The sequence below is a fragment of the Zingiber officinale genome, chromosome 3A, assembly GCF_018446385.1.
Source record: "Zingiber officinale cultivar Zhangliang chromosome 3A, Zo_v1.1, whole genome shotgun sequence".
NCBI lineage: Eukaryota > Viridiplantae > Streptophyta > Magnoliopsida > Zingiberales > Zingiberaceae > Zingiber > Zingiber officinale.
Window position 1 is genome coordinate 52,710,505 of NC_055990.1, and position 72,089 is coordinate 52,782,593.

The window sequence follows — 72,089 nt, forward strand, 5'->3', positions numbered from 1 at the left end:
AAATCGCCTAAAATTTGATCCAATAGTACTGATCTTCATCTACGGTCTAGATCTGCTCCTCATTAGGTCGGATGGACCAGATGCTTGACGGATGACTCAGATCTCTCCAATCTTCAATGGACGGTTCAAATCGATCCAAAACTTGATCGCCTTGTTTAGCCCTAGATTTGAGCCCAAATGTGGCCTGATCTGATCAGGTCCATAACCCTTTTGATACTTACAAAATAATAAACAAATATTAGCATCAAATACCATGAAAATATGCTAATTTGCAATTAAATCCAAAATCAAATGTAATTTATGAAATGTAGAGTGATCATGAGTTTAAGCTATGAATAGACCAATAAAAACATGCATTATGAATCAAAATAATATAGCAAAATCATGGTTATCATACACGGATGGAGTAAAGTGCAGAGTCTTTCTTACGACTCTCTCTGGATTGGCGCAGCGATGGTTCAGAAGGATGCCGGATGGCTCGATATAAAGTTGCAGAGACTTCTGGGCTGCCTTCCAACATCACTTAGCCAGCAACCAGCGCTACCGGAAGACGAGCGTCAACCTCTTCGCCCTGAAGCAAGGGCCCAAGAAAGCACTCCGAGCATACATCCAGCGCTTCAACCAGGTGGCCATGAATATCTCCTCGGTCTCGTCCGAGACCATGATGAATGCTTTCATCCAGGGGCTCCCCGAAGGAGACTTCTTCCAATCACTCATTAGGAAGCCGCTTCGGGACTTTGACCACATGCTAAAAAAGGCCAATAAGTACATCAATGTAGAAGAAGTCTAGGCGGCCAGAAGAAAGGAGGCGTCGATCGAGCATTCGGTACCGACCGAGCGTTGATCGGTTAGTAGCCATCTGCCGTCTAAGGGGACAAGAGCTGAGGGAGCACGACTACACCAAGAGACCAGGGCACATGTCGTACAACATGTGGCATCCGACCGGTCCAAGGCGTCGAAAGACAAAGCATGAACGCCTATGTTCTGTTCATTTCACCAGTCAGCAATGCACAACACACGGGATTGCCGGGGATTGATGCCTATCATTAGCCGACCGACCCCCAGGGGATATCACCATCACTCCCCGTCTCTCGATCGGTGTGATCATCGTCGTTCGACCGAGTGATGAGAGGATAGAAGGGAGCCTGAGTGACACCACCAGCAGAGGGAAGAAACCGAGCCCTCCAGAATCCCGGCCGAGCGAAATAGGTCTTCCGCCCGAGAAGAGGATACCATAAACAATGCTTCTCGGGGAGAGATAGGCATGATTGCCGGATGACCGAGCAGTGGAGAGTCCAACCGGGTCAGAAAATCGTACGTTCGGCGGCTAGAGATCCACGCTGTCGGGTGTAGCAAGGAGAAGGTTGAAGGGCCTCCGATCAGTTTCAGCCCCAGCGACCTAGAAGGGGTCGAAATTCCCCATGATGATGTCTTGATCATCCGAGCGGTGATTGCCAACTACACCATCCATTGAACCTTCGTCGACATGAGGAGTTTGGTAAATATCATTTTCAAGAAGGTGTTTGATCAGCTACAGATTAACCGCAGCGAACTGCTTCCCATGGAAACCCCGCTCTACGGGTTCACGAACAATGAATTCTTGTCGATCGACCAGGCAAGATTAGCCATCTCGCTGGGAGAAAAGCCACTAAGGAGGACCCGGACCACCAACTTCATAGTTGTAGATGCGTCGTCGACCTACAACGTCATTTGGGCCGACCGGCCCTCAACGAATTCCGGGTGGTGATGTCCACGTACTGCTAGAAGATAAAATTCCTAGTAGATGACCAGGTGGCTGAGGTCAAGGATGATCAACTAGCTGCTTGACGATGCTACGTAGAGATGGTCAAGTCCAAGGCTAAAGCAGCGCAGAAGGCTCCACGGCTAGTGGTAAATGCTATTACCGAAAAACCCCCTACCTTGGTATATGAAGAAAAGGAGGAGGTGCAGATCCACCCGAGCCGATCAGAAGCCACGACTTTTGTGGATGCTGACTTGGAGGACGAGCAGAAGATGGAGCTAATCGCCTACCTCAAGAAAAACCACGATGTATTTGCATGGTCGACGCAGGAGCTACCTAGCATCTCCCCAAGCATGGCTCAACACGAGCTACATGTCCGACCGGATGCTCGTCCAGTAAAGCAACGTAAGAGGGATTTCAGCGCCGAGTAGAATTTGATCATCCGAGCGAAGGTAGAAAAGCTGTTACAGGCTGGACACGTGCGGGAAGTTTAGTTCCTGAGCTGGCTTGCCAATGTCATCCTTGTCTCCAAGCCGGGCAACAAATGGCGAGTCTACATCGATTTCCGTGATTTGAATAAGGCGTGCCCGAAGGACTTCTACCCGCTACCACGGATCAACCAGATGGTGGACTCCACTGCAGGATGCGAGTTGATATGCATGCTGGATGCCTACCAGGGTTATCATAAAGTACCGCTCGCCCGTGAAGATCAAGAAAAGGTCAGCTTCATCACGACTAACGAAACGTACTGCTATAACATCATGCTATTTGGACTCAAGAACGCCGGAGCCACTTATCAAAGACTGATGAACAAAGTATTCCGACGGTAGATCGGTCGTAACATGGAGGTATACATGGATGACATATTGATAAAATTCTTCCGAGCTGCTGACCTATGTGCAGATATTAAGGAGACTTGTCAGACACTAAGGACCTATGGGATAAAACTAAATCTGAGCAAGTGTCTATTTGGCATGAAGAGTGGGTGCGTCTTAGGCTACATCATCACGTAGCGGAGCATTGAGGCAAACCCCAGCAAAATAAAAGCACTACAAGACATGCCACTGCCTCGGAATTTGAAGGAAGTTCAGCGTCTCACCGGTCGGATCACGACGTTGTCTAAATTCATCTCTAAGTCGTTCAATGGGATGTGGAGTGCGATCGGGCGTTCGAGGATCTCAAAGAATATCTCAACTCTCTGCTGTTGGTGCAAGGTGCACCAGAATCAAACCTGAGTTTTGATGTTGTCAAAGGTTCAAGTTAGGTCTTGTTATGATCTGATGATTTGGCTAAGTGTGCAGGCTATTTACTCAATCAAGAAAGAACTAATCACGGCCAGACAGTAAAGTCTAAACAGGTCTGGAGGACCCAACGTTTTGGCAGGTAGGTTGAGGCAAATAACTGGAGGAGCGATAGTGAGGTCGGGTTTCTGAAGGGAACAACCTAAGGTCGCTGATCCAACTGAAGAAACCGGGATGGTTTCCAAGTTGAGATCAAGAAAATCCTAACTGTTATACTTATGCATATTACTACTCATGTATTATAACTGTGCTAATTTTGTTTTGCAGGAATACTATTGTTATATTGAACTAACTTTGTGTTGCAGAATCATATGACCCCTTGAGTTTCAAAGAGTCATAACTTTTGACTCAGAACTCAGAATCAGGCTCTGTCAGCGGCCACGTGTCCAGCACTCAGAAAACTTCAATTTACCAAGGGTTTAGTCGACTGAACAGGAGGTTCAGTCGACCGATCAAGGCATTTTATTAGTCGACCGAAAAAAGGTTCGGTCGACCGAACAGGTAAATTTAGCAAAACAGTTCAAGCTCACAAACATGGTATCATAGCATGATCGATCAACCGAAAATGAGGTTTGGTCAACCGAATAATAAAATCATTAATGGAGCATTAAGTACGGATCTCGACAAACACGAAAGGTCACTATTCGGTAGACCAAACAATGGGATAGGTCGACCAAACCATTAAAGATCAGTTAATGCAAAAGATTGAGCCAGCGTCAGACTCCAGCCAGGAAGGAAGGGAGCGGGTTCTGTCAACCGAACAGAGGGATCGGTCGATCGAACAACAATGACACTTATAAAAGGAGCTCGAGGTCTGAGGCTCAATAACTCTTTCTGATCGACTCAAGTTCTGTTCTGCAAGCAAACCGGGCTACAAGCCTTCATCATCTCAGCAAGCCACACTATCCGGAAGTGCCGACCAAAGCTTCAACTGCATTTACTTATCGGTTTATTTTTATATAAGCTTGCATTGTAATTCACTTAAGCAAGATAATAGGGTTGTTACTATCTTGCTCATTTGTACGATCTGCTTCTTTCCAAGGATCTCAGAAAGAGGAGCTATAGTGATTTGTCCATCGGTGCGATCAAGGATCGCGGGCCTTCAAGTAGGAGTCGAGCTAGGCTCCAAACGAAGTAAATGAACTTGTCCCTTTATATTTTCTGCTGCTTACTCGAATTGTTTTGAAATACGAAAAGAAATTTTTTTAAAAGAGCGCGATATTCACCCCCCCCCCTCTATCGCACTTAATCAATCTATCATCTACCTGTCCTGGCTAAGTCATGTGTCGACGAATCGCTCCAGATCTACTTGTCGTCTACAGAGCATGCGGTCGGTTCGGCATTAGTTAGGCAGAATGGCGAGAAACAACTAGTGTACTTCTTATGCCACATATTAAAGATGCTGAGTCCCGCTATACTGGTCTTGAGAAGTTAGCTTATGCTTTAGTGCTCACCGCGCGGAGGTTTCGCTCGTACTTTCTCGCTCATTCGATAATCATGATGACCAACAGTCCCTTGGGAAGAGTCCTTCTCAACCCCGAGGTGTCCGGTCGGCTGATCAAATGGAAGACGGAGCTTAGCGAATTCGACATCCAGTATCAACCCAGTACGGCTATCAAGGCACAATCCTTGGCAAATTTTGTTACTGAAGTCCAAAGCCCTGAGAAAGAGGCCGCTTGGAGAGTATACGTGGATGGTTCATCCACTAGGCAGGGAAACGGGATTGGCTTAGTCCTCATCTCACCTCAAGAAGATCGGATGCAGTTATCCGTCCGGCTAGATTACCAAGCTACCAACAATAAAGCAGAATAGGAGGCACTGATAGCTAGCCTACAAGCAGCTCGGCACGTAGGAGCGGATAGAGTCCTCATCCACTCAGACTCCCAGCTCGCCATTCAACAACTATCCGGGACCTTTGAAATCAGTAGCTCGCGGTTAAGACTCTACGCATAAGCTTTCGAAAAGCTGAAGGCCAACTTCCAAGAGGTGATTATCCAGAAGATCCCCCGACCAGAGAATCAAGCGACAGATGAGCTAGCAAAGCTGGCCAGCTCGTTAACGCCGATCGACATAGGTCAGCCGATTGAGCACGTGTCACTGGTGTCCCACATTGACTGTATGGAGGGAATCTCCTTTCCAAATGACTGGAGGACGGGCCTAACAGAATTCTTGCGTTCAGGGATTATGTCTATTGATCCAGAGGATGCTCGCCTAATAAAGAAGAGAGCCGGTCGGTTCACCCTGATCGGTGACCAGCTCTATAAGAAGGCCTTCGCTCGACCCCTACTCAAATGCGTCGGGCCAGAAGACATCGAATACATCCTGAAGGAGGTACACCAAGGCGCTTGCAGGGGTCACCCGGGCGACCGTGCGTTGGCCCGACAGATACTTCTGGCCGGATATTTTTGGTCGACCCTCCAAGAGGATGCCGCTCGGACGGTGGTCACGTGCTTATTCTGCCAGAAGTACCACAACCTCTCTCACCGGCCTACAGAGGAGATGAAGGTTTCCATTGTTTCCTGGCTGTTCGACCAATGGGGCATGGAGATCGTAGGACCATCCCCATGGCGACCGGTCAGCGGAAGTTCTTGCTCATGGCGGTGGACTACTTCTCCAAATGGGTTGAAGCCGAGCCCCTAGCCAATATAACGAAGCAGATGGTTATGAAGTTCGTATGGTAGAACATCGTCTGCCGGTTCGACATCCCTTGCCGGATCGTCTCAGACAATTCGTCAGTCAGAGGCTTAGGAAGTGGTGTGAAGGATATGGTATCCAACAGGCCTTCACGTCCGTGGCGTATCCGCAGAGCAACGGGCAAGCTGAAGTCACTAATCGGGAGATCCTTCGAATCTTGCGCGCTTGACTTAACCACATGGGGGGCAGCTGGGTGGATGAGCTCTCCAGTGTACTGTGGGTGCTTCGTACGACTCCAAGAGAAGCGACCAGCGTAACCTCATTCCAATTGGTATACGGTGGCAAAGCTATCGTCCCGGTGGAAGTCAGAGTAGAGTCTGATCGGGTGCAGCACTACGACGAAGGGAACGCCGAGCGGAGGAAGATGGAGCTTGACTTGGTAGATAGACAAGGGCAAAAGCCGCTGTTCGGCTAACAAGCTACCAGCAACACATGAGGCAGAATTATAATCGGCGGGTGATCCCAAGATCTTTCTAAGTCGGCGACCTCGTCTGGAAGAAAGTGAAGCCAGTCGGTGATGTCGCTAAGCTTGAGGCGTCATGGGCAGGACCATTCAAGGTCGTGCAGAAGCTCCGTTCAAGTGCCTACTATTTGGAGGACAGAGAGGGGAGGTAGCTCGAGAGGCCTTGGAGCGCGAACCATCTGCAACCCTACAGGGCTGGATGAGAGGTGCGCAAGTGAATCTTGTACTTTGTGGCTACTGTGTGCTTGCCGAGTACAGGGAAAAGTTAGAATAAAGAAGCAAAGCCTTCTTCTAAATGTGTCTCCACCAACGGTCGAGCGACAAACTTAAAATCTCATTTTCGTCAACGGTCGAGTGGCGACCTTAAACCCGAGTGCAAATATATATAGAGTGCAAATATATATAAATCGTCGAGCAGTGACGTTAACCGTGAGTCTCTAACAATGGTCGAGCGACAACCTTAAACCCTTGTCTTCACCAATGGTCGAGCGGCGACCTTAAACCCTTGTCTCTACTAACAGTTGAGTGACGACCTTAAACCCTTATCCCCACCAACGGTTGAGTGACGACCTTAAACCCTAGTCTCCACCAAATCGTTGAGCGGCGACGTTAAACGCGGGTCTTCGCCAAATCGTCAAGTGATGATGTTAAACACAAGTTTTCGCTAAATCGTTGAGCGGCGACGTTAAACACAAGTCAGCTAGATAAGTGGCGATGATGGACCCAACACTACACAGGCGGTTGAACAGATGACTACAGATAAGGGTTGCCCAAACGCCCCCAAGAGGGCAAATGAAGGGCTCGCTCGAGAGAGCGCCCTAGAATACTTCGGGCCCAGTGACTTGAACAGGAAGACGAGTTGAGGGGACATGCATGCAAATCACGGCCGAATGAAAGAATTATGAGGTTATAATGCGGTTAGAGGAAAAACAGAATGCGAAAACAGTAAGAAAATGTCACGCCGAACGGCGGAGGATGCATTGATACTAGGAAAAGGCTTACAAAAGAAGAATTACAAAGATCAAGCTCTCGGCCTCACTCTAAGTAGTCCAGCACGTTGTCGGGTAGAGCAGCTGTGAGCTTATCCCGACTAATGACTTTGCCAGTCGCAGAGATCGGTAGGTGGCCCCCCTCGTGAAGCTGGCCGATCGTCCCTTCGATGGCCAAGTCAAAATGGCGAAGAGCCCGATTGGAGAATCTGTCGCAAAACGCATCCGAAAGAAGGTAGGCTTGCTTCATGGTTTCAAACCTGCTCCCCTCAGTGTCCTGGTAGATGCGTAGGGCCGCTCGGGAGCCCTCTAGCTCGTCCATGGCGGTGGCTATTTGGTCCCGGAGGGATTTCTCTTCGATCGAGTGGTTGCTCCGCTCGATCACCAGGAAGTCTTCGACCTCCTTGAGCTTCAGGGCGAGATTACTGGCCTCCTGGTTCTTCATCTCAAGGTCGTTGATGGCCCGTTGCTTCCGGGCGGTAGCTAACTCTATCTTCTTATTGAAGGCGGTGACTTGTTTTTTGTATTGGGCCAGCATCCCCTCCTGGTCAGTATACTTCTTCCGCTCGACGTCTAGGAGCTTGTTACTTTTCTTTAAATCGGCCTTCAGCTACTCGACCTCGGAGAGGGATGGCCCTTGGGAGGAAGAGGCGCCGCCCGAGACTTTGAGCTTCCTGAACTCATCCTCCAAATAAGCCAGTCTATGGCACATGGCCAGGCTCTCCACCCAGTACTGTAGATAAACAAAAGAAAAAAAAGGAGTTAAGGTCAAGCGGAGGCGGACCATGAATTTATAGTAAAGAGCTTACCCCGGTAGCTATTTGGGTATGACTGTTGGCCAAGGCGCCCGGAGGAAGTATCATTGCCCGTGCTCGGGCATCCTACCAAACTTCAATGAGCTGCCCCCGAATACGGATCTAGTGCTCAGGGGTCTGGGACTGGGCACTCGGCTTGCTGTAATCCTCCGTTGGCAGGTGGAGGACTGTCGTGATAGAGCGTCGGCCACCCAGAGCCGAGTGTGAGGAGACTACTGTGCCAGAAGTTGGTAGGATCCCGGACCGTTGGACTGCTACGGGCTTCGGTGGTGGCGGTACAAAGGCCACGGGTGAGGCGGCCACGACACCTAGTGGCAGCTCGTCCAAGGAAGGCGTCCGGTCGGACAAGGAAGCCTCCACAGTTTCAACGAGTGTGGCCGGAGTCGAGGTTTTGACCCTCTCGACTGGTTGCACCCCGAGGCAGTCGAACGCGGAGATGGCTCCGCTCGACGCCTCTTGCGCCTGGTCAAAGGCACATCAGAGGAGGCCGACCCCGAAGGTTCTCCAACAAGGATTGCAGGTCGTCGTTCCATCTGGAGCTGTGAGCTCGGAGCATCTCCTCCACTAGGCGCATGGCTGGCCGTACCTTCGCCTACTTCTACGAGCATCTCCCCATTTAGCCCGAGCAGGTCTTCATGGGAGCCGACTGGCGGCTGACCTCGGCTTGCCAGCTCTTTGGTGGCCACCACCTCGATCAAGGTGTTCGAGAGCTTCGGTTTGCCGGACACCCGAGCTCACATCATGACTTCGGCTGCAGAAGAAAAAGAAAAATCAATTATCATCAAAGGGAAAGGATAAAGTGGTGGCATACCTAGGTTGGTCGGCAGCTGGGTGCGGATCGGACTGAGTCCGAAGAATAGAGAACACCCTCAAGCAGCAGCTTGTAGATGTGGTACTTCTGATTAACCAACATAGAATCCGCATGGAGATAATCTGATCGGCTCTTATATCGCTTCAGGTCGGGCTGAGGCACCACTTCAAGTTGTCAACAGGTCGCGAACTCTGGTCACTCGAGGAGACGCAGAAAAAAGAAGTATTCTTTCCAATTTTTATTAGAAGTCGACATTTTGTCAAAGAAAACTAGTTCGACCCGAGACTGGAAAAGGACGGTCCCCGACTCAGATTGCTTGGGGTAATAGAAGTAATGGAAGACCCGAGCAGTGAGGGGGATGTCGTGCAATCGGAACAAGACAGTGACGCCACACAGCAGACGAAAAGAGTTCGGTACGAGTTGGGGGAGAGAGATGCGGAAGTATTTACAAACAGAGATAATAAAAGGATGGATGGGGAATTGTAGATCGGCAACAAAGTGGTCTCTGAACAGGAAAATGGTGTCGGTCGGAGGATTATTGGGCTGATCGGACGGAGAGGGTAAAACAATCTCGTACTTAGGAGGGAGTTTAATGGTATTTCTCAGAGCCTCTGCATCACCCACATTGAACTGGGACTCCGTAGTGGTGTACCAGAGTCCCGGAATGGTGGCCAACGGTTGCAAAGAACTCACCATTGCGATGGAAAGAAAAAACAACAAAAGAAATATGATCGAGAGATCGAAAAGATCACTGGAAAGCCACCAGGAACAAGGAGACGTCGGAAAGCGAAAGCGAATAAGAGAAGGAAGCTTATGGGACGAGGATCGTCGGAGTAGGAAAGGAGAAGTGGTCGACAACGCGTAGAAGGTCGCTGAAGAACACGCACAGAATCGTCGGAGAGCACAAGTGCAAGAGCACGAAGGTGAAGAAGGCGGTGAGGTGGCGAGCTCATGTACCCCGAGCTCAGCCAACCGGAGTCGTCCATCTAGGTCGTGAAAACCTATGCGAAGATCCGACCGTTGAATTTAAATCGCCAAACGTCGCCATCAATGCCTGTCACGTCAAGCGTGCGACGACTGTGGGCATGACACGTGGTGTGCTACCACGAATCAGCAATTAAGGTTGGTATGGGAACCTACTATGCCTTAATAAAAGGGGATTTGCATGAATTCCAAGATATTCTGGTGACGTCAACCGAGCCCCCGCTCACCTAAGACAGCCAGAGGAAAAAATTCTACGAGGATAAACTTTGTTTTTCCGATCGAATCGAGGAAGCATGTCTAGGGCCGAGCAACAAGCTTCAGAAGGCCGATCAGCGAGGATCGGGTACATCCTGAGCGAAGACCCCACAGTGACGAGGGTCGATCGAGAAGGAATTTGCTTACACTGGTCTAGTCAGTCAGACTACATCCTCCTTCGACTAGACTTGAAGTGGAGGCTTGTGATGCGGTGATAAGGAGGGACCCCACCATGCTGCCACGGTGGAGGTCAACAAAGGTCAGAGTCAAGGCAGTCAACGCCCCACTAGCTCGCCCATCGACTGAGCTGAGACGCTCAAGACAGAAAGAAACCCAAAGTGTTTATGGAAGCATGCCGCTCGGGTGCAAAGTGTTTATGGAAGCATGCCGAGCGGCCACCCCGCTCGGCTCTACACCCAAAGTGTTTACGGAAGCATGTCGAGCGGCCACCCAGCTCGGCTCTACATCAATGACCAGATCAGCAGAGTCATGGCCAAGCGAACCACACGTGGACAACGCTACTACAGCCGAACGGCTCTCCCGCTCGTTCCAAACACATGCAGCAATCAGATAGTGGAAGTATCGGCCGAGCGGCTAACCCACTCGGCCAAGTAGTAAGATTCATCAACTAAACAATAAAGACTTTAGCCGAGCGACCATCTCGTTCGGCTGAGCAACAGATACCAAGGGATATCCTTCGACATCCTTTTGGGAGTTAGTATCGTCGACTGACAACATGGTAATGCAGAAGATCGTACAGCAGAAGCTTCCACTGTCATTTCAGATATATGCTCGGCTCGTTAAGGTATTATGTCAGGGATACTTTATGACATGACTATTCACGGAAAGCTTGGGAGGATGTGTCCGCTTTAAGAAGCGTACACACACGCTACAGGAGCCCTATATAAAGGGGGTCCAAGTATCGATAGAGAGATACTTTTCTCGTGATCTCTATAGTTGCGCTATAGTTTTTATTGTTTCTTCGAGGACTGACTTAAGCGTCGGACGCCCATCGCCGGGTATCCCTTTCCTGGCTCAGCACTGACGCTGCTTGTATTATAAACAGACCCAGAGTCCATTGAAGGTCAGCAGAAGCATCACGTCTCCAACATTCACTTCTCTGACTTTCGGATAGGATCAACATGGATAATCATTGATTCTCACTTGCCCAATCCTTGAAGCCTATATTACACTATTTTGTTCTTGACATTTCGGCCATACCGAACCTAGCATAGCTCTAGGTCAATCATGTCGGGCACAAGCTAAGTTGGTGACAATCCAAACCTGATATGAATCTGACATAGCTACCCTAGGCCATGCCCAAAATAATATATCAAGTCCAAATTCAATAATAGAATAATTAAAAAATTGTTAAATATTTTTTAAATGACTAAAGTTAATTTAGTATATTTTGAAACTATTTTAGGGATAGGGATTTAATTGTATAATCAAAAATTATAAAAATGGATTGTGTTCAGTCGGTTGGGCATGCCAGTGATATTGTGCCGTGCTTAGCGCTAGTCTGTTTTATTTAATGGCAAGCTCAACCCATGAGCCAAGAGACTTCGTACAGGAGTGCATGCTCATTGTCAAAATCGAAGAATATTTATATATCTGTATAATGATATGATATTCTCCATTTTATTCTAGGTCTTCATAATTTTTCTCTTAGATTCTATTTTAAAAAATCTTATACTAATAGAAATATCTTATATTCTTTTAAATTTATGATCTTTCCAACGTGAAACTTTGTTTGTATCTCAACAATCCTCTTCTCAAATGAAAGACCACAATTATTCTCATGGTCCGGACCTTTCCGCGAGTATTTGATCACTCTTGACTTATTTCGGGCTATCCCCGTAAACATTTAGTCATCCTGACTTGTTTCAGGTCTCCCATAAACATTCGATCACCCTGTCCTGCTCCGACCCTCCGCGCGAGCATCCGATCACATTGACTTACTCTGAACCTCTTCGCAAGTATTTGGATCCCGTCACTCTTGACCTGCTTCGAGTCATCCCGCGAGCATCCTGTCACCCTGACCATCGCTCTGATACCATTTGTTATGTCCAAAGGATGCTTACATATCCCCACAATGGCATGATATTATCCACTTTAGGTCTAGACCCTCATGACTTTACTCTTGGATTATACCCAAAAGCCCTTATGCAAATAGCGATATCTTACATCCTTTTCAATCATGATCTTTCTCAAATTTTTCTAATGTAAGACTTTCATTGAATCCAACACAAGCACAATCAAAGATGTGTTGGGTCACGAGGTCAAAGGCGAATTGACTTGGTTGAGAACTAAGGTGACCACAATCAACTAGGATGTGGAAGCCATAGAGGTGAATAAGCATGATTCGATTGCACCAATTGTGGATAAAAGAGAATCACCTAGAATTGATAAGATAAATCATCAAATCAAATCAAATTAATATTAGGATTATTAAAATAATTCTGTTATAATTATTAGAATAATTTTGAGAATATTTCTTTTATTTATTAATTGATCAATTGACCAAGTACTTCTTAACCTTATATATTGTACTGCCCTTAGAACAAATATTAATAAATAATAAGATTTATTATTGCTCTCGTATTCTTTCTTGCCCTCTTCTTATTTTTTTTAATTAATTTTTCCTTTCTCGCTCCTTACTTTTCTGTTCTCTCGTTTTTTCATCGTCGAACTTTCTTCTATCGCTAATTTTTCCCTTCTCTCAATTTCCACCGCCGAACTTTCTTCCAGCGCTGCCATCCAACAAGAGAACCTCCTTGTCTTCGTGCAACATTGGCGATCTATAGCTGCTAGCCTACCTCCAGATCAAGTGTTGCTGCCGACCAAAGAAAGAACTTGCTGCTCCTTTGCTCTTAATCTCTTGCCTCTTTTCACCATCCATCACAAATAAGTTATCATTACACAATTCATTATTTTTATATATAATGTCAGAACTTTCTTCTCCATCATCCACCATAGAAACAAATTTTACAACATAACTGTCTTCCTTAATCATGAATGTCATATCTTATTTACCTATCAAACTTAACAATGATAATTATATGCTTTGGAAGATGCAATTTCTTTCACTACTTCGTGTTAATTATCTACTCAGACTTGTTGATGGTACTTCTCTTAAACCACAAGAAGACAATTCAAACTATGTTATATGGAACAGGAAGGATCAACTAATTATGACATGGTTGATTTCAACAATTAGTGAGTCTATACTTCCTACGATTGCAGGGCTTGTTAGCTCTCGTCAAATATGGAAAGCTCTTGCTCAAACCTTTGTTTTACACTCTCAAGCACGCGCTCTTCAACTTCGTATGCAATTACAATCGGTGCAACGAGGAGACAAGTCTATCAATGAATATATGCAATCAATCAAGACTATTGTCAATAATTTTACTTCGATTAGCCATCAGATCCAAATTTACTAACACATGTTCTTGTAGGATTGGGGCCTTAATATGACAACTTTATTCCTAACGTAACTACTCGCATAGATCAATTGTCACTCAATACCCTTCATGGCTTGCTCTCTTCGTATGAGATACTTCAACAATTACAATCTCAAAGGGTCTCAAATTCTCTTGCGCTTTCGGCACATACAACTTACAAGATTGATAGTATTACACATCATCAACAAAATCAAGGAAATCAAGATGGACAAGGATAAGGACAAGGATAAGGACAAGGTCGAGGATGAAAACGTTGTCAGATTTGTCTCAAGAATTGTCACTTTGCTTATCAATGTTATAAGAGATTTGATTAAAATTTTACTGGAAGATGACATCCAGATTCTGGAGCAACTCATCATGTTACATCAGATTATGACATTCTTACAAAGCCTCCTCCAATCATGGTCCTGACACTATACAAGTAGGTAACGGTTCATCTTCAAGACAATCAACTCCTTCACAAGTATATCCTAAAGAACTCTCATCTATGCCTACTCATGGTAAATTCTCAGAATTTTTCATCTATAGAATGATATATTGATACTGGAGCAACACATCATGTCACCTCATATTATGATATCCTTACAGACGTAATATCATATTATGGCTTAGATACGGTTCAAGTAGACAATAGTTTAGGTTTACAAATTGCTAATCTTGGAAACATATATATTCATTTATCTAATCATACTTTTTACATGTGAATATCTTTTATGTTCCATCTATTATTAAAAATTTACTTTTCACACATCAATTTTATTTTGAAAACATCATGTTCTCTTCGCATTGTTCAGACGATCATCAATAAGTATGACTTACCTACTTCCTTCACCTCCTCTCTATTTTATTCATGCAGAGCATGCATGGAAGCTAAAAGTCATAAGTTGCCTTTTTATTCTTCCCATCATGTTTCTAATTTTCTACTTGAAATAATTCATTCTGATATTTGGAGCTCTGCATCTATCTTGTCTAACCAAGGTTTCTTATATTATATTTCCTTCATCAATCATTTTAGTAAATATACTTGGTTCTATCCTATGAAAAGGAAAGCTGATTAATTTGACATATTTTGTATTTTCAAAAACAGTTGAATGATGTTTTAATTGTAAAATAATCTTTCTTCATTCTGATTAAGAAGGCGAGTATCAAGCTCTCTATCGTCATCTTGTCTCTTGTGGAATTGTTTATCGAATCTCTTGTTCTTACACTCTAGAGCAAATGACTCTATTGAGAGAAAACATAGACATATAGTTGAAACTGCTTTAACACTTCTCTATCAAACATCAATTCTACATAAATTTTGGGATGAAGCTGTTAGCACTTCCATATATCTTATAAATTGACTTCTTATTCTATTGCTCAATCATAAATGTTCTTTTGAAAACTTTATAATCAAACTCCTGATTACATTTTCCTTCAAATTTTTAGTTCCGTATGATATCCATGGTTACAACCTACTCTAGACACAAACTTGACTCCCGTTCATACAATGTGTTTTCCTTGGTTATAGCAATTTGCACCATGATTATTGTTGCTTACATATATCAACAGGACGAATTTATATTTCATGACATGTTACTTTCGATGAATATCTATTCCCTTTTTTGATAACTTCTTCGATCTCCCCTCCAGATACAGGTGGCATCTTCTTGATGTCACCTAACATTTTCAGAAGTGATGGCATCCTAGGTCATACTTAGGAGCTCTCTGATAACTCCCCTATACCATTAGAATCACCTCAAGTTACTACAATTCAGAAGCATCACCAATCGAAGATAATATGCTCTCTAGTTCTGGATCCTTAGATAACACAAGCCCGCCATCTAAATCACCATGTTAGTATACTTCCTCATCGCCAACAACAAGTGAATCAGATGATAATGTTCTTCGTCGCATCCTTGCATTAAGTGACATCTATACACGTTGTCCACCAATGACAACTCGATATCCCCTTCCATGAGCTATAGTGGCCTCTTCAAAATCTATTAAACCAACTTATTTTATACAAGCACATAAGGATCCAAATTGGCGTAGTACAATGACTACAGAGTTTGATGCACTTCTTCTTAATGGAACATGGAGCCTAGTTCTGCGCACTCCCTCCATGAATATTGTGGGCTCTAAATAGGTATTCCATCTTAAGTATCGAGCTGATGGTTCTCTTGAATGACACAAAGCTCGACTTGTAGCCAAAAGATTTAATCAACAAGTAGGTATTGACTTCAATGACACTTTTAGTTCAGTCATCAAAATTACATCTGTCAGACTTCTATTATCAATAGCTGTTAGTTCTAATTGGCATATACGACAATTAGATATTTCAAATGCAATTCTTCATGGTCATTTTGAGGAAACTGTATTTATGGAGCAACCACCTGAGTTTATTCATCCATAATTTCCATCTCATGTTTGTCAACTCAAGAAATCATTATATGGTCTTCGACAAGCTTCTCGTGCATGGTTTCATCAATTATCTAATTTGTTACAAGGTCAAGAATTTTTTGGATAAAAAATTGACTCGTCTTTATTCCATAAATATAATGATGGATCTTTGATATTTTTTCTTATTTATGTAGATAATATCTTAATATCAGTAATGATCACAAGGATATCATAACTTTATTAAGTCTTCTCAATCAAGAATTTCTTACTCGAGATTTGAATAATGCTCACTTTTTTCTTGATATTGAACTTATTCCACATAAGAAAGGTTGTCTTCTCTCTCAGAGCAAATACATTACTGGGTTTCTCAAAAGAGCCAACAGGGATGGAGCACGTCCAGTTTCTACAGCAATTGCTATAAACAACTCTACAACTTTATCCTCTTCTGCTCTGTCTGATCCATAGATTTATCGTATTGTTAGAACCTTACAATATGTCATTATTGCACAACCTAATATTACATTTGCAGTAAATCATTCTTGTCAATTTATGCATGCTCCAACTGAACAAAATTAGGATAATGTAAAAAGAATACTTCATTATCTCAAAGGTACTATTTTACATGACATTTTTTATATTGTCAATCGTCTTGAAATTTACATGCATATAGTGATGCGGATTAGGCAAGCTCTCCTCAAGACAGACGATTTACAAGTGGATATGTAATATTTCTTGAATGAAATATTATCTCATAAAATTCGAAAAAGCAACCTACGATATTTTATTTAAGCACTACAACAACAACAACAACAACCAAGCCTTTTCCCACTAGGTGGGGCCGGCTGTATGAATCATTTTACGCCATTGAGCCCTATCTCCTATTATAGCATCATCTATATTTAAATAAATTTTATCTTGTTTAATTGTTGCTAACCAAGTCTTTTTTGGTCGTCCTCTTCCTCGTTTGATATGCATGTTTATCATAGTTTCACATCGCCTAACTGGAGCATTTATTGGTCGTCTAAGTACATGTCCGTACCATCTTAAACGTGTCTCTCGGAGTTTATCCTCAATAGATGTAACTCCGACTTTCTCTCTAATGCTCTCATTCCTTATTTTGTCCATCTTCGTATGCCCACACATTCACCTTAACATCCTCATCTCTGCAACTCTCATCTTATGCTCATGTGCTCGAGTCATAGCCCAACATTCAGCTCCATATAACATAGCAGGTCTAACTGCGGTTTTATAGAACTTACCTTTAAGTTTAAGAGGTACTTTACGGTCACATAAAACACCCGACGCTCCCCTCCATTTCACTCATCCTGCTTGTATTCTATGTAAGACATCTCTCTCAATCCCTCCATCATTTTGTAAAAATAATCCTAAATATTTAAATCTCTTGGTTCCGGGCAACTCGTCCTTTCCTATCTTAACAATTGTTTCATTACTTCTAATATTGCTAAACTTAAATTCCATATATTCTGTCTTTAATCTACTAAGCTTAAAACCTTTCCCTTCTAGTGTTTCCCTCCAAGATTCTAACTTAGCATTTACTCCTTCACGTGTCTCATCTACCAAAATAATATCATCTGCAAACAACATGCACCACGGTACTGTGTCTTGAATGTGCACAGTGAGTTCGTCCATAATTAGTGTAAAAAGATAGGGACTTAGGGTTGATCCTTGATGTAACCCTATCTTTATTGGAAATGCTTCAGTTACTCCGCCTGAAGTCTTTACTCTGGTCGTTACATCCTCATACATATCCTTAATTAATTCAATATATGTTACGCTAACACCTCTCTTTTCTAAAATTCTCCATATAATTTCTCTTGAGACTCAATCATAAGCTTTTTCTAAGTCAATGAATACCATGTGTAGATCTTGTTTTTGCTCTTGATATTTTTCAATTAATTGTCTAAGGAGATGTATAGCTTCTATTGTCGACCTTCCAGGCATGAACCCAAATTGATTTTCTGTCACTGTGGTCTCATTCCTTAATCTTTTTTCTATTACTTTTTCCCAAAGTTTCATAGTATGACTCATTAGTTTAATACCCCTATAGTTTGCACAATTTTGTATGTCTCCCTTGTTCTTATATAAGGGAATTAGAGTACTTATCCTCCATTGATCAGACATTCTTTTCGTTTTCAATATCATGTTAAATAATTTTGTAAGCCATTCAATCCCTTGTTTCCCTAAGCACTTCCATACCTCTATCGGAATATCATCTTGTCCAACGGCTTTTCCATTGTGCATCTCATTTAAAGTTTGTTTTACTTCTGAAGTTTTAATTCTACGATAAAAATTAAAATTTCTATGCTCATTTGACCTAATTAAATTACCTAAGTTAAGTTGATCACCTAAACCTTCATTAAAAAGTTGATGAAAATACATCTTCCACCGCTCTTTTATTTCTCCATCATTTACTAATACCTTATTACATTAATCTTTAATACATTTTATTTGGCTAAGATCTCTTGTTTTCCTTTCTCTCACTTTAGCTATTCTATAAATGTCTCTTTCCCCTTCTTTTGTATCCAATTTTTGATATAAGCATTCAAAAGTTTCATTTTTTGCTTCACTCACTACTTTCTTAGCTTTTTTCTTGGCTATTGTATATTTTTTTAAATTTTCCTCGTTCTTACAAATATATAATTCCTTATAAGCTATTCGTTTTTCCTTCACTTTCTCTTGTACTTTCTCATTCCACCACCAAGATTCTTTACTTAGTGGTGCATGTCCTTTTGACTCACCGAGTACACTCTTAGCTACTATTTTCAACTTTAAGCACTAAGGCTAAATATAAAGTTATAACCAATATAACGTCTTAATCACTTCTTTCTGAACTTGAACTTTATCTTGCATCAAATATTGTACCAAAAATATGATATGACAATATTGGAGCAACATATCTTATAATTAATCCAATCTTTCACGCTCATACAAAATATGTGAAAATTGATTTTCATTTTGTTTATGAATATGTAACAACTCAACAGTTATCCGTCTCTTATATTTCTGTCGAAGATCAAACGTTGATATATTTACTAAGTTATTAGCTAAACAACATTTCAATAAGTTAGTAAGCAAATTTAACATTAAAAATCTCTCGTTAAATTTATCAAGAGTAAAAGAAAATCACCAAAATTGACCAAATCAAATCACGAAATCAAATCAAATTAGTATTAGCATTATTAAAATAATTCTATTATAATTATTAGTATAATTTTTAAAATAATTCTTAAAATAATTTTATTATTTATTAATTAGTTAACTGATCAAGTATTAAACATTATAGAGTATACTATCCTTATAATAAATATTAATGAATAGTATTTATTATTACTCTCACATCCGTTCTGGCCCCTTTCTTCTTACCGTCGGAAGGTTAGACATATGAAGAGCACATCCTACGTTATATACATGGCTGTCCACTTGGTCGTTCATTAAATCCCTGGCATTTTGCTCATGAGTCTTAGCCTGAGCCACCTGCACAAGTTAGATCCTTTGCAAGTAACCAATTCCAATTCCACCATCACTATCTCTATTAAGGAGAACTCACCTTCACCAATTTAGGCAGCAAAAGAAATCTCATCTCAGCCCATTACTTCCATAAAAAAGGAGTTTGTCGCAACGAATCTATCGATGCCAATGATACATGGCTTCGGACCATCTTTTTCTTTTATTTTCAGTAATTTTTTTTTATTATTTATTATGCACAAGTTTACAAATTAATCATGCTTTTTTAGCGCATAACTTGTGGCAGAGAACAAAACCACAAAGCAGCTGCTGAATTCTGTCATAAGTTTCATCATAGTCAAAGATCCAGTGACAGAAATAGTGAGAGCCCCATTTTCTTCTACTCCGTTGTGAGGCGAGAAGTGCGGCCTCAATCCAATCCAACACTGGTAGTAGTTTTTATCCAGGTCAGGTGACTCGAGTGCCCAAGGGCAAATGCGAGGTATGAGGTATGACTCGAACATGAAAGCCAAGGTACCCCCTATCCGAAATGGCTCACTATTGTCACCACAGGCAATAGTTGCCTAAACAATGAAATGGAGAACATTGTACAGTCCATTATGCAGCTATTGCAAATTGCAATCATTTAAAGCAATTGTAAGTTGGATCATTACGTAATACCTCATAGGTTGTAGTATCGGGTCCATGTGGTGTCATACAGCTATGGAGACTGGCACCCCCAGGAAGAAACCCATCAGCTTTAGCCTGTAATTGAGTGTTGGTCAATCTTAATATAAAATGAAATTAGATTCATAAAGATGGAATAGGAATGCAATCATGTATATACCTCATACACACCATAAATTAAACCCATAAATTCACTCATACAATTTCTGTGATAATATGGAGGCCGAAAAGTATGTTCAGCAACTGACCACCGTGGTGGGAAAATTACAAAGTCAAGTAATGCAACACCTGGCTTATCTGATGGTGCTGTTAGTACTGCAAAACATATGAAAAAGCATAAAGTCAACTCAGAATTGTTGTCGTCCAGAATAAAAAAACTTGCTTAAAAATGAAAGCTCGAATCAAATACCTGTGTTTACAGAAGGATCCCCATGATCACATAAAACAGTATTGAATGGGCAGAACTTACCCAAATCATACTGAAACACACATACAAAAAAAATAAATAAAACTTGTGATGGAATCAATTTTAACTGCTATTATGACCACACAAAAGTAGATAAAAAACCATGCTATATGAGAAATCCTTGACTGCTTAAATGCAGAACTGTAGCATAAGAAACTGAGAAATTAGCTATTATTCCTGTGTGTCCAAATGTGGTGATCCACTATGTTTATATATTAAAAGGGTGTTTCCCTCTCAAGCGACTAGTCATTTTGATGAAATGAGCTCCACTTGAATTCTTCATGGAATGAGAGATAGACCCATACTTTGAGTCATGATGGACATGAGGGGATATGTTTAAGTTGGGATGCTCAACGCCTATAACGCCACTTTGTCTATAGTTATAAGGGTGCCCCCTTCTCAAGAGATTAGTTATTTTGAATGGAATCAGCTCCACCCGAATTCAACAAACAACAATCATTTACTGCAACAAATGCAAACTAATGTTGAATTTCTTATAGACTTGTGGAGCAACCACAGGCATGAACAAATTCTGCTCTAGACCTTCCTATTTATATATTTGGTGTGACCAGAATCACAGGGAATGAAAGCATCATTCCCAAGGTTGATCTGCAGTATATTTATTGAACCAATTGAAACCAAACTATTGTAGCTTTATCTGGAGCTAGAGACATTAGTAATTGCATCGATAGTGTGAAGCCTATTGTTTCGGTGATTGTATGTCTGAGAAGAATTTTGAGTGTTAGTATCCATCAATCACTTATTGTAACAAATGCAAACTAATGTTAAATTTACTTGTGAAGCGACCACTGGCATGAATAAATTCTTCTCTAGAACTTTCTATATATATTTAGTGTGACAAGAGTCACAGGCAATGAAAGCATCATACACAATTGTAGAATTTATTGGGTGTCTAAAGGCATTAGTAATCATGCCAATAGGGTGAAGCCTAATGTTGCAGTCATTGTGTTTGTCTAACTTTAGCTAAAATTGTATTTAGCTCAAATACAATTTTGAGTAATTGTATTTGACTAACAAAAAGAACCATGTATGGTGCTTCTTATATTAATTGGACCAATTGAAACCAAATTAGCATAGCATTTACCTGGAGTCCAGAGATGTTAGAAACTGAATCAAGCCTATTGTTCCAATGACTGAATTTTGAGTAATTGTGTAGGTCTAACTTTAGCTAAAATTACCAAACTAATGAGAGATACCTTGTACGGTACTTCCTATACATTTATTGAACGAATTGAAACTCAACTATTCTAGCATTTATCTAGCATCTAGAGACATTAGAAACCGAGTCAACAATGTGAAGCCAAGAAGTACCAGTCACATATTTCGAGTAATTGTGTCCATCTAACTTAAGTTGAAATTACCAGTCACATATTTGACTACCAAGAAGTACCTTGTATGGTGCATAATTTCCATGCCAAGCAACCACATTAAATGGAGAAAAATCTTGTTTTGCAGTGAAAAGCTCTCCGCCAAACTTTTGCACAATTGTATACCCTGGCTGGTAATTTTCTTCAAACCAAGCAGTTGGAACAAGGAAATCTCTCGCAGCGGCCAGACCGTTAGCCCCTATGCAACAAATATATGTAAGTTGCAAAAAAATTCTGAATACAAATTGATCAAATGTCTTACATGACAAGATACTAAGCTCATACCAATTGGGCCAAGATCAGGAAGCTGAAAATGTGCACCAAAAATTTCAGCAACATAGCCCCTTGATGGACCATCAGGCAAGTTTACAGAAAAACGAAACCCTTGAGGAAGGACAACCATTTCACCAGGAGAAACTTGCAACTTCCCACATTCAGTTGTTATTGACAACCCTGGGCTTGCCAAAAACAGAAAGGTCTTAAGAAGAATGAGACGAATGACAACTAATCAAGTACAAACCACTTCTTGATGATGATACATGTGAATACATATTGTTGCTTAAAAAAGGACATAATTGTAAATCTTCTAAATTACCAAAATATAAGAAGATGACTAAATCAACAGGCAACATAATAAGCAAAAATATACAAGTTCTCCAAGTACCTAATGATCAAATTCACTGTTCAAGATGCACTACGGCTTCCCACTTAAATTAATTTATCAGTTATTTACAGGACATATAGAAGGAGATGTCATATGATTTTTCTTGTAGCAATATAAAAGATAAATGGTTAGTTTAAACATTAAGTGTGATAGTGGCTTGAACAATGTTGTATAGTTATGTAACTAATGCTGAGTAGTTGGAACTTTCCAGATTCACATTGCTTGCTAGACTAGCTTCAAAATGCAAAGTGAGATATAAATGTTTAACTAGCTATATCACTTGGGAAAAAATATCTGACAGTTCAATTAACAGAATTGCATTTTCAGTCAAGAAAATAAAAAATAGTATATGAGTTCACATCCTCACTTAACTAATCAAACAATGATAGTTAAAAAAACATTGAGATTAAACTATAGGAAGACATTTATCAACCTGCAAAAGAAAAAGCTCAAGAAAATTAAGTCATTACCAACTTACCAATACACACAGATTCTCAACTAGAAAATTATAGCATATGAGATAGAAGAACAATGTCCTTTGCTTAAGCAATGGCAATGATTTCATTTTGGAGAAATTTCTTAAGTTTCCAATATTGGTTCTAGAAGTTAAACCACAGCAGTAACCTAGTCATAAAGTAAACAGACAACACGTACTTCCCTTCTGTGGAACTATTAAAAAATCACCATCAGCGTTGCATAAGGCGCAACCATCCATGGATTTGTTAGCAGCATACCTGCATGCAAACAAAACATTAAAAATGATTAATTCTGATATCCATGTTTTCCTTCTCTCTCATACTATGAAAATTATGTGAAATCAATGAGGATGATCTAGATCAGTGCACCCACAGCTTCATGTGAAGCAATTTCAACTTAACTATTATATACTATTGGCAAAATAAAATGATTGCTTTACTTCCATAACATCTCTGCCACATCTATCTGACATCAGGTAAGGTTTAAGAAACAAAGTTAATGTTTCCCAAGGTATTATAATAATAGATCAGGTAGATGAAAGCAAAAACATAAAACTGCAAAAAAAAAAAAAACTCACTATTTTGCTATCTGAGGCATAGAGGAGTTTCTAATTCAGTACTAGCAAGAGTATGTTGGTTTATCAATCCTTTAGATTGACAGTTAAGTCAAACATCAAAGTGTAATTGTAGTCGAACTATTTAGTATCTTAGCATACATAAATGTGTAGTTGGGCTTCAGTATACACCAAAATTTTTCATGATCATATATTTGGGCTCAATCAGACAGATGGACTTTAGAATAACTATCTAAATTTTTCAAACATCCAGGATCCAGCATATTTCAGGTGAAGTTCGTTGTGCAATATATTTTGGTCAGAGTGATCGGCCCAAAACATGATTATCACCCACCCTCACCCAAAATAATTTTCTTCTATTATTACATTGCTTTAATGTTTCATTTATTTTTTGTGCATAAATAGTAATATTTCAAGCTGTTTCATTTCTCAATATATATTTATGTATATATATTTTCTAATCTTTCTATCAGTCACTTGGACATGTAAATAGTGCTCTTTCTCAAGTTTCTCAGACATGTCAACAGCACTTTTTTTTTACCTCCTACAACATATAAAATTTGTAACTTGATTGACAGCAGAAAAATATTCCATTTCTCTAAGAAGCATTATTCATGAATAAATTAGTCCTCAAAACTATTGGAAATTCAAGAGTGATATAATGAAATCAAATAAACTAAAATGGAAAATTGAACATACATGTGAATTGCATAACCGTGCCGAATGAAAGAACTTCCCGATCCGCACACAGTATAAAGTCCATCAATGAAATCTGTTGATGAACCTGAATCAGGGATGTTTACTGGCTTCCAGCGGAGCTGAGTTGGTGTAGCAGAACTAGTTGTTTGATTAAATTCACTAACAAGACGTTCATGGCGAGGAACACGAGCGTGGAACGGTTCATGAGTGACCGAAGGCTTTATACGATACAACCAGCTGAGGATCCAGCGATTAAAAACAATAGCACAAATTAAAAATTAGACCGTTGAGCATGACAGATGACAAATTGCAGAGCTAATAGAAGATCTCCACCAGAGTTTACCCAATACTTATGATAGATAACTGAAATATGAGCAAAGGAGCACTTATATGAAATTCGGCAAGAATACTTGAGTAGCTATGCTAGCAGCAATTAACGGAAATTGGAAGCACAAAACCGGAAAAAGGCACAGGAAAGCAAAATAAGGAAGGACACAATGTTGCAAAATCCATTCGCGCATTCAAATCAGTCTCCACACTGAAAAAGAAACACACAAATCTAAGATTGTTAAAATAGCCGAAATTTGAGATGGAATCGTCGGATCAGGCAAGCACAAGCGTTGGTCCTCCTTTTCCACTCAATAACGTGCGCACTATCATGAAGTGAAATGAGAACCTGCGCTGGTTGAGCTTGCGGGGGGCGGTGAAAGAGGTGCCGGAGATCTGTTCGGCGTAGAGGCTGTAGGGGCACTTGAGGGGGCTGTTCTGGCCGCGCGTCAGCGCCCCCGGCAGCGCCTCCGACTCGAAGTGGTTGCCGAACCCCGACAGATATTCTGGCTCCGCCGACGGCTTCTCCATGCCTAGCCTAATCGATCAAGGAGGAAGAGGAGGAGAGAAGGAGAGCTTCTGCGCTGAAGTCGCCATAAAGATGCCTTTCTTATTCTTATTTTGCAAGTAGGAACTAGGACGTGACTGGATGTGGGACATCCCGTTCCGTTCCACGTCCAGCCAGGAAACACCATTATCTTCCTCAACAGTGGCGTCGTGGCGCGACACGGATGCAACAGCAGTATAGTAACGTCATCATACCAGACAACCGGATTACCGTCCCTTGGCTCCGGCCATGCTGACGAGTCTCACACGGCACGCCTTCTTTAAAAAAAAAAAAAAAAAAAAAAAAAAAAAAAAAAGTAAATAACAAAAATAGGCCGGATTGGATGAGGATGTATCCTCTCGATGATTTTTTTTTTTTTTAATTAAAGAGATGATCCTTAAATATATATTGATGAGAAAATAGATAGGGATCATTTATCTCCATCAATATATATTTAAGGACTATTCTCTAGATCGTAAAAAATGGTCCAAATGATCCAAGCTCAGATTGGATCGCTCCAGGTTGAAGAGACGGGTAGGAAGCAGTAGGAATCCTTGGGTCTATAAATTATGAATAAGGGGATGATTTATTGTATGAGGATTCTTGATTTGGATAGTAAATATCCTCTCGTTAGTAAATTATGGATCAGGAAATAGTTTATTGTATGAAGACCCTTGATTTAGATAGACTCTATTTTTAAATAAGTGAGATTCATCTAAATCAAGGATAAAAAAAATAAATCATCCTTTATCCATAATTTATAGATCATTTTCATAATTTACGAACTAGACCTTGATAAATAAGAAGACACTGCTCTCCAATACAACCCCGTCTAGTTTCGAAGGGAATAAATTAGGAAAGTTATTCTGTCGTAATCGAACTGTCTTTCTAAATTGGGATAATAATCCGAAGTAGTAAAATTTTAATTAGCTTTATTTAAACTTGTCTTCGTATAATTAGAATATTAATTTTGACTCTCAGGATTTGGTACGATAGTAAAATGTGTAGTCTATTTTCTAGATTCAATTTTCAAGCCGATATATCTACGGTGATTTAATTAATAATGCAGGTGAACACCTTGTATAAAAATTAGAATATTAATTTTATCCTAGGGTATGGTGCGATGACAAGATGTAGGGTATGATTCCCATACAACAAGAGAATATCTACTTAAGTCAAACGTAATGATGTTAGATTGTCGGTTAAGATCCATCTGCACATTTTAGATTTATCCCGTTGGCGCATACAATTATTTAGGATTAACTAATTAATATTATATAATATCTTCAACTTATTATAAATTTAATATAAAGTTTAAAAACTCACAATATTTGTTTATTTTAAATATATAATGATGCCGCATTGATCTAATATTATACTATGTCATTAAATAAATTATTATTTATTTCATCCATAAAATTTTATAAAAACATAATTGAATCCTTTATCTCTTTAGATTTCAAATTCATCTTTAAAATACCATGATCTAATCTTTTAATATTTTTTTAAGAATTACATACAATATTCTTTTATCATATGGCCTTCTTACTAGTTACTACGAATTCTTATATTGTATTGAACGTCGAAGGGCATTAAGAAAATCAATTTTTCATGATCAGTGTCATCAAAGACGGAGACATAAACATACATAATTGAGAATATAATAATTATTCATTTGATTTATCAAAGTGATTAAGGATATAATAATCTCGAATAGGTTCGGACACTGGTTGAATTGAATTTTGGATTAGATTGGTTGGTCTCTGAAATAGAGTTGAGTTAGTTAGTACTAGAATTATTATAGGATAAAGATTTGAATCTCGATAAAATTATCTGTTTTTTTTATCACTATTGGATTGGTTGAGTTCAAGCTGTTTTTAATTTGTGTTTACCAAATCATGCTCAATATATTAATTTTTCAAAATCAACTCGCGGTGTGATGTTACAGACCGACAATTAGGCTTGGCAGGCTGATTAAATTTTTTTAAAAAAATTTAATTTTGATACAATAAAAAATTAATGCAAAATTTTTTTTCTTTGATATTTTAAAAAATGAACTTTTTCCGCATTAGGGCATTAAATTTCGAAAGACTAAACTGAATGAACAGGTAAAAAGGATGAACAATTTGAATGGTTCAGACCGACAATTAGGCTTCGCAGGCTGATCAAGTTAGATGATGCAGTTAAGTTAATTGGGTTGGTTGAGCTGAATGATTGATTGGATTGGTCAATTCAATTGGTTGAGCTAGCCGATCAGATTGATCTAGTTGAGTTGATAAGACCCCTGCCCTCCAGACCTCCGATTAGGTCAGCCAAATCCGCATAAGGCCTTCTTGGTGGAGGCTACGTTTGGTTGGGTATAATGTAATCTATCTTGTAATGTAATCAAATTTATAATGTAATGTAATGTAATCTTGATTACATTACTATTTTTGGTAATGTAATATATGTAATGTTTGATTACAAAGATGATTACATTCTTTTGTTTGGTGTCCATTATTTTTTATAAGGGATGTAATTCATATTATTATAAAATGATAAAAATATCCCGTAACCTCTATCGACGGTTGCCACACCTCTGCCGGAATTTGCGGTAATCATCGGCAACCAGCTGGCTCCTCGTTTCGCCGCAATCGCCGGGCCAGCGGCGGACCGGGTCAGATCGTCGGTGCGGCGGGCGCGGGGGCCGTTTCGGGTGCGGCCGGTTCCTCCGCCGGAGGCGCATTCGTCACCGGGGTGGTCACGATCGGCGGCCGGTGGCGGGCAGCGGTCGACAACAGACTAAGGGTATATTCGGCATTTAAACTTTGGTGAAACAATGACCTCGTAATGTAATCGGATTACATAGCATTTGCTTTGTAATCTAGATTACAAAATTTCACTACCTTTTGTAATGCAGATTACATTACATTACAAATTTTAAATCAAACCAAACAAAATAATCGACTTTGTAATATAATCTGGATTACATTACAAGGTAAATTACAGACTACCAAATGCAGCCTTAAGTAGCTAGTCATGCAATTGTATTAATTTTTGTGAGTTCTTCAGAAATTCAGATGAGTTTTGCTTCTCTTTGTCTTTTCCAGAATCCATTTCTATGCCTCAAACCATGCTTAGTTGATTAAGGATCAACTCTGTCCTGAAAGGAAATACACACACAAATGGAATCCTTTGGTGTGACCAACCATACAAATTTAAGCTCGTGGCCTCGCTGCAAGTTTTTGGTAAGGGCACATGGACACCACAGACTTTGGCCTTTCTGTGACCAACTAAGCCAACCAAGTGATCTTGAGCTCGAGCTCGATTTACTATGGCTGATTTGTATCGCTAAATTCATTCAACGATGGATTAGTAACTGATTTTGCCGGTCATTATATTTTTGGTCTCTTAACTATTAAATGATGGATCAGTAATTGATTTTGCCGATCATTATATTTTGGGTCGCTAACTATTAAACGATGGATTAGTAATTGATTTTGCAGGTCATTATATTTTTGGTCTCTAACTATAATGATTAGCGGTCAAAATTTAAATTTGATCGTTAATTTAGCAATTAAAATAAAATCGATCCTTAAATTGAATTTAAAGTTTCGGACGTCAGTTAAATTTGACGATAGAAATAAAATCAATCTCTAGATTTAACAATATAATTTAATTGTCAATTTAATCATAAATTTAGCAACTGATTCTATTTCAATTATTAAATTTAACGTTTGATTTTATTTCGATCGACTAAAATTAACCATTGAATATTGACATGTAATTATGTGTCACTCTATATGAGTTCTTGTAGGAATACAGATACGTCCCTTTTGATGGGTCTAATAACTAGCGCATAAGGTATTGTCACAATAAGTAACTGATTCTTTTATAGGTGATGAAGCATAGCGGTCCCCGGTCTCCCTTGGCAATAGTTTGTTATGTCTGCGAGTGAGAGAGGTAGCCGAAGACGGATATCACTACTGGCAAGCACTTTGCAGGAAATTGCGATCCTATAAAAAAACCATGAATCATCGCACGTTATCATCTCATCGTTCCAAAATTTTCTCTTTTCGATTCTCATCATTTTGACCTTGCTAGGACTCTGCTATTGTATTTGTTCCATTGATGTCTTTCGCTTTTGACGACCCTGTACAACGGATTTTATTTGACTTCGTAAGTCATGTACAGTTGGTGCTTCCGTTTCCTGACCTCGGCGGGTTGACTAGGAGCCCCCCCTCCATGCGGCAGGTGCCCCGGTGTTCGGTCGGTGGATGGTTCGTGGGCGGAATCGGAAGGTATTCACCTTTTTGCAGATACGTGAGTTTTGCTTTTCTTTGTTCTTTCCCGAATTCATTTCTGTGTCTCAAACGTACTTCCCAGTTGATTAAGGATCAACTCTATTCTGAAAGGGGAAAAAACAAAAAATAATAATAATAATAACCGGCCAAACAAATTTAGGCTCGTGGTCAGCTCAGACCTCCCTACAAGCTAATTTAGGCTCGTGGTCAGCTCACGACCTCCCTACAAGCTTGTGGTAAGGCCGCATGAGTTCGTGACGACACCACAAACTCTGGCATCTCCACAGCCAACAAAGCCGACCAAGCCAGCTCGAATTAATGGTAGATTCCGTCGCTAATGGATCACTAAATGAATTCAAGAATTGATTAAATTATATTTTTGGTCGCTAATGGTTAACGAGCAAAATTTTAAATTTGATCATTAATTTAGTAAAAAAAATAAAATTGATTGTTAAACTTTACAACCGAATTTAAAGTTTAGGTCCTTAAATTTAGAGACTCAAAAAAAAAATTCTAATTTAGCAATTGATTTTATTTAGGTCAGTAAATTTAACGACTGATTTTATTGTGATCGTTAAATTTAACGACGAATATAATTTCTTTAGTGATCGAAAATAACAGTGTAATGTGTTAATTTTTGTGATTTCTTACCAGAATGCATATAAATAAGTTTTGATACTCTTTGTTCTTTCCTGAATATCCATTTCTGTCTCAAACTATGCTTTTGTTGATTCAGGATCGGCTCAGTCCTGAAAGGAAACCGGCACAAAAAATAGGAATCCTTTAGTGAGACCGGCCATATAAATTTAAGCTAGTGGCCAGCTCACGCCTCACTGCAAGCTTGTAGTAAGACCGCATGAGTTTGTGGCGACACCACAAACTCTGGCCTCTCTAGACCGACTAAGCCAACCCAGCAAGCTTGAGCTCGAGCTAGCTAGGCTGCACGCAACTAGATCACCAGCATGTAGCCACCTTGAGTTCGTGGCCATTGTGAGTTCAAAGCCTTGCTGTGAGTTTGCAACAGCGCTTCCAATTCATGGCCTCTCCACAGTCAGTCAGGTGAGCTCAAGACGGCTGCGCAACCAGTTCACATAACGGCTTCTGTGAGTTTGCAGCCTTGCCCTGAATCTGCGTGAGTTTAAGGCCTTGCTATAATGAACTCACGGCTAATTCTTTTTATAAGAGGAAATTATTTCGACCATGAATAATACGCTCAAATGGCACACCAAATAGGCAGGCTGTTATGCACAACTATGGGCCCTTTAGTTTATTATCTTGAATTATGATGGTAAAAAGGTGATAATATTCCTCCCAAACAGTTCTCAAAGTCTGTCTTTAGTGTTGGACCCTGTGATTATTTTGATATGATCAACTAAGTTACTTAGGTACTATTTATTTTTTATCCCTGTGTCTAAGTGTGCAGGAGCTTAGGAGCACAGAAAGTCGAGCAGAAGACGCGGCTAGCGAGAAGGACGACACGGGAAGGGAGTCGACGGGCTTGGTGCGTCTGAAGGACGAAAGAGCTGTGGAAGAGTACACCGGTAGGCGAGAAGAACGTGCGCGACGTTCGAGGGACGTAAAGCTGGGATAGAAAACTGCTCGAGCAGAAGGCCGGAAATTGGATTCGAGTGAGCCTTATTTCGGTTGGCCGAAATCACCTAAGCAAACAGAACTTCAGAAGTCAAAGTAAAGAAGAAAGCGAGCTGGAAATGCAGCTCAAGCCGCCTCCATCAAGATTGGAGGCGCCTCCTCAGCCCGGGTCAACTCAATTGTTTGTGCGCGGATAGAACTTTATCCGCTTGACTTGGCTCGAGACGCCTTGAACCTTGTTGGAGGCGCGTTGGACTTTGTTGGAGGTGTCTTGGACCCTCAGGATAGACTTTCCAAGAGCTATATAAAGGCTCATGGAGCTAGGAAATATTAATTCATTCAAGCAATCAACTCTGTAATCATTCTTAGCAACCTCTGAGCGTTCTAAGTGTGTAAAAAGGCTTCTCCGCCTACAGTGAAGGAGATACTCTAGTAGAGCTGTTCAACCACCTTGGATTAACAACCGTCTTGGTTGTAACCAAGTTAATTTCTGGTCTCCTTTTTATTTCTGCTCATTTTACTTTTTATAGTGTTGCATTTTTTGAGTTGAAAGCCTTGAGGAGGGTATACTCTTATTTTGCAGGTAATTCACCCCCCTCTTGCCGACCCCGCTGCACCAACAAGTGGTATCAGAGTTCGACAGTCTCAGAAGGACTAACCGCCGACTGAAGCACAAAGATCAAGACGATGGCCGGAGTGAACATTCATCCCCCGAAGTTCGACGGAGACTTCGCTACGTGGAAACGCAAAATGGAGGTATGTTTTAAGACCAAATTCAATATTCTTTTAATAATGAAATATGGATATACAGCGCCGAAAGACAAAGAAGAATGCAACTGGAGGAAGAAGGAGCAAGCCGATTTCGTGGCCAACGGAAAGGCAGAATTCCACCTACTCAGCGTGCTGCCGCTCCAGGAGGTAAGTTGGATCGGGAGCTACGATTCCGCTAAAGACCTCTGGGATAAATTTCTAGAGCTTCACGAAGGTACCTTGGAAGCTAAGCTAGCGAGACGCGACATCCTCCGGATCCAATTAACGAACCTTTGGATGAACAACAGTGAGAAGGTAGCGCAACTCCAAGCGAGGATCAAGGAGCTGATAACGCAACTGACGAATCTCGGAGAATCGGTAATGAATCGAGATTCCATCCGGTATACGCTCAACGCCTTTCCCAAAACTCCGAAATGGGCTTCCTTAGTAGATGCTTACTACATCTCTAAGGACTTTGAGGTAAGTAGTTTAGAAACTTTATTCTCTACCTTCAAACTTTACGAGTCTCGAGTTGTAGAGCCTAAAGAAATAGTGAAGTTAAACCTCGACATCGCCTTACAAGCCAAGTTAGACGATCCCGACTCTGAAGCTTCGATCGACGAAATAGAAGCAGCGCTACTGGTAAGATGTTTCAATAAATTCCTTAAAACTAATAAATTTCGATCACAGTCGAGAAAGCATCAGCGCAACAGAAGGACGGTCCGGTGCTACAATTGCAACAAAGAAGGACACATCAAGGATGATTGCCCAAAAATAAAGGAAAAGACAAAAGACAAGGAGAAGGTAAAGCACAAGTCAAACACCTCCAAACACAAAATCTTGAAGGCCACTTGGGACGATTCAACATCCTCCAAATATGAAGTCGAAGCCTTCTCGGAACTAGCACTGATGGCGAACCACCAGCTAGAAGAAGAGTCAAGTTCATAAATGAGCATAGATGAAGGGGGAGGAACATCAGAAGAGGAAAGCTATAATGAAGGGGGAGCATCACAAAGTAAGGTACGTGCTTTAAACCCTAAATAGTCATTTCAATTTATTAAAGCTCTTTCTAAAGACTTAGCTGAATCAGAAAAAGAAATTGCTAACTTAAATAAAATGTTAGATAATTTGAAATCTGAAAATGATAAATTAAAACTTCAAATTGAAAGTTTAAAATCTGATGCATGTTTAAACACTAAAGTTTTTCAAAAATCAAAAATTAAAATTTATGAAAAATTAAACTGGTATATAAGAAAGCATCAGGGACAACTTAGACGAATTCCAAGAAATTATATACCCCCTAAGTTCTTAAATAATTTTGTAGGAAGGAACCTATATTGGGTTCCAAAATCTTTACTAGTTTAAATTATTTTTAAGTTAGGGCTTACAGCGAGAAAATTAAACATTACAATTTCTTTATGAGGTTTTGTCTAAGGAAGTGGTTGTTGCTCCAATAACCAAGAAGACCTAGTGCCTTGCCACGACCTGGAAACCAAAATATTGAAATAAAATATTTAATTAACTTTCTAGTAAATCATTAAAATTGAAATTAAATAATACTTTAAAAGTTTTTCTTTAACATCTTCTTAATTTCACAAAAATAGTTCTTGCATAAATTTTTTTACTTAGGAAAATTCTCTATAATAATTTTTAAAAATTTCTTCTAAAATTAGAACTAAATTAGAAATTTATTTTTCTTGCCTATGTTTTAACATAGAGAATTCTTTCAAAAGTCTCAGAAATTTGTTTTACATGACTTAGAAATTTTTTTTACCCCGATTTTGCTGTGATCAAAGGGGGAGAGTTAGGTAACAAGCTTAGGGGGAGTTAGGAAAATTAAATTTTTTTCTAACTTATGCAAATTCTTAAAATGTTAGTTTAGTAATTTTCTTAAAATTACTATTTGTTTGTTTTTACCCTAACTTAAACTTGAGTTGATGCACATCAAAAAAAAGGGGAGATTGTTGGACCCCGTGGTTGTTTTGATGTGATCAACCAAGTTAGTTAGGTCCTATTTGTTTTTTATCCCTGTGTCTAAGTGTGCAGGAGCTTAGAAGCACAGGAAGTCGATCGGAAGACGCAGCTAGCGAGAAGGACGACACGGGAAAGGAGTCGACGGGCTCAGTGCGTCTGAAGGACGAAAGAGCTACGGAAGAGTACACCAGTAGGCGAGAAGAACATGCACGACGTTTGAGGGACGTAAAGCCGGGACGGAAGACTGCTCGAGGAGAAGGCCGAAAATTGAGTTCGGATGAGCCCTATTTCGGTTGGCCGAAATCATCCAAGCAAACGGAGCTTCGGAAGTTAAGGCAAAGGAGAAAGCGAGCTGGAAATGCAGCTCAAGGCGCCTCCATCAAGATTGGAGGCGCCTCCACCTTTGAGGCGCCTCAATCAAGCATTGGAGGTGCCTCAAACCTTTGAGGCGCCTTCAAGATTGTTTGAGGCACCTCAGCCTGGGTCAACTCGACTGTTTGTGCGCGGATAGAACTTTATCCACTTGACTTGACTCGAGGTGCCTTGAACCTTGTTGGAGGCGCCTTGAACCCTCGGGATAGACTTTCCAGGAGGTATATAAAGGCCCCTGGAGCTAGGAAATATTAATTCATTCAAGCAATCAACTCTGTAATCATTCCTAGCAACCTCTAAGCATTCTAAGTGTGTAAAAAGACTTCTCCTCCTACAGTGAAGGAGATACTCTAGTAGAGCTGTTCAACCGCCTTGGATTAACAACCGTTTTGGTTGTAACCAAGTTAATTTCTGGTCTCCTTTTTATTTTTGCTCATTTTACTTTTTATTAGTGTTGCATTTTTTGAGTTGAAAGCCTTGAGGAGGGTATACTCTTATTTTACAGGCAATTCACCCCCCTCTTGTCGGCCCCGCTGCACCAACACTTAGATTATATCAAGAGAGATAAATCACGGGTGGTTACTAGTCCAAACAATGACCAATACATAGGAGAGGACAGGAATCTAGCTATTAATTAGAAATTGATCTCTAGATCTTATGATGATAATATCTCATGTACTAACTCTGGGAGACCAGGCTCAAGCGTTCTAACCAAAAATTAATATAATACTATAGTACCTCTAAGGAGTCCAAAATAAGTAATGAATGATACTTTTGGATTCTTTGCAACCTTAGGAACCCACAAGACCTAAAATGGGTGCAATCTAAACTCTCTTTGTCAATCAGTAGATTTTGAACAAATCCCATTGATAGACCTAGACTATTTGGATTTCTGTAAACTCTCTTGCAATCTAAACTCTCTTGTATCCATCTGGTAGGGTTGAGTGAGAGGAAGATAGATATGATGTCAAACCTTTGTTCTAATAAAAGAACACCATGGCTTGGTGTGGAGAGACCAGACCCAACTTGGTCTTGGTCTGCTTTCATATCAGGCATATAGTTTTCCTTGATCAGAATCAATGTTTGACATTATATCTACCTTTCTGTCACTCAACCTTATCTATCAGAATGGATGCAAGTTTGTAGAAATTCAAATAGCCTAGGTATATAAGTGAGTTTCGATTAAAATTCACTTATCAACCTAGAGAGCTCAGATTGCACACATTTAAAGTCTTATAAATTTATGAGGTCACAAGAAGTCTAAAGGTGTCATCCATTACTTATTTTGGGTTCCCTAAATGTGTAGAATCATAAAAGCACTAGAGGATGGGTGAATAATGCGCATCTCTTTTTCACTTTTTTGGAAAACAAAGAATACACAATAGAAAAGAAAAGAAACAATGCTAATACTTTTTCTTTTACTTGGTTCGAAGTCTTCGATGACTTCTACTCTGAGGCCCGCACTCGTTGAGTGCTTTCGTTAGACAATCCACTAAAAGCTTAAATATTATAAAATGATATAGAATTTAAAGTACAAGTAAATAAAGATAATTATATAGATGACTTAGACTAGAAACTTGGGTGTTGTCGTCGAAGTAGCATTTCAGCATTATAACGGAGTTTTAGAACAACACATGAGTATAAAAGTCGTAGTTGATTGGTGTGCTGATGCTGCTGGTCGAAGCTTCTTTTATAGGCCTTTCTAGGCTCTTGGACCGCCCCGGACACCTCCACTAGAGCCTATTTGATCCTTCTTCAATGTTGAGTTATCCAACACCGGGTGCTTAGACCATCCATGGGTGCCTAGATTGCTGACGTGGCTACACCTTAGTGAAACTCTATCTATCTTGCCTCTATCAAATCCTGGGCACTTAGACCAGCTCTGGGCGCTTGTACTCTGACATGTGTTGACCCATCAGAGCACATCAACTCAACTACACTCGTGACTGAGTTTGGTCCAATCCAAAGAGTCTACCCAAGTTCTACCGTCATTAAGTAAAGAAATAACTCTAAAAATCCATTAACGGATACTCCTATCACTAGGGTCCCTAGATCATACATTCCTAGAGTTAATCAATTTACTTCCTAACGGTAGATTAATACAATTAAGTAGAAGAGGTAACCTAGAAAGTCTAGTTAAAGGGTTACCTTCTGTCACAAGGCCCCCCCCCCAGTCATACGTTCCTAGATTATACAAGTTACTTCCTAACATTAATTTAAGAGAATCCTCCAAACTCTAATTAACCTCCCTAGTAGAGAATCGGTCCCTATTTCAAGGAAGCACCGTAAAAAGTAAGGGATACATTCTGTCATAAGGTCTCATGGTCTTACAATCCAAGGTTCTTCCTCTACACGATGATCAAAACCCTACATCTACATGAATTGACCTCACACACATTTAGTCAAACACATACAAGACACAACACACATAAAACATGATATACCACTTCATAGCATAAGAAAATGTCCAAATATATAGTTCATACATCACATCATAGTTACTTCCTATATCAAAGATCTAGATAATCTACTCTATTACAAGGGAGATACAATTCAAAGAAGAAGAAAGAAGCAAACTACAACTCAATACATATTGGAGATAGAGAGAAGAGATGTTTATCTTTGAAGCGCAGCGTCCTTGGAAGCGCTCCCTTGCTCAGGAGATGGGCGTATCGGCGAAGAAGATAGAAGATCTAGGGTTCCCCCAATGGAGAGAACCCTTCTCCAAGGAATGGGGATGAAACCCAAGCCAAAAGATTCCCCCAAAAGGGGAGAAAAACCCCTTTAAATAGGGCAAGGCATGAGCCTGGCACGGCCGGAGCCTTCTTGGTCTCGGTCTAGGTGACACACCGTGTGGTTTTACATGGTCGTGTCCTGCTTTCTCTTGGAAGAGTTGCACGACCATGTGGGATCACACGACCATGCTCTACTTGCTTGCTTGATGGGTGACACACCCATGTGGGATCACACGGTCGTGCCTTGCTTTTTCTCTGGTGAGGTCACACGGTCGTGTGGCTTCACACGGCCATGGTATGCTTTTGCTCTAGAAAGTCCACATGACCATTTGGATTCACACGGTCATGATCTTCTTCTCTTTGATGTGTGGCACGACCGTGTGAGTTCACATGGCCTAAGATTGCTTTACCATGGGCAAGACCACATGGTTGTGTGGTTCCACACGGCCTGAGCTTGATCTTCTCTAGTTGCTCCCATATGAGTCTTTTGCTCCGTTTTCACTCCAAATCGCATCATATCAATCAAAACAAGCAAAGAGCAGATCTCTAAATTGAATACAATAGAAGTACAATATTATAATGAAATAGGATGTAATAAACATAGATTATACTCATACAATACAAGTAGATGTACTTTAAAGTATGCATAAAAGTATATATAATATACGCACATCATTAACTGACACATATCATCTTTCTATCATCTTTTCAATACCTTGCTTCAGATACAACTGATGGGAATGATTAATCGAAGGACAAAAAGAATTCAAATCCTGGCCTGACTTCCACAGCCAGTAGTGTAGTCACAGCTTAGGTAACATCGTCACCTGAGAGATTGTTAGCCACAAAGATGTTGATGCAAGTGATAATTATCAATGATGATAATTATCAATGAGAATAATAAAATAAAATGATCGGGACTTCTAGCTAAGAAGATGTTAACATAAGTGATAATTGTCAATGAGAATAATAAAATAGAATGACTAAGACTCTTAGCCAAAGAGATGTTAACACAATTGATAATTATCAATGAGAGTAATAAAATAGAATGACCGAGACTGCTAGTCGATGAGAGTAATAAAATAGAATGACTGAGACTACTAGTAAATGAGAATAATAAAATAGAATGATTGAAACTGCTAGCCAAAGAGATGTTAGAGTAATAAAATATAATGACCATGACTGCTAGCAAAAGTGATGTTAACGCAAGTGATAATTGTCAATGAGAGTAATAAAATATAAGGATTGAGACTGTTAGCCAAAGATATGTCAATACAAGTGATAATGATTAATAGGAATCATAAAATAGAATGACCAGAGGCATTATAATTTAGCAAACACAGTTGTAGGTAGAGAGGCTCTTGCAACCTGGGACAATGAGTCTATTGGAGATCTCTATAGTAGGGAGACTCTCTTAACCTAGAATAGTTGAGGTCTAGGAGAGATCTTTGTGATGAAAATGGAACAGTAAATTCCATACCTTGCGTTGGAGAAGATCTTGGAGACTTGGACGGAGAAAATAGCAAATGGAGGAAGTCGCCTCTTGTTATCTGTGAGAGGATTACAATGAAGAATGCTTTTCAACGATTCCACAAACCAAATCCCTTATTTCCATGAATGAACCCCTTTCCCTTTGATTTTCTTGGGCGCCTTATAAGGAGAAGAGTGAACACCACTTGCCCACTCTCTCGACTGTGCCACTCAATTGGCAACGTGTGCAGTAATTGCACACGTCCAACATCTCCCACTCATCCAAGTCAATCCCCAAAGGTCATTAGGTCACAAAGACTATAAAATAATCAAGTCACAAAGACCATACAATAACATTCATTTTATACATTAGGGGAAATGGTTTGTGTGATAATAAACATATTGAGCGATAGTTGCTAAGAAGATTGTTACACCTTACATATCCACTCTCTGAGCAATCAATGCTAATAAAGTTGTTACACTTTATTTAGTTGCTCATCCAAATAAATCAGAGACACTCTCATAATGGCACATAGCCTTTCTCCTGGCAGTACATATATGTTATCCAGGAAGCATCAAATCTCTTAGTGGCACACAACCATTATCTTGGAGATATCCATGTCTTGCTATTTACCTAGACTATGTCAAGAGCATGTTCCATATTCAATATTCATAATTATTTCTATATATAACAGAAATGGGTCAACTAGTGAATAACATCAAAAGATGTAAATCTGTTTAATCTTCAATTTTAGCTAAAATCTATTAATTCTAATCAATTACTTTCTTAGTTATGCTCCATAGACTGAATCATTCATAGTCATAGGATACATGTTAAAGTAACATACACTGATTAAAATTTTAAGTAAATAACTAAATAGTCATTTAGGGTAAAAACTGAGATTAATTTATAATCTCAAAGGTCTCACATAGTAGAGAAACAATGATCTATTCTCCTACTACACTTATTATCGCAATAGCACATGTGGTATGAATCACATGCTACGATGTTATTCTTTTTATTAAAAAGAGTGCATATTTTTCTCAAATTTAACATCGTACAGATTTTGATCTAGACATACCTAATGTCTAATCCTGAATTTAATATATGAATTCCAATCTGTCCTTCAACAGGTTCAGCAAATGGTAGGTTCATTTACTTTGATCTTTAATTACACATAAATGATCTCATCTTGACATAATTATCAAGAAGACCTTAACTTATGGATATGTTTGTTCACAACTACGTAAATTGTCCCATAAGTAACGATCTTACCTCTATTTATACTTAATAAACAGAGATGATTGTCCATGTGATTAAATCAATCTCAACCTACCATATGCTCACTGAGAACTTATATGAATGTAACAAAAATAACATATACACTGAATAAATTATGGTAAATAACACAATAAAATCACAATATCTGATTGTTATTACAAGCTTGTTACATTCTACGAAGTACCAAAAATTTTACATGTTCTTTAAATGACTCTCTAGTAATTGTCTTAGTAAAAGGATTTGCAAGCATAGCACGTGTAGGGACATACTCAAGAATTACTTTTTTTTAGCCATAATATCCCTCACAAAGTTATATTTTAGCTATTTGCTTGCTTTTGCTATGATATTTGGGATCATTGGAAAAAGTTATTGCAGCTTGACTATCACAGTGGATAGTTACTAGACTCTCACTATCCTTAGCAATCTTTAGATACTTTAGGAACCTTCTCAACCAGAATGCTTCTTGCACAACCGCTGAACATGCCAAATATTCAGCTTCCATTGTTGACAAAGTTATACGAACCTGTTTCTTGCTATTCCATAAGATGACACCACCAATCTGCAAGAACACATAGCCTGATGTGAATTTTCTATCATTTATGTCCCCATCCCAATCTACATCTGAATAACCTTTCAAACTTATATCTAATCCTTGAAAATAGAGATAATAATCTGTTGTCGCCTCAAATATTTGAATATCCTTTTTACCACCTTCCAATGTCTCTGTTCTGGGTTTGACTAGAAGTGATTGACTAAGTCAATAGCATAGCTGATATCGAGACATGTACATAACATAATGTATATCAAACTATCCAAAGGTTTTTTAGGACAATCTCTAATGATCTTCACCCCTAAAATATACTCAACTTCTCACATATCTGTTGTATCAAATTATGATGATAGCCACTTCTTGACTTCATTTACATACCCTATTTCATTTTCAGCTATCAGCATATCATCAACATATAATGATAAAATGACATACTTTTCTTTTTCTCTTTTCAAGAAAATACAATGATCCTCATTAATCATCTCGAAACTATAAGATAAAATAACTTTGTTAAATCTTATGTTCCATTATCTTGACACTTACTTTAGCCCATATATAGACTTTCTAAGTCTACATACTTTCTCCTCTTGACCTTCAGCAATGAAACCTTCTGGCTAAATCATATAGATTTTCTCATCAAGCTCACCATTAAGGAAAGCAGTTTTTACATCTATTTGATGCAATTCCAAGTCATAATGTGCCACAAAGACTAAAATAACTCATATTGACACAAATTTTACTATAGGAGAAAATGTTTCTTTAAAGTCAATACCCTCCAATTAGGTAAATCCTTTTACAACCAAATGAGTTTTGTATATGTTGATTGATTCATCAGCTTTTATCTTTATCTTGAGAATCTACTTATTCCCAATAGCCTTTCGAAGCCTTTCGACCCAGAGAAAGATTGACTAAGTCCCAAACATGATTCTGATTCATAAACTTCATCTCTTCAACCATTGCAACTTTTAATTTTTCTCTAACTCTACATCTCAATACTTCCTCAATAGATTGAGGTTCATCATCATCAACTGGGAGTGTTATCAATATCTCATTCTCAATATCAAACATCTTCTTAGGTTTGATTATATGAACACTTCTTCATAAGTTGAGCTATTGAGAAGTCAACTCATGACTTGGCATATCACTGCCACTCAATTAACTAGACTCAGACATCCCTTTTGACACCTCTCTTGTTGATAATATCTCATCCTCCTCAAATAGAGGAACACTTTTATTAGCATTGCCTCTAGTTGGGAACTCCGTTTTGAGAAAAATCACATCTCTCGAATCTATTTTGGAGATGATTCCATCTAGTTGCTCACCTATGAAAATATAACCTTTGGAAGTTTCATGATATCTAATAAAGATACATTTCTTACCCTTAGGTTCCAATTTTTCATATTTGTTAGAACTATTATGAACATAAGCAGCTGACCCCTAGGGTTTTAGATTATTCAAATTTAATTTTTTGCCTATCCAATGTTTATATGGGGTAGATGGAGCTGACTTTGAAGGTACCTTGTTAAGTATATAGGTTGTAGTTAATAATGCATCTCTCTAATAGGAGATTGACAAATTAGCTAATGCTATCATAGACCTAACCATTTTAAGAAGAGTCATATTTCTTCTTTAAGCTATCCTTTTTTGCTGTGGAGTTTTAGGGATTGTTAGCTATTTAATAATCTCTCAATTATTACATATTATCTTGAATATATCAGATAAATATTCCCCTCCATGGTCAGTGCATAAAATCTTAACTTTACATTTCATTTGATTCTCAACTTCGTTCACATAACGAATGAAGCAATCCAATTCTTTTGATTTATGAGAAATCAAATACACATGACAGAAATGAGAAAAATCATCAATAAATGTAATGAAATAGGAAGCTCCATGTCTAGCCTTCATATTTATTGGACCACAAATATCTAAATAAATTAATTGTAATGGTGATTCAGCTCTAATAATTTTGCCAAATGGTTTCTTAGTTGCTTTTCTAGCAATACAATGGTCACATATAAATAAGTAAATCTTAGTCCGAGTGCCCAATAGACCCTCTCTAGCCAACTGATTCATACGTTCTTGTCTTATGTGCCATAATCTAGCATGCTAAACCTCATCAATTATACCTGCATCACTAGTTAGAATAATGTTCAAAAAATAACCCTCAATAGCACAATTGACATCTAGTTCTATATCAAGAATTATAAAATCATTTATTAAAAAACCATATCCAATTGACAATGGATCAATCTTAAGTTCAACACACCGACTATAAAAATTAATACAATATCCTAAATTAAGAAGACACGTAATGGAAACAAGATCCCATAGAATTTAGGGCATATAGGACATCATGTAGAAACAAAACACTACCACCACAAAGGTTGAGTTTGCAAGTATTGACTCCTTTGACTTCAACTCTTGCATTGTTTCAAACATAGATCCACTTGTTACCATATGGTACCTGATGGTACTCAACAAATGTAACTCATTCCCGAGCTACATGGTTGGTTGCTCCCAAATTTATAATCCATAAAGGATAAAAATGAGCTAACAACATTAAACTAGTAACAAAATGCTTAGGAAAAGAAGACACACTTGGATTTACATTTTTCATCTTAGTGCACTCTCGAGCGAAATGACTCTTCTTATCACAGTTAAAGCAAGTCAACTTGCTTTTAGGTTTCTTTATAGTCTTCTTTCCTTTCTTCTTAATTGGGCCCTGTCTCATACTAACAGCTTCTTTCTTCTTTCCCTTCCCTTTCTTGAACCATTTTTTTTCATGGATCCAGATGATCCAACAGTACTAACAGCTACATAGGCTAGTCCAAAAATCTTTACGGATTCAACTCTCTTTGCCTCCAATTCTATATTGCGTGAGACGTTAATGAAAGTCGTGATACTCTCACTGTGAGTTAGGGTCTTTTTCATGGTCTACCAAGAATTTGGAGGGGAACGAATAACTTCTTGAACCTATATTGTTCATCGGTTAACTTATGACTAGTAGTTTTAAGCTCCCGAATCATGTTCGACATCTCCCTGAAGTGTTAAACCATCGTAACATTCGGATGCTTCTTGTAGCTGTCAAACTTGATCGTCAACTGTCAAAACTTGCTCAGACTTACTCCACTATATTTTTCTTTAAGGTCTAATTAGACTGTATGAGCCAAAAGATACAACTTATACTCAACAACTAGGTCATTTACCATTAAACTAATCAATATACCCTTTGTAGTGGAGTCTTTTTTCTTCCATACCTTATAAGCATCAAGATCTCGTTTGTTCTATGTAGTGGGATGATCTAAAGATTTTACCATAACCTGATTTACAACCTTTAGAACTTCTTGTTCCTCAAGTACATACTGTATCCTGAGGTGCCAGATCTTATAGTTATCCCCATTAAGTTTCTCTCTTTGTTTGAGTTCAGCTGTAATATTTTTGGTTTTCAAAATCTAACATAAATAAACACATTATTTAGTATTCAATATAATTCATATGTATACAATTTATGATTGACTCAGTATTAATTTGAGTTGGTTTATAAAAATAAATGATAACTATATTTTCACTCATTATTTGTATGACCAATCAAATCAACATTGATCAATACTATGACACATATCCCAACTAATATACTAATCATTAATTAAATCATGATTTCTTTAATTAAATGAACTAATTATTTAATAAAATGATCTAATCATTTATCATGCATCATGTTAGAGTAAACATCATGAATAAACATATAAATGAACATATCATTAACATAAAAATATGTTACATATTGTTAACATATAACAAAGTGACATGAACTAAATAAACTAATACTGTTTATATATAATGACAGTAACAATAACAAAACTCTAATAAACTAGATAGACTATCACCACTCCCACTAGGACAGACACTAGTACAGTGACCAGCATTAACCTTTTCAACCTGGACTCATTTGGAGTAATCTCAGGTGAGACAGCTTCAAGATTCTCTATCGGATCCTTTTCTAGATCCTCCACACACTCTTTCGGATCCTCCTCTGATTTTCAGGATCTTTTTCTGAATCCTCCTTAGATTCATCTAGATCCTCCTCTAGATCCTCTTCTTATTTTTCAGGACCCCAAGCTAAATGAAGTAAATGTCTACACATCATTGAATATGAGATGTGTCCTTCAGAATCATCCCAAAGTTGGAGTGCTATTTCCCTAAGATGTTCCGGTAGTGATTGATCCAAAGTCCATCTTCTCTGTGTGTCTTGAATTGGAAATTCTTCTTGCTCAAGTTTTCAGATGTCTTGGATTGGAAATTCTTTTCGCTCGAGTTTTCAGAACAACTGATTGAGCCAACTAATAAGCCATCTGACTCTATGAACCGGGTTAAAATCAAACTCCTTAATCTCCTCTTAAAGCTCATGTTGTCGTATATTGCGACTAGCTATCTGAAAAATTTAAATTAAATAAATCAGTATAAAATCGACTAACTAGTACAAAATCGGTTTAATTCAATTTATACAGGCATAGAACTAATATTATAAATAAAAAAAATAAATTTTTCTCAATTTTTAGGAGTTTAAGTCGACTGACTCATTGGATTGGTCAATCGGAAATCTAGATCCTAAGCTTGGTCCAATGTCCTCATTAGAACTAATCTAATTGGATAGAGATTTCTTACCTAAGTTCTGTTATTGTTTAATTTAAGTTCATTAAGTCAATTTCAGACATTGACCAAACTCAGGTTCATTTGATCAAACTAATACCCATTAGTTTAAGTTTAATATATTAAAATAAATCTAATCTTTTTAATTAAATATGATCTAATAGAATAAATTTAGCCATTTGATCCAAACTTAATTACTATAGATAATTATCGAAGTTTGAAATTTAAACAGAGGCATGAATACGGGTGTAATCGAGTCGAGCCGAGTCGAATTCTTGAATGTTTGAGTTTGACTCGTTTATAATCGAGCCGAGCTCAAGCTTTATTTAATGAATATATTTATGGCTCACGAGCTTATTCGAGCTTTTATCGAACCTAAACGAGCTTAATAAATATAAATTATAAATTTAAATATTCATTAAAAATTAAATTATATATATATTTAGAGAAAATTGTAATATTCTTATTAAAATTTATAATTTTATTATAGTAAATAAATTTAATATATTTGTCTATATGTTTTATAAGTAAAGTGTAAAATCTATAAATTCAACATCAAAATTATTATAATTTTTATTTAAAAGTTTATTTATGAGCTTAACGAATATGTTCACGAGTTAACGAGTCGAATATTGTGAAGCTTGAGCTTGATTTATTTATTTTAATGAGCCTCATTAAATGAGCTAAAATGAACTTTTATCTAATCAAATTTCAAATAACTCACGAACGACTTGATTCATCTACACCCTAAGCATGAAATAATAAAATGATTAACATGCTCATGTTTTTAATATCAACATGCATGGTAAAAAAAAAACCTTTTCCCTTTTTTTTTTTTTTTTTTTTTTTTTTTTTTTTGCTGCCATCGTGAGAATCAAATCTCACGTTTTCTTTTTGTTATTTTTTTCCCTTACGGATTTATGAAGAATCCGTTTAATCGATTAATGGATTCTTGTAATCGATTAAATTTGTTTAATCGATTGTTTATTAAAACAGTTTCTTCATTTTCTTCTCTTCACACAGTATGCCCATCACACATTCCACTCCTCTACCGTGACAAGTGCGGAAGCTGGAGTGGCTGCTGAATGCGTCAGCCAGAGAGGTTGTCGAATGCTGGCCTCCCAACGTAGTCGCTGGTATTCTCTAGCTACAAAAGTCGATCGTCAACCACCCTACATGGTCATTGATGCTTGCAACACATAGTCATGACTCATGGGTGCGTCACCAATCACAAGGGCGTCGCTGGCTCTGAAACGCTGTCGCTGACCCCGGAACACCGTCGCCAGTGTTCTCCTTCAAGGCGAGCTCGGTGGAAATCACACACTCTTGCAATTTCCCATCTCTACACGACGCAACTGTACACCGGCAAGCAACACGATCACAAACTTGAGACTCGTCTGTCGTCGGCCTCCCAAGGCTACCCTCCGGGCACGGATCTCACAGTGTTGTTCAGCACCTTGCGATGTGTGGAAAACAAGATAAATCCACAATTTTTCTTTGTGCGGGATTTCATCCGTTCTAATTTGTAGGATCAGAAGGGGGGTGTGAATAGCATTTAACAAAAAATTGAAAGTGAATTAAAAATAAGTACGCAGCGAAAAGGGAAATAAAAGACAATACTAGTACAAGCCAAGTGTTACTTGGTGCGGAGCCTTCAATGACTTCTACTCCAAGCTCCGCACTCGTTAAGTGTTTTTGTTGAGTAATCACTATCAGTTCGCAAAAAGTGTTACAAGAGCTAAGTACAAGAACTGGAAATAAAAGTTACTGACAAACAGAAATGAAACAAAATGTAGTCTTTCATTCCACGAACTTCGGAGAAGCCTTTCGGTATTGTTGAAGCATTTTTGAAGCAACAGTCAAGAAAGAAACTTGTAGTAGTTATTGTTGTGAAGCTCCTTGTTGAAGACCTTTAAATAGGCCCATTCCGAGATCTTTGAACTCCTTCGAGGGCCTAGATCACGTGGCTCGGTCAATCGACGCACTCCACATTAGTTTGTGGATGAGTTTTCGAATTTGGGCGCCTGGACTGACTCTGGGCTCCCGGACCACTTGGGTACTCGCGGCACTCGCCTGGGCGAGCCTAGTCTAGGCATTCGAACCAGCTCCGGGCGCCTAGAGTCGAGTGCTCAAATCCATTCCGGGCGCCCAGACTCTCCTTTTCTTCAGCAGCTTCTTTCTTGCAAAAAGTTAGTCCAAGTAATAGAAAATATATTTATCCTATAAAATAGAGTTAGCACAATATAATAAAACAATAGTAGTAAATAGATTCTGTCTCCTTGAGACCAAGATCTAGTGAAGATCTCAACTTAGGTTTTTCAAATGGACCTAAGTTAGATCGACACCTACAATTCTCTCAATGGGGAGCGCACCCTCACTGGATCTCTCCTCCAGTTGCTTACCTTCACTTACTAATTGCAGTCACTTGACTTGTTTTTGACCCACCTGCAGGTCTTCCCGCTAGTTATCAGGTCCACAGACCCAACTGGACTTTGTTAGTTCCCGTGAAACCAACCGACCTGTAAGGGCGCTGAAATTTCGTTCTGTTTAAATTTCCCTGTACAAAAATTGTTCAAGTACAGAACTATTCCTAACAACCCGTATGTTCAATCAAGCATGTGTTTGATCAATCAAGCAAGTTCTTGACGGATCAAAGCACACCTTGATCGAAGTACAAGATCGCTGGCCTCTTGTGTTGGTATCCAAAATCGATACAAAGAAAACTTGACTAATTACGCAACGGAATTAAAGAACTAGTTGTACCTTTCCTTTGTACCTAAAGACCTCTTGATCTTCTGCTATATTCCTCTCCTCTTCTTGGACGTCATGTGGGCGACGATCTACCAAGACAACAAACACCCTTCCCTTTGTTGGTTCCAAGCTGCCGACCACCAAGAGCTTCCAAGGGGCGTCGGCCCTTCTTCTTCCTCCTCTGGGGTGCCGGCCCTAGCAAGGTTGGAAGAAGGCTTGTGGGAAAAAATTAGGTTTTAGGGGCACCACCTACTCCTTTTATAACATTTGTCGTCGGTTACAAACAAAGAAAAATAACATAATTCTGTTTAGGAAAAAAAACTCCCTTTCTATAACCTTGTCGCCGACCCTAGGAGGATGGAGAAAATCAAACCAAGTTAAATCAAACCAAGTTAAATCAAACTAAGTTAAACCAAACCAAGTTATGGATGAGTGGATGTGAGGCTTTATATAGAGGATACAATAGAGACCTAGAGGAGGAATTGGTTTAGGCCTCCTGATGGGCTTGGGCTTCCTGTATTCGGCCCAAACACTCAACTCAAGTCCATCAATAATAACTCATACCACTAAAGAGTTATTATTGAACTACCGCACCAATCCCATATTACAATATGGGCTCCTTCTTATCATGAGTGTGTTAATCTCCCTGTGTTTAAGATATCATATGCTCGTTAATTAAATGAGTTACTGACAACTCAATTAATTAACATCTAATTCCAAGAGTAGTATCACTCAACTTTATTATCATGCCGGACTAAGTCCACCTGCAGGGTTTACATGATAATCTTTATGAGCTCCTCAAGGGGGCATCATCAACCTAAATAATTAGGACACAGATTCCTTCTATAATCAACAATACACCATATAAGCAGTACTATTTCACAACTCATCGGGCCTATTGATTTAACGAATAAATTGTTAGGGCAATTTACCTAGGTAAAGGTTGACCAGTTTGACTAAGCTTGAGTTGAGTCAAGCTTGAGTCAGGATTTGAGTTTTGATGTTTGACAATATAAGGAGATTGCTGGAGCAATCGTCCAGTTATGGAGATGGTCAAAGGGTTGACCAAGTTGATGAGAATACAAGTCAAGTAGGTCAAGGTTGACAGGAGACTTGACTGGGAAAGTCCTAATTGGATGTTAGCATTTGGAAAGTCCTGGTGAGGAGTCAGGCAACGGGAAAGTCCTAGTGAGGAGCTAGGCAGGAGAAAGTCCTGGTGAGGAGCCAGGCAGTTGGAAAGTCCAAGTGTGATCTTGGCAAAAGAGAAAGTCCTGGTGAGGAGCCAGGCAATTGGAAAGTCCAAGCATGTGGTCTTGGCAAGGTAAGTCCTGGTATGACTTGGCAAGGAAGACCCGACAACTAGGATGAGGCCGAAGGAAGCTCCTGAAGGCAAGGCGTGAAGGATGGGGAGATATCCGAGGGACACAAGGCTGATGGAGGAGGCTAGAAGGCTAGTTCGAGGTTGGTCGGGTGTGTCCAAATGCTAGGCATGGAGACCCAGCAGGTCACGGTTGACCAGAAGTTGGGTTTGAGACTTTGGACTTGAGTTTGAGTCAAGTTCAGAGTGTTCAATCGATCGGTCGATCGATTGAACAGGGTCCAAATCGATCGGTCGATCGATTTGGACTGTGTTGCGATTGTGGGAAGGCCCAATCGATCGGCCTGTCGATTGGGATGTGAAATCGCGAGCATAGAGACTTTCCCAATCGATTGGGAGTTGCCAATCGATTGATCGATCGATTGGGCAACAGAAGCTCTTACGCGGATGCAAGAGCACAGAAAGGTTCTGAATCGATCGAGCGATCGATTCAGGAAGTCCCAATCGATCGGTCGATCGATCAGGAAGTGACCGTTGTGCAGGATGTAGGTGATGAACGGCTGCGATGGAGCGATGCTGACGTGGTAATCGATTGGGGATGAATTCAATCGATTGGGAGTACTATTTAAAGCCTGGGCGGAGCGTTTTCTCCGTAGATTTTTGCAATCTTCTTCCTGCGATTTTTTGGCGATCTTTAGCGACTTTCTCCGATATTCACTGCCAATTCTTGAAGGCTCTTGGGAGTGTTCTCTCAAGGTTCAAGAGGCAACAACAAGCAACAAGTAAGCAAGAAGAAGGAGTGTTTTCATTTGTATCTTGTACTCTCTTCTTGTATTTTTGTTTGTATTGTTGTGTGAGTTTGTACGAGGCTTCTTCGCCTCCGGCTGCGACCGAGAAGGAGTGTTTCATTAGTGGAGATAGCATCGTGTGTGGATCCTTGGATTAGTCACCTCATCTTGAGGTGGATATCAAGTAAACCCTAGGTGTTAGCATTGTGAGTATTTGTCTTCGAGTATTCCACTACACAACAACAAGACGAAGCAAACCGACGCAAGTGTGACAAAATGCTATTCACCCCCCCTCTAGCGGGCACATCGGTCCCATCAATTGGTATCAGAGCGAGGTCGCTCTTCTACGGACTAACCGCCAAGAGAGAAAGAAGCTAGAGGAAGAAGAAGATGGAGTTCGAAGGACCACTCGGATGGGATATCCGAATTCCACCTCCGTATGACAAAGAAGATTTCAACTATTGGAGGATGAGGATGGAAACTTGGTTCCAAATGGATTGGAACCAATGGGTTGCATTGGAAGATCCATTTGAGCCTCCAAAGGACAAAAAGAGGAAGCGCCTCCGACCTCGTCATTGGACCGAGGAACAAAGGGCGCAAGTTGAGGTGGATAAGGAGGTAACAAAAATCTTGTTAAATTTATTACCTTCTAATATCATTGTGAGTGTAGGTGAATGTACAAGTGCATGTGATCTTTGGAAGAAGATCATTGCCTATCATGAAGACCCATCACAATTCCAAGGAGTAGAGGAGTCCAAGGAGAAGGGCTCATTGGTCAAAGAAGAGAAGGACCAATCCGATGTTTACACAAGGTCAACATTTGAGGAGAAGAAGGAAGAGGAGGAGAAGGAAGATGAGAAGAGATCATCTACATCTTCAAGAGAGGAAGAAGTGGAAGCATCTCCATCTTCAAGTGGAGAAGAAGAAGAAGATGATGCAACCTTCACAATTCAAGCTACATCAAACGAAGAATCAAGCATCATCCCTACAAACAAAGGTATAGAAACTTCAATTGTAAATAACAAAAATCATATCATTTGCTTTGAGTGTAAGGAGCATAGGCACTACAAGAACAAGTGTCCCAAATTGGCCAAGAAGAAGAGCCAAGTAGTACCCAAGGGCAAGGAGAAACCCAAGGAGACAATCCCACAACAAAGAAGAGCAAGGAACACATTGTGTGTTTCTTGTGTAACCAAAATGGACATTATCGAAGCCAATATCCAAAGGGGAAGAAAACAACCAAAGTCAAAGGAGGAAGCACAAGTCTAGGGGGAGCTTCCAAGGTAAAAACCAAGGTATCATTTAATGAATCTATTCCTTTGACACAAGATAAAAAGCATGCTAGAAATAATTCTTATCATTTTAATTCTAATTATCATGAAAGTAGGAAGCATGATGGCACTAAAGATAAATATATTCCTCCTCATGCTAGATCTACCATACCTAAGTTTAGGAATGTAGATAGCTACTTAGGCAATAATTCTAAGGATTATAGATATATGCCTAAGAATAGAAATGCTCAAGAATTTAAGGAAAACCCAAAATCTAGAGATTTATGGAGTGAAAACCAAGTCTTGAGGACAAGACTTGATAATTTAGAAAGGACCTTAGCAAGAATGGAAAACATGCTTAGGGGTCAAAATGAGCATAACCTAGGAAAAGCTAGACAAGAGTCATCCAATGGCTATAGAGGTTTGGGATATAAACCTAAAGTCAAGAAGGATGTGACTTCTTTTCATAGGGTTCTATATAACTATGGGACCAACCCTAGGTGTAAAGGTCAAGTCAAGGATACTAGGGAAGGAATCCCTAAAGGTTCTTTTGGCAAGACCAATGTGACTAAGACTTCTAAAAAATCTAACAAAGTCACAAAGAAGGTCACAAGGGAGGTCATCCCTAAAGTTGATCTAGTAAAGGTGACTAAGACTCCAAAGAGTCCTAATAAAGTCACAAAGAAGGTTATAAGGAAAGTTATTCCTAGAAGTGACCTAGTAGAGGTAACCAAGGCTTCTAAGAAGCCTAGAAAGGTCCTTAGGAAGGTATCTAGGGAAGTTATCCCTAGTGAGTACCTAGAGCATCCAAGGAGTACCAATAGGTTTTGGGTTCCTAGGATCATATTCTCTACACCCTAGATGGGTTTAGAGAGTGTCAACCCTAATTGGAAGGGTAGTCAACCCAACCTTGATGAAGTTGGCATTTGGAGAATATTTTCAAGGTTTTACTAACCTTTGAAAATGAAAAGGATTATTGGGTTACTCTTTTAAAGAGTAATATATGTGTCAAAATTTGAGGAGTTGAATCTAATTTAAATTGACACACTTGAGAGAGGCAAAAGTAATGCCAAATTTGGAATTCGACATTTTCTTATGAAATTAAGGGAAATGTAAACCTTAATTCAAATTGTCACTCTTTGAAAGAGTAACATGTGCCAAATCTTAAGGAATTATGTTTGAATTAAATTGGCACAATTTGGAGAATCATATGAACTACCAAGTTGAGATTTTGGTATGTTCTTAGGGAGTTAAGGGCAAATCCGGGCTTAAAAATATAAGGTGATTACTCCTTTGGAATGAGAAATATTCCAAAATTTGAGGAATGTGCTTAATTTTAATTGACATAAATAAATCAAAAGATTAAAGAAATGCCAAGTTGGGGGTTGACACTTTCTTGATGAAATTGGGCAATTTAGGATTTAATTTTAAGATTAGCTAACGTTTAAGGACACTTAAATAGGTAATCTAGGTATTTTATTTATGCTAATTTGCCATGCTTTGTTTGTCCATCATATGTCATGATATCATATTTATTTTTGCATTCATGATTATTATGAAAAATATAAAAAATACCATGTCATGTCATACATATATCATGTAGCTATAGCAAATTGTCCCTTTTGAAAATTGCTCATTTTGATGTATGCCATGTAACATCATGCATTATGTTAGTTTCCTTGTAATTAAGGACAAAAGACATTTATTATGAATGGTAAATATCTCAACAAGTGGGATGACACTAAGTGACATCCTAGGTGGATGAACATAAGTTTCATAATGTCTAGATAGTTATACATGATCCCTTAGTTTAGGGAAAAATCAAATATATATCTCACAAAGAACCATAAGGTGACTTATATGTGTTTTAGTATACATTAGATATAAGTGAGATGTTAGGATGGTGAACAAAACTCAAAATGTTGATTTAGTGCATCTTGTTGAGTTTTAGGTTCATCAAAACACATAGTTATGTGCTTTCCAATCATTGGGAAAGCTAATGTACAAGTCATGTGCATTGAGCCCAAGGAACATGGTTGGATATTGGTTTTTTAAAATGTTTTTAAAATGCTTTTGAAAACCTTGGTGAAGACTATCTTTTGATAGTATTCATCATTGAAAAGTTAGACACAAACTAGGAGAAAACATTAAAATTTTCAAGAGTTTTCAAATTTATGTCAATCTTTGAAAATAGGAAGTATTTTCATAGAAAACTATTTTTCCTTAATAGAGTATACTCTAAAGAGTATCTACATGAATTTTCATGATTTTTGTAATTTTGTAGAATTTTTGGGAGTTTCTAAATTTCGCTGAAACTAAATTTCAGAAAATCAGAAACCCAATCGATCAGCCGATCGATTGTGATGGTTTTAATCGATCAGTCAATCGATTGGGAAGCCAATTCCCACGAACAGAGAGTCAGTGGATCGATCAACCGATCGATTGACCCAGGCTAGATTGATCAACCGATCGATTCAGAGGGAACTTCTACAAGCAGAAGCTTGCGGAATCGATCAATGGATCGATTGAAGTAGCTTCAATTGATTGAGTCCCAACTTCAATCGATTGGGAAGTCTGATTATGGCTAGAAAAGCCTGATTTCAGTACATTAAGCCACTTCAAGTTCCAATAACCATTCCAGATCCCTTGGAATACATTTGTATACATATAGGGGGAGTTTTCTTAATGAAAACAGGTATGGATTGGTTAAGATAAATCAAAGTAAAGTTTAGGATGGGGTTTAGTTTCAATTTCGAATTTTGGAACCTCAAAACTTCAAGTTTTGGTTTTCAAGGGTCATTAACCATTCCTAACCCCTTGGAATACACTTGTATACATTTAGGGGGAGTTTTCATGATGAAAGCAAGTATGGATTGGTTAAGGTAAACTTAGGCGAATTTAGGTTGGGGTTTAGTTTCATTATTAAATTTTGAACCTCAAAACTTCAAGTTTTGGTTTTCCTAACTGTTTAGGAACTCCAAGTTATTGTTGGTGCAATGACAGAAGTTTGACCATGTTTTTAGGGGGAGTTACTCCTTGAATGCATGAAAATTTATCTTCAAGGACCTTGGAAGGAGGTTAAACCTTCGTGATAGATAATACTCAGAGTCGAGTATTGGGGAACAATAAAAGATTGGTTATCTTCATTGCTAGGATGATAAATGCTCTCGGAGGAGCATTGTGGAGTAGGTTACTGCTCAAGGGGAGCATTGGATTAATGAAGGGGATCAGACCTTCATTGATAAAGTGAAAAATGCTCTTGGATGAGCATTACGAAGAAGATTACTGCTCAAGGGGGAGCATTGAATACAATGAATGTGAGTTTCATTGGGAAGTTGATGCATGCTCTAGGATGAGCATTGTGAAGTGAAGTAGAGCTCAAGGGGGAGCTTTGGCGGAAATGAAGAATATGAGATCTTCATTGTGGGGTTGTTAACAACATATGAGGTTGTAAATAACATAGAGTTAACTCTTATGGAGAAGAGTTTGTTTTCAGTTTTTGATGTGTGACAAAAGGGGAGAATGGAAGGTTAAGTTAGGCCTTCATCCTAAGAAGGGGAAGTCTGCCCTCTAGGAAAGGAAGAGAATGAAGGAAACCTTCATTCATGCCTTGTCATGAAAGGGTTAGGGCTATGAGATTTAGCCTTGTAATAAAGAAGAGGTTAAGGCTATGAGATTTAGCCTTGGTGTAAAGAAGCGATTAAGACTATAGGATTTAGCCTTGTGATAAAGAAGAGGTTAAGGCTATGGTATTTAGCTTAACTTAGAGGTATTGTTAAATATCAAAAAGGGGGAGATTGTAGGGACAATTTCCCTAAGTCAAGGTTAACCAGTTTGACTAAGCTTGAGTTGAGTCAAGCTTGAGTCAGAATTTGAGTTTTGATGTTTGATAATATAAGGAGATTGCTGGAGCAATCGTCCGGTTATGGAGATGGTCAAAGGGTTGACCAGGTTGATGAGAATACAAGTCAAGTAGGTCAAGGTTGACAGGAGACTTGACTGGGAAAGTCCTAACTGGATATTAGGCATTTGGAAAGTCCTGGTGAGGAGTCAAGCAACGGGAAAGTTCTAGTGAGGAGCTAGGCAGGAGAAAGTCCAGGTGAGGAGCCAAGCAGTTGGAAAGTCCAAGTGTGATCTTGGCAAAGGAGAAAGTCCTGGTGAGGAGCCAGGCAATTGGAAAGTCCAAGCATGTGGTCTTGGCAAAGTAAGTCTTGGTATGACTTGGCAAGGAAGACCTGACAACTAGGATGAGGCCGAAGGAAGCTCCTGAAGGCAAGGCGTGAAGGATGGGGAGATATCCGAGGGACGCAAGGCTAATGGAGGAGGCTAGAAGGCTAGTTTGAGGTTGGTCGGGTGTGGCCAAATGCTAGGCATGGAGACTCAACAGGTCATGGTTGACCAGAAGTTGGGTTTGGGACTTTGGACTTGAGTTTAAGTCAAGTTCAGAGTGTTCAATTGATCGGACAATCGATTGAACAGGGTCCAAATCGATCGGTCGATCGATTTGGATTGTGCTGCGATTGTGGGAAGGCCCAATCGATCGGCCAATAGATTGGGATGTGAAATCGCGAGCACAGAGACTTTCCCAATCGATCGGGTGATCGATTGGGTGCTGCCAATCGATTGGTCGATCGATTGGGCAGCAGAAGCTCTCATGCGGATGTGAGAGCACAGAAAGGTTCTGAATCGATCGGGCGATCAATTTAGGAAGTCTCAATCGATCGGTCGATCGATCGATTGGGAAGTGACCATTGCGCAGGATGCAGGTGATGGACGGTTGCGATGGAGCAGTGCTGACGTGGCAATCGATTGGGGATGAATTCGATCGATTGGGAGCACTGTTTAAAGCCTGGGCGGAGCATTTTCTCCGCAGATTTTCGCAATCTTCTTCCTGCGATTTTTTGGCGATCTTTAGCGACTTTCTCCGATCTTCACCGCCAGTTCTTGAAGGCTCTTGGGAGTGTTCTCTCAAGGTTCAAGAGGCAACAACAAGCAACAAGTAAGTAAGAAGAAGTAGTATTTTCATTTGTATCTTGTACTCTCTTCTTGTATTTTTATTTGTGTTGTTGTGTGAGTTTGTACGAGGCTTCTCCGCCTCCAGCTGCGACCGAGAAGTAATGTTTCATTAGTGGAGATAGCGTCATGTGTGGATCCTTGGATTAGTCACCTCATCTTGAGGTGGATACCAAGTAAACCCTAGGTGTTAGCATTGTGAGTGTTTGTCTTCGAGTATTCCGCTGCACAACAACAAGACGAAGCAAACCGACGCAAGCGCGATGAAACACTATTCACCCCCTCTAGCGGGCATATCGGTCCCAACATAAATCTCACCTTTGATAAGTTAAAGAAATAAATACTAAGTATACGTGTTTGTTATTATATAGGGATTAAGAGGACACACATCCATAATAACAGAGGTTCTATTCTTTTATATAGTCAGTACAAACCGAACAACCTCAAACGGTCCTGCTCAATACACACATAGTGTACTAGTGTAATTTTATAGTCAAGACAGACTTATACCAAATTACACTACAACCGTTCCAATGATTTGTCCCAATCCATCTAGATTGTGAGCTACTATTTATAATTTATAAGAAACTGATAACATGATCTTCTCTGTGGCACCACACACCATGTTATCTACCATATAAATTAAATGGACAACTGCATTGACATATATATAAATATAAAATGCAAACATTTGACCAAAGTGATTCTAATTTCAAAATATTTCAAAACAGATGTTCATACAAAAGATAGACTTATAGTATACATCCCAACACGACCTTCCCGCTAGATATTGAGCCCTGCGGACCTATCTGGACTTCCCACCAACTATCAGGTCTCACAGATTTAGCTAGATTTCAGCCTAGTATCAGGTCTTTCAGACTAGTCAACTCCTGTACACTTAATAGAAATGTTAGACAAACAATACATCTAACTTTAACCTATTTGTCATACATCAAAATCAGATTATTAGTGCAACCTACACCAACAATCTCCCCTTTTTGATTTAATGACAACCTGGGTTAAAGTTAAAAAAAATACAATAAAGCAAGCATTAAGCATGAAATATTTAAAGTGAGTTGATTTTTCTAACCTAACCTACTATCCTCCCCCTTTGGCATACATCAAAAAATAAATGCATAAAGCATAAATAATTAAATAAAGGTTTAGCAAAAAGGATTTTGCAACCTTAGTTCTTCAAGCAAGTTTCAAACAATTATAACAAGTATTTCAAGGAATTTTGAAACAAGGCTTTGAAAACTAACTACTTAAAGAAAATTACAAGTGATGTTTTTAAATAAAAACTTGATAAAGGAAAAAAAACTCAGGTTCATTTGAGGGAGGAGTAAATATTTTCATGAAAAATTTTGCAAGTAAGTTTTCAAATATTTCAAAAGTAATAACTTTGCAAAATATTTTAAAACTATTTTTTAAAATAATTTCTAAAGCGTTTTTGCATAACATTTTCAAGGAAATTTCTATAAGTTTTTAAAGCAATTTTCAAAGTACTTTTAAAGAAATAACTTTGTAAGACTAATTTTTAAAGTACTTTAAAAAAACAAAGATGAATTTTCAAAGTAAGAAAGATTTTTAAAGTGGAAAGAAAAAAAATCCTCCCCCTTAATCTGATATCTTTATTTAAAAAATAATCATTCAATTACCAATATCTTTAGTATATATCTAACCGTTAATTACTAACTAAATATATAGAGAATAGTAGTATTCGTTTGATTAGTCAAGTTAAGCAAGATTTGATCCAACTTATTGTTTACTAAGAAGGATTGCTTAGCTTGATCATTGTATTTTGGTATTTATGCCCAGACTTATGCTGATGCACAAATATCAACATCTGAAGTCCAGGCAAGAGACCTATGCATCTCATGCCATTTTATGTTTTTGAATACACAATCAAGGTAGACCTAGTGTGTTTGTGAGTTGCTTATTTCCTAGATCTATAGGATCATGCTTTCTATGGATTTGATCTTGACTAAGGCTAAAACAATTTTGCAATACTAGAGAAATGGAAATTTTTAGAAAACATAAGTAAATAATTTTCCTAGAATTTGTAAATCATTTAAAATTTTTTTGATATTAAAAGTCCTAGTCTATCGTGCACATTCTCAGTCATCTTCGTAATTTACTAATTTTAGATTCTGGTAGTGGCTTGATGAAAATGTCAGCCAAATTTGACTTGGACTCAACACAGTTGAGTTCAATGTCTCCTTTGGCGACGTGATCTCTAATAAAGTGATGTTTTATTTCAATATGTTTAGTTTTGAATTAATAGGTTTAGTTGGATTTAGTTTTAGATAATGAATTTTATTTTTAAATACATAAAATAAATTGAGTCATACTTACATGGTTAAGCACGCTTTTGGAACGCATGCTTTAGTTAGGTTTTTGTTTTGGCTTATAAGTGACACAAAAGTTTTGTTTATTGAGCTGGACTTGTATCTGAGCCCAGACTTATTGTATACAGCTTTTTGAGTTTTAAAAATTAAATCTAAATTTTTCAATCTAGTGATGAAAGTTTCTAATAATCCTTTAAGTTTATTGATTTCTCTTTTTAAATTTGTATTTTCCTCCTCAAGTTTTATATCTTTGGATTTCTATTTTTAATTTGTTCCTTGAGGCATTGATTTTCCTCAAGAAGTGATTCAGTTTAATTAATTTTTCATTCAAACATGCAATTATTCTAAATATTTTCGAGGTTAAGATAGAAGATAGCTCATTTAAACCTTCATAAATGAGTGCAAACTCATGGTTTGATTCGTCTTCAGACTCGTCATCTTGCTCCAACTCGCTTTATGATTCTGGTTCCATTGCCATCAATGCGAGGTAGTTGTGATGCTTCCGATTTTCGTCATCCTAACTCATCTTTTCTTCTTCCTGCATTTCAGTGTTAACTGATTTATTCATAGGTGAGTTTTGTTCGATTACCTTGGCATCATTTGTTTCTTCGTATAGTTCTATGAGTTTGTCCCACAGCTCTTTTGCATTTTCGTGTGGGCAAATGTGATTCAGTTCTTCCTTCGTTAGCCCTCACTAAATTATGTTGAATGCCTTGAAGTCAATTTGGGCATTTTTCTTCATCTCCGGGTTCTAATTTTCTGGGTTCATTGGAATTCCGGTACTATGGTCGACTGGAACCATGTATCCTTTGGTGACGCTAAACCATTGGTCGAAGTCGGTCTTCATGTACACCTCCATCCGTTTCTTCCAATATGGGAAATCGTCACCGTCAAAGAGGGGAGGACGTACGGTACTGTATCCCTCATTTTGGGCCATGAATCTTGCACACAAAAGAGGAAAAAGAAAAGAAGTCCCAAGATTAGGTCTTGGATTAGCAGTGTGGGAGAAAAATAAGGGTATTAATGTAACGACCACCCTTCTTACTATACTACACTACTCTCTAAGGATGACCGTTACTTAACTACTAACTCTACTTAACTGGTATGATCGAAACCACGAGGAGTCCTTACCGAAAAATTTCGACAGAGTCTCCCCTGTACCGGTGATTATAATATGAGATACATAAAATATATACTTCAGCCACAGGCGGCTGGAACATATATCAAACACCCATGCAGTTTAATAAGAGTCAAAAACTATAATATCTATTTATTACATAGAACCTCATCACAGCATGCAATCTAAAACGTGAATAAACTCAATAAAACATGAAATATAAAATACAATCTCAAATGACATCAACCATAAAGCACAACTCAATTACTTCTTATCCACTAGACACGAAAACTCAAAACTTCCCAGTTCTCTCCCACAGTCCTGGCATCACACACCATCCGCACCACCTTGTCGCCTTCCTTGCTAAATCTTTTCCTTTCCTTTATCTGCAGTAAGAGGAAATGCAATCTATAAGCAAAATTTGTTTAGTAAGCGCTATCTAACTCACAAAAACACGGATATGCATGAATACAAGAAGAACTAGAAACTGTATGCTCTAAAAGAAAATAAAGCATAAACATAGCTGCTCATGTTAATCTAATAGTAAAGGAATCAAACATACTGAAATGCTAAACATGTAAAGCTACTCATGCTCTTCTAATAGAAAATAAAAGTAAGCAAATCTAAATAACATGATAGCATAAAAGAAAGCTAAACTTGCTGATTTTAAAACAAAGTGAAACTTATTTCATTTGTTCTAAATTTATTCTTTAATACTTTTATACTTATGTGAAACTTATTTTACTTATTCAAAAACTTATACATATAATACTTCAAAATAATAATCAACTTTCTTCTTGGGCTCAGGCATAGTACCATCTTATGCGCGTTCCCTAATAGGTTGGGGTAGCGAGCCACCAATCCTAAAAGAGCAGACCTCGGTCTACCAGGGCCAAGACCTCAGAATTGGACACATGGATTTGTTTAACGACAACCTCGGAAGTCGGGTACTAGCCTCTTCAAAGTAAAATATCTTAATTACTTCTTCTTTAAATGTCTTAACATTTTAATAAGCACCTTGTGTGCCAAAATCCCTAAAGTCTTGACTTTGGGATCTACTTAAGGCTTTGACCTTTTTCTTTTGTTTCTTTATCTTTCTTATACTTGTTTATACTTCTAAAAGAATACTTCTTTAAAAAGAAACTGAAATGTTGAAGCAAATTCTAACTTTGAAATACTTAAACCAAAAATCTACTTACTATACTTATAAAATCTGCATATTATTCTACATACTAATGCTCAACAGAAATCTGCACTAATACTTAATAAAATCTGCACACTAATGCTTAATAAAATTTGCAAACTAATACTTAATAAAATCTGCACACTAATGCTTAATAAAATTTGCACACTAATACTTAATAAAATATGCAAACTAATACTTAATAAAATCTGCACACTAATACTTAATAAAATCTGCAAGTCTAAATATACTGTTGGAAGATCTAACTAAATACAAACTAAAGCTGCCCATAACTGTAAATTTAACCATATCACACATCTCATCTAAACTGTCAATTTATCATAAGCAAGCAATGTATCCTTTTTAGAATCACAAACTATGCATCAACATTGAAATTATCCTAAGGAAACAATGGATCACAACTACTCATCACATGCATTCCTACATTTTCTTCAATTCTGTCCAAAGGAACCTGTAAAACTCCATATAAACTAATCATGCCCATTAAGATCCCAAACAAGAAGATCTACATCAAAAAGATTCTGAATTTCTACTACAAAGCCTAAAGAAATGCAAACCATATATCTAACTAAACAGTTCATTTCTTCCTTAATTGTCGTTTATTCCTCATAATCAATAACTTGCAACACAATACGACATGTCACAATATGCAGGTGGGTAGCGCTATCTTAAACTCAAAGACAACAGATATCATCTAATAGTGCTTAAAGAAAATACTACAATTAACAAACTTCGGATCAATTGTTAATACAAGTAATCTGAAATGACAATTATAGTTTCATTGACTTCGGAAGTTCAGATTTGCTACTGTCCAAATCTTAATCTAAATCTAAAGCATCTCAGTTTGGGTTGTTGGAGAATATGCCATAATCGCTACAAACCTTAGTCTGTGACAATTTTAGTGCTTAAAAGAAACAACCCGAAACCAAAATTTTTTCCCCTGTTCTGTCCCACGGCAAGGAAACAATATGGAACAAAAGGGCACTAGTAAGGATAATTGCTACTATAAACCTAAAACATGATTATTCCTCTTGCTATGTGCCACGGCAACAAAAGGGTTTAGAGCTGCATAGTAACAGGAAAGAAAAGGAACTGTACAGGCTGACTAAAAGTACTAAAACTATGAGCTAAATGAGAATTAACAAATTCTGAAATTCCTCATTTGTAGTACATGCCTACTGCTACACAAAATTCTAAGAGCTAAATGAAAGCTAAAAATTTGCTCATGCTTCAATTAAAAGAAAATTTGTACACTTGGATGAATGTAGCAAGGAAACATACCCAAAGCTAACAATCCTATTGAAGCTAAAATGAAACCTAATTTAAACTTGTTCAAAACTCAACTTTTGCCAAGCAACAGAAAACACAACTGAAACTAACAGTAAGGTCATCCGTGTCCACCTATGCAGGTCCAACAATAACTCAAGTAAATACGCTTCTGCACTAGTTCTCAAGTTTCCTCTATTTCCATTTATAATCCTTGTTCCTTGTACCTAGCAACTTGTCCAAGTGTCCTTGACGTACTAATACTCCAATCTGAGTCTTTCCGAGAATGCAATCATTTTTGAGATCCAGATGACATTGTCAATACTACTTCAAGCTATTTTCTTATGTAATACAGATCGAATAAGTTGAAGTTCCGACAACACAATCATGATCTTTGATTTCCTTGAATACTTATACAGTGGTGAATTTAAAGGTATCTCCTTGAGCATCATCACTGATTGAATTTGTTAAATTCTCTCAAAACCCACTTTCTACCGTCAAAGACCACTGAACCTTTGATTGACAAAGTCATATACTGTGATCTAACATATAAACTATAAGACATTAGGTATAAGATCCTTTACCACATGCTATGAAATCAAGAAGAAACCAAATCTGAAGCAAGCAACTCACGGCAGAGACCCCTAAACCAACAATCATCACAGAGAAATCCGAAAACAATAGGAATAGGAATCCGAAACTATCCTACTGCAGGTGAGTAACGACTTACATAGTTCTTGGACTTACAACCGAAGAAGAAGGAGCTGTTAGGTTTCCGGTTAGCTCGGATCTTCAACCTCCCTTGCGCCCACAGACCCTCCTCGACGAGAGGATCACTAGGAGATTAAGAAACCTTCGGAGAACGCCCTCGCCGGGCGCCGGAATGAAACCCTAGTCCTTCTTTCGTTTTCGCCCGAGAGTCGTCGCCGTCACGCACGAGAGGAGAGGAAAGGATTCGGGAGATATTAGGGCTCGGGAAAATTTTGCCCTCCTTTTGTAACTAGGGTTTCATTATCAACTATACCTTAAATATATTCCGCTCCTTCCTAAATTAGCAAAGCCCGCTGGCACAGTTGGTTGGTTGCGTTCTGCTTAAGGCGCGGCTCGCGGGTTCGAATCTCGGCTGCAACCCATTTTCTTCCTATTATTTCTTGTTATTAGCTTCTACTACTTAAATAAAATTCTTCCTTTATTTGATCAAGTAACAATTGCTTGCCCACTTGGTTAGCCGGGGTTTGACCGGGTCAGAGGTTGCTGGTTTGAACCTCAGCTTGGACATTTTTTTGTCAAAACTTCCTTCCTTTAGTAAAAATACCAAACGACCTCCAAAAATTACATAAAAATACTCTAAAAATTTCTAAAAATATCTAGAATTTTACTATATAATTTTTAAATATTTTTAAATTACTTTTGGGACTCGAAATGTAGAAATTTGGGTTGTTACAATTCCCCATACCTTATAAAAAGTTCATCCTCGAACTTAGAATAATTCCGGATATTTCTGTCTCATACTATCCTCACGCTCCTAAGTAACTTCCTCGTGCTTCTGGTTCTAAATGACTTTCACTAATGGTACTCTTTGTTCCTTAGTCTCTTATCTTCTCGGTCCTCTATCATTCATATCGCATCGTACCCCTTAGTGATCCTTGGAAGGCCTGTTATAAAGTCTCTGGAGACCATAGGTGCATTAATCACACCAAATGACATGACTACAAATTCGTAGTGTCCATATCTGGTCCTGAAAACTGTTCTGGGTGTATAACTTCCTTTCACTTCCAACTGATGGTACCCAAAGCGCAGGTCTATTTTAGAGAACACTATTGCCCTATTTAGCTGATAAAATAGATCATCTATTCTGGAAGGAGGGTACTTGTCCTTAACTATTACTTTGCTCAGCGCTCTAAAATTTATGCACATCCGCATAGATTGTCTTTCTTTTTAACGAACAACACTGGAGCTCCCCGGGGTGAATGACTAGGGTGGATGAAACTCTTGTCAAGTAGCTCCTGAAATTGTTCTTGTAACTCTTTTAGCTTTGCTAGAGAAATTCGGTACAGAGCTTTTGAAATTAGGCTGGTGTCAGGAACCAATTCAATTTCAAACTCCACTTATCTGTTGGGAGGTAGTCCAAGTAGCTCTTATGGAGAATACCTCCGGATACTCGCAGACTATCCGAACTTCCTCCTGCTTGGGTCTTTCTTGTTCTTCTGTACTATAATGAATGCAAGAAAACCAGCACACCCTTTAGTTAACATCTGGTGAGCTGTGAGGGAGGAGAGGAATCTCTGGGTTTTCTTCTTTGGTACTCCCGTGAACTCAAAGGTTGATTCACCCTCTGGAATAAAGATCACTTTCCTTCTGCGGCAGTCTACTGAAGCACTGTACTTGCTGAGGAAATTCATACTCAAAATGATATCGAAATCCTGCATGGCGAGGACTACCAGATTAACATATAGCTCTCGGTCTGCAATTCTGACTGGTACAGACCGAAGCCACTGGTTGGATTCCATGACTTCCCCAGAAGGTAGGGTTGTCAGGAACTTGGAGTTCATACTTTCTATAGGTACCTGTAATTCTTTGGCAAAGGGTACTGATACAAAAGAATGGGTCACCCCAGTATCAAATAGTGCAGTAGCCGAATGTTGAAAAATAACTACTTGACCTGTTACGACCGTGAAGGCACTAGCAGCTTCCTCTTTAATGAGGGAGAGTACTCTGGCGCTGGCTGGATCTGGTGGGGCTTCCAACCTTCCTTGACTGAGCTAGGTCCTTCTAGAGCTGCAGGTATATAATGTAACTGAGGTTTGCCTCCATATTGTATTGGCTGTGGCTGAGGTGCTTTGAGCTTGTTAGGGCATTCTTTAACCATGTGTCCTTCCTGCCCACATGAATAACATCCCGTCTTACCCAAAAGACAGGCTCCTTGATGTGTTCTCCTACATTTAGGACAGAGAGGGAACTTGGTTTGCTTGTTTGTTGGTCCTCCCTTCTGGTTACCTCCTTAGTTCCACTATTTTCTCTTGTGACCCTTGCCCTTCTGGTTCTGATTACTTGACTGGGGTTTCTGGCTCCCCACTGTCTTGTCTTCAATCTTGACTGGCTTCAGCTTCAGCCACTGTATCAGGTATGCTTCTTGTCTTCTAGGTGCTGTGGGGACTTCCAGGGCGGCTGATGGAACCTCAGTCACCACTGGAGTCTCCACATAGATAGTTGGAGGAGTGGGAGGGACTGGCTGCTGATTCACCATCAGATTGACGATCACTTGTTGCTGCTCCGTCACTTGTCTCTGGAGTTGAGTAACAACTTCAAAGAGATTTGGTTCAGCTGTTCTGGGCTCTTCGTTCTCCTGAGCTCGGTCCTCTGTACAAGCGGTACGGGGACATCCTCTTCTTAACATCAAGTTATACAGAGAAAAAAAAACAAAAATCGTCTTTATTCTTCCTAATCATATGGCATATGTATCAAAACATAGAAAAATAAAACAAGAATTTTCATCTTACTTAAGCGCATATAAGCAGATACTCTATACTGCAAATAATAAGGGAAAGCATAAAAGAAAACTTAAATACTTTCTTACTTGAAGACGGCAAAGATGATGCTGATGTGTGATGCTGGAGAATGAGAACTGCTCTGATACCAACTGTAATGACCACCCTTCTTACTATACTATACTACTCTCTAAGGATGACCATTACATAACTACTAACTCTACTTAACCGGTATGATCGAAACCACGAGGAGTCCTTACCGAAAAATTTCGGCAGAGTCTCCCCTGTACCGGTGACCATAATCTGAGATACATAAAATATATACTTCAGCCACAGGCGGCTGGAACATGTATCAAACACCCATGCAGTTTAATAAGAGTCAAAAACTATAATATCTACTTCTCAATAAAATACAACATGGAATATAAAACTCAATAAACTCATCACAGCATGCAATCTAAAATGTGAATAAACTCAATAAAACATGGAATATAAAATACAATCTCAAATGACATCAACCATAAAGTACAACTCAATTACTTCTTATCCACTAGACACGAAAACTCAAAACTTCCCAGTTCTCTCCCACAGTCCTGGCATCACACACCATCCGCACCACCTTGTCGCCTTCCTTGCTAAATCTTTTCCTTTCCTTTATCTGCAGTAAGAGGAAATGCAATCTATAAACAAAATTTGCTTAGTAAGCGCTATCTAACTCACAAAAACATGGATATGCATGTATACAAGAAGAACTAGAAACTGTATGCTCTAAAAGAAAATAAAGCATGAACATAGCTGCTCATGTTAATCTAATAGTAAAGAAATCAAACATACTGAAATGCTAAACATGTAAAGCTACTCATACTCTTCTAATAGCAAATAAAAGTAAGCAAATCTAAATAACATGCTAGCATAAAAGAAAGCTAAACTTGCTGATTTTAAAACAAAGTGAAACTTATTTCATTTGTTCTAAATTTATTCTTTAATACTTTTATACTTATGTGAAACTTATTTTACTTATTCAAAAACTTATACTTATAATACTTCAAAATAATAATCAACTTTCTTCTTGGGCCCAGACATAGTACCATCTTATGCGCGTTCCCTAATAGGTTGGGGTAGCGAGCCACCAATCCTAAAAGAGTAGACCTCGGTCTACCAGGGTCAAGACCTCGGAATTGGACACCTGGATTTGTTTAACGACAACCTCGGAAGTCGGGTACTAGCCTCTTCAAAGTAAAATATCTTAATTACTTCTTCTTTAAATGTCTTAACATTTTAATAAACACCTTGTGTGTCAAAATCCCTAAAGTCTTGACTTTGGGATCTACTTAAGGCCTTGGCCTTTTGCTTTCGTTTCTTTATCTTTCTTATACATGTTTATACTTCTAAAAGAATACTTCTTTAAAAAGAAACTGAAATGTTTAAACAAATTCTAACTTTGAAATGCTTAAACAAAAAATCTGCTTACTATACTTATAAAATCTGCATACTATTCTGCATACTAATGCTCAACAGAAATCTAAACTAATACTTAATAAAATCTGCACACTAATGCTTAATAAAATCTGCACACTAATGCTTAATAAAATCTGCACACTAATACTTAATAAAATCTGCACACTAATGCTTAATAAAATCTGCACACTAATACTTAATAAAATCTGCAAGTCTAAATATACTGCTGGAAGATCTAACTAAATACAAACTAAGGCTGTCCATAACTGTAAATTTAACCATATCACACATCTCATCTAAACTGTCAATTTATCATAAGCAAGCAATGTATCCTTTTTAGAATCTCAAACTATGCATCAACATTGAAATTATCCTAAGGAAACAATGGACCACAACTACTCATCACATGCATTCCTACATTTTCTTCAATTCTGTCCAAAGGAACCTGTAAAACTCCATATAAACTAATCATGCCCATTAAGATCTCAAACAAGAAGATCTATATCAAAAAGATTCTGAATTTCTACTACAAAGCCTGAAGAAATGCAAACCATATATCTAACTAAACAGTTCATTTCTTCCTTAATTGTCGTTTATTCCTCATAATCAATAACTTGCAACACAATACGACATGTCACAATATGCAGGTGGGTAGCGCTATCTTAAACTCAAAGACAACAGATATCATCTAATAGTGCTTAAAGAAAATACTACAATTAACAAACTTCGGATCAATTGTTAATACAAGTAATCTGAAATGACAATTATAGTTTCATTGACTTCGGAAGTTCAGATTTGCTACTGTCCAAATCTTAATCTAAATCTAAAGCATCTCAGTTTGGGTTGTTGGAGAATATGCCATAATCGCTACAAACCTTAGTCTGTGACAATTTTAGTGCTTAAAAGAAACAACCCGAAACCAAAATTTTTTCCCCTGTTCTGTCCCACGGCAAGGAAACAATATGGAACAAAAGGGCACTAGTAAGGATAATTGCTACTATAAACCTAAAACATGATTATTCCTCTTGCTATGTGCCACGACAACAAAAGGGTTTAGAGCTGCATAGTAACAGGAAAGAAAAGGAACTGTACAGGCTGACTAAAAGTACTAAAACTATGAGCTAAATGAGAATTAACAAATTCTGAAATTCCTCATTTGTAGTACATGCCTACTGCTACACAAAATTCTAAGAGCTAAATGAAAACTAAAAATCTGCTCATGCTTCAATTAAAAGAAAATCTGTACACTTGGATGAATGTAGCAAGGAAACATAACCCAAAGCTAACAATCCTGTTGAAGCTAAAAAGAAACCTAATTTAAACTTGTTCAAAACTCAACTTTTGCCAAGCAACAGAAAACACAACCGAAACTAACAGTAAGGCCGTCCGTGTCCACCTATGCAGGTCCAACAATATCTCAAGTAAATACGCTTCTGCACTAGTTCTCAAGTTTCCTCTATTTCCATTTATAATCCTTGTTCCTTGTACCTAGCAACTTGTCCAAGTGTCCTTGAATTACTAATACTCCAATCTGAGTCTTTCCAAGAATGCAATCATGTTTGAGATCCAGATGACATTGTCAATACTACTTCAAGCTATTTTCTTATGTAATACAGATCGAATAAGTTGAAGTTCCGACAACACAATCATGATCTTTGATTTCCTTGAATACTTATACAGTGGTGAATTTAAAGGTATCTCCTTGAGCATCATCACTGATTGAATTTGTTAAATTCTTTCAAAACCCACTTTCTACCGTCAAAGACCGCTGAACCTTTGATCGACAAAGTCGCATACTGTGATCTGACATATAAACTATAAGACATTAGGTATAAGATCCTTTACCACATGCTATGAAATCAAGAAGAAACCAAATCTGAAGCAAGCAACTCTTGGCAGAGACCCTAAACCAACAATCATCACAGAGAAATCCGAAAACAATAGGAATAGGAATCCGAAACTATCCTACTGCAGGTGAGTAATGACTTACATCGTTCTTGGACTTACAACCGAAGAAGAAGGAGCTGTTAGGTTTCCGGTTAGCTCGGATCTTCAACCTCCCTTGCGGCCACAGACCATCCTCGACGAGAGGATCACTAGGAGATGAAGAAACCTTCGGAGAACGCCCTTGCCGACCGCCGGAATGAAACCCTAGGCCTTCTTTCGTTTCCGCCCGAGAGTCGTCGCCGTCACGCATGAGAGGAGAGGAAAGGATTCGGGAGATATTAGGGCTCGGGAAAATTTTGCCCTCTTTTTGTAACTAGGGTTTCATTATCAACTATACCTTAAATATATTCCGCTCCTTCCTAAATTAGCAAAGCCCGCTGGCACAGTTGGTTGGCTGTGTTTTGCTTAAGGCGCGGCTCGCGGGTTCGAATTTCGGCTGCAACCCATTTTCTTCCTATTATTTCTTGTTATTAGCTTCTACTACTTAAATAAAATTCTTCCTTTATTTGATCAAGTAACAACTGCTTGCCCACTTGGTTAGCCGGGTTTTGACCGGGTCAGAGGTTGCCGGTTCGAACCTTGGCTTGGACATTTTTTTGTCAAAACTTCCTTCGTTTAGTAAAAATACCAAACAACCTCCAAAAATTACATAAAAATACTCTAAAAATCTCTAGAATTTTTCTATAGCATTTTAAAATATTTTTAAATTACTTTTGGGACTCGAAATGGAGAAATTTGGGTTGTTACAATTAAGACTCAATTGGTGTTGCACCAAATCAGAGTGGTTTGCAACGAAAAATTTATCCAAAGAGGTAATTATATCAATTTGGATTTTATTGAGAAAGCTAAAAAATCGTAAGATAAGTATTAAAAGTAAAAAAAGAAAATCACCCCTTGTCTGATTGGTGGTTGCACCAATTTAGAGCAGTACCTGCTCTGATACTAATTGTAGGATCAGAATGATGCTAGGCGGGTGAATAATGTTCATCGAAAAATCGAGAGCGAATTAAAAACAAGTACGCAGTAGAAAGGGAAACAAAAGATAATGCTAACACAAGCCAAGTTTTACTTGGTTCGGAGCCTTCGACAACTCCTACTCCAAGGCCCTCACTCATCGAGTGTTTTCGTTGGGAAATCTCTATCAATTCGCAAAAAGTGTTACAAGAGTTGAGTATAAGAACTGGAAATAAAAGTTACTGACAAACAGAAAGGAAACAAAATGTAGTCTTTCGTTCCATGAACTTCAGAGTTGTGGAAGCCTTTCCGGAGTAGCATGCAAGAGAGAAACTTGTAGTAGTTGTTGTTGTGAAGCTCTTGGTCGAAATCCTTTAAATAGATCCATTCTCGGCGCCTGAAATCCCTCCGGATGCCTGAACCACGTGGCTTGGCCAATCGACGCGCTCCACATTAGCTTGTGGATGAATTTTCGAGTCCAGGCACTTGGACCGACTCCGGGCACTCGGACCGCTTAGGTACCCGTGACACTTGCCCGGGCAAGCCTGGTCTAGGCGTCTGGATCCCTTCCGGACGCACGGACTCTCCTTTTCTTTAGTAGCTTCTTCCCTGCAAAAAAGGTTAGTCCAAACAATAAAAAATATATTTACCTTGCAAAACAGAGGTTGCACAACATAATAAAACAGTAGTAGTAATTAGATCATGTCTCCTCAAGATCAGGATCAAGTCAAGATCTCAACTTAAATTTCCCAAATTGATCTAAGTTGGATTGACGCCAACAGTTCCCTCAACGGGGAATACGCCCTCACTAGATCTCTCCTCCAGTTGCTTACCTTCACTTACCAACTACAGTCACTTGATTTGTCTTTGACCCACCAGGTCTTGCCGCTAGTTGTCAGATCCGCAGACCCAACTAGAGTTCGGCCGGTTGTCAGGTCCCGCAGACCCAACCAGACTTCCCACCAGATATCGGACCCTGTGGACCTATTTGGACTTCCCTCCAACTATCAGATCCCACGGACCTAGTTGGATTTTAGCCTAGTGTCAGGTCCTTCAGACCAGTAAACTCCTGCACACTTAGTAGAAATGTTAGATAAACAATACATACATCAAAACCTATTATTAGTGCAACTTGCACCAACATAATGTTTTGATACTATTGATGAAAATAGAACGGAAATAAACTATAAATCTCATACCTTACATTGGAGAAGATCTTGGAGAGTTACGTTGGACAGAGAAAATAGCGAATGGAGGAAGTCACCTCTTGCCGCCTGCAAGAAGGTTACGATGACGAACACTTCTCGACGATTCCACAAACTAAATTCCTTATTTCCGTGAATGAACCACTTTCCCTTTAATTTGCTTGAACGCCTTATAAGGAGAAGAGTTAATACTACTTGCCCACTCTCTCAATGTGTGCCACTCACTTGGCAACGTGTGTAGTAACTGCACACGTCCAACACTCCGTAGGTAAGGAGACTCTCGCAGTCTCATCTTGGGGAGATCTTCATAAGCTGAGAGGCTCTCAGAACCTAGATGGTGTGCTAGGGATGTTCCCCAACAAGGATGCATGCTCCCCTGCTAGTTTGACTCCCATGCTGATTTGATCAAGACGGGTGAATCGCTACTTCTACATTTGAGCAATTTGGCTATTGGGTTGATTTGTGGGGTGTTTCCAAGCCGTGCACTTCTTGTCTAGTCACATCTTCGGTTAGCACGCTTAGATATGCCCGGGTATTTATGTCCAGGCTGGAATGCAAGGCGCATTAAACTCTATATTAATTATGAAAATGCATAAGATCTCAAGTTTAGGTTTTAGCACAACATGTGCGTCACTTATGGTCGGAACTAAACAAGCTCTTTATGATTTAAGGCAAGCATAACATGTGCATGGCCTACGTTATGGTTAAAACTAAAGGTCTCTGCGATTTAAGGCAAGCACAACATGTGCCAGTGCATGGCTTGACATACTATGAATGACGGAACTAGCATCTTTTTTTTATTAAATTCGATAAAAAAAATATTTATAATTAATCAAGTGCTTATTTAATTAAGAATTTTGCTTTTTAAAAAAAGTTACAATGAATGACGGAACTTGCATGTTTTTTTTATTAAATTCGATAGATAAAATATTTATAATTAATCAAGTGCTTATTTAATTAAGAATTTTGCTTTTTAAAAAAAGTTACAATGAATGACGGAACTTGCATGTTTTTTTTATTAAATTCGATAGATAAAATATTTATAATTAATCAAGTGCTTATTTAATTAAGAATTTTGCTTTTTAAAAAAAGTTACAATGAATGACGGA

General features: G+C 38.7%; 1 protein-coding gene across 1 annotated transcript; it reads right to left on the minus strand.

Moving 5' to 3' along the window:
* Window positions 1–19,636: 19,636 nt before the first annotated feature.
* On the minus strand, window positions 19,637–25,249 carry LOC122050419 (homogentisate 1,2-dioxygenase-like). The gene is made up of 9 exons (XM_042611323.1): window positions 24,996–25,249; window positions 24,320–24,556; window positions 23,224–23,303; window positions 22,191–22,358; window positions 21,929–22,104; window positions 20,461–20,530; window positions 20,212–20,366; window positions 20,046–20,129; window positions 19,637–19,948 (listed from the first exon to the last, which is right to left on the minus strand). Exons 1-9 carry the CDS (start codon window positions 25,175–25,177, stop codon window positions 19,637–19,639), a joined length of 1,464 nt encoding a protein of 487 aa, XP_042467257.1. The 5' UTR covers window positions 25,178–25,249.
* Window positions 25,250–72,089: the final 46,840 nt, after the last annotated feature.

What these genes read in the sequence shown, in the direction of transcription:
- LOC122050419 (XM_042611323.1), bottom strand. Translation starts at nt 25,177, where the DNA reads ATGGAGAAGCCGTCGGCGGAGCCAGAATATCTGTCGGGGTTCGGCAAC. An exon ending in TAATTTATGGTGTGTATGAG is followed by an intron (nt 20,130 to 20,211) that starts GTATATACATGA and finishes ACTCAATTACAG; the next exon opens with GCTAAAGCTGATGGGTTTCT. An exon ending in CCGATACTACAACCTATGAG is followed by an intron (nt 19,949 to 20,045) that starts GTATTACGTAAT and finishes TTCATTGTTTAG; the next exon opens with GCAACTATTGCCTGTGGTGA.